Raw genomic sequence first — 72,089 nt, 5'->3', positions numbered from 1 at the left:
TGGTGATATAAAGCTGGGAGGAGTGGTAGACACACATGAAGGCTGTGCTGTCATTCAGCAAAACCTGGACAGATAGGAGGGCTGGACAGGGAGGAACCTGATGAGGTTTAACAAGAGCAAGGGTAGAATCCTGCTCTGGGGAGGAGTATTTGTGTACATCAGTAGGGTCAGGGGCTGACCTGCTGGAGAACAGCTCTGCAGAGAAGGGCCTGGGGATCCTGGTGGAAAACAGGTTGGCCATGAGCCAGCAGTGTGCCCTTGTGGCCACAAAGGGGATCTCCTGGAAGACGACTAGTGGAGGGCCACAGACGTGATGAAGGGCCTGCAGCATCTCCCATTTGATGAAAGACAGGGTGACCTGGGTCTGTTCAGCCTGGGGAAAAGAAGACTGAGATAGGATCTGATTCATGTTTATAAATATCTAAAGGGAGGTGAGAGGCAAATAGATGAGACCAGGCTCTTCTCGGTGGCATGTACTGAGAGGATAAGAGCAATGGCCTAAAACTTGAGCATAGGAAGCTCCATACTAACATACGGAAGAACTTCTTTACAGTAAGGCAAACTGTTGCAGTGGAGCACTGGAACAGGTTGCCTGGAGAGGATGTGGAGTCTCCTGATCTGGAGATGTTCAGGACCCAACTGGAGGCCGAGCTGCATGGCCTGGTTTAGCCTCCCTGTAGGTGCCTGCTGTAGCAGGGGGTTGGACTCGATGATCTCTAGAGGTCCCTTCCAGCCCCTGCGATTCCATCATTTGACAGGAATGAGTTCTTAATGAAAACCAACATTTACAGGAATGTGTAAACAAAACTAGATGTCGTGTTAAGACCACAATCAGGCCTTTCCCTTATCATTCCTCATCTTAATTTGTAATAGTTTTATCCAGATCTGCATCAGCTGTGTAGCTTTTGAAACTGAATCCACGTATTGGGTGCTTTCATATTTTCTGTTACTGCAAAAACACTGAATTTGAAGTCATATCCACCATAAAATGACAAAGTTGCTCTTTGCTGTAAAATGACAGAACTCCATATCTCTTTCTGCTTTTTAAATAAAGAACTTCAGTCTCTGTAATTTTTCCTTTACTCCATTTTGTTTAATGTTGAAGCTCCCATGTTAATTCTCCTGGGTGAGAAATGCTGTGGGTAAAGCACTGGCTGGGGACCTGCCATAATTAGGTTCTGTTTCTAAGTGTGTCACACGGCTGCTGCTGGATCTTGGAGAAGTTCAGTTATCGCTGTGTGTTCTCATCAGGGCATTGGGGATGGGGCTGTTTCTTCCCTTTCTTTGGTGTCTTTGCTTAATAAAGTTTTATTGCATTTATGTCCTTGAAGATAGGTATTATCTGCAATCACGGACCTTGAAGCACTGGAGATGCTACTACAAGATGAATGCAAACAGCTAATTGAAAATTACTTTGCTGCTGCTAAGGCAGTTGAAATGTATAGCAGAGAAACATTATGCGCTTTGAATTACAATGGAAAAGCTGTAGATGTATTTTTATGTGGCCTCAGTTAGTAAAAAAACAACCACATGTACGTCACCCCATATGATGAGCTGTGCCAGCTGATGCACAGCCTGACTTTGCCTGCTCTCCATGGAAATGCCTTTGGTGAAAGAAAATCTCCCTTCTTGTATTAAAATAATATTTTTTACAGGAGGAATTATTTGTAAAAAGGAGGTCTATGCAGACTGTAGTACAGCAGCTGGAGTCTTTTTAAAACATGATATTAGAAGATAGAATATTTACTATACTGTTGTAAAGGGAAAAGAAATGTGACTGATGACCCCCCCTGTATTTATATTCATTTCCTCTATTATTCCTTTTCCAGTGGACTTCTAGGTAGAGGTGTGGGAAGGCAAAGCATTTATGCCTTTGTTTCTCACCGCAGCGCATCACTGCAGTGTGCCTTTGTTATGTTCTTTTTAAGGTGGTTCTTTTTTTTTTTCTTTAAGGCCAATACTCTACAGGGTGGTGAAAATGAAATGAAATAAGGGTCTCAAAGCCAGACCTAATATAAACCAAATATTACGATGCTGCTTTGTTAATTTAATGGATGTTGTTGACCTGGAACATCACTTGATGCTTCTGCTACTTTTTAACCCTGTTTGTCTGTGGAATAATAAAGAGATGTACGTATATTATTACAGTCTTCCTGAAAACTGGGTGGTCTTCAGAAATCAGAGCGTTCCTGACGCTTTGAGCCCATGCCTCTGTGTTTAGTGATGAATGGGTTTGGTTTACCCCGAGAAAGACTTCCTGGGAGGCAGCAGCAAATGAGATGGTGTAAGGGTTGTGTGATTTTCTGCTTGCTGTGATGTGCTTTGCTCCCTGCGATGTACTTACGAGAAATAAGACTGGGTTATGGGGGAACTTCCATGTTTGCCTTCTGATTTGTCAAAGGAGAGAACCTGAAAGGAAAGGAGTTAAGGGAAATGTTATTCAGGTCTTTTCTTAAGACTCGTACAAGAGCAAGCTTTTGTTACCAAGTGTGGTGGTGCCATTTTTGTTGTAGTGGAACCATTATACTCCTCCACACCTTGCCTGTGGGAGCAGCTCTCAGCATTTGCTTTCAGTCTAGCCCTCCTCGGGCTCCTCTTCAGCCTTGTGGTTTTGGAGCTGTTATATAGAAATTTAAGAATGCTGTCTTTTATTCTTTCCACCTTGTTCTTTGTGGTTCATCTCAGCATCAGGAATTACTTTGCAATTGGATCGTATTGAATATAGGATTTGTTCTTGACCTGGTTAGTGCTGTTTATCCAGCAGTGTCTACAGTTGTAATTCACCTGTGGTAGAGCCCTGCCAAGCAGGTCACACTCTTTGCAAAGGGTTCCCTGAGTGCTTCTGCTCTGTGCCAGTGTTTCCATCACGCAGGGTCAGAGCTGCTCAGCTCTCTGTGCAGATGCACAGGCCATGCACTGAAGGCCATGCTTTTCCTGAGGTGAGAAGTAGGTCTGTAGGAAGAGGTCATGCTTTGACCTACTGAAACTTCATTAATGAAGGAATCTGAAAAATGCTGTGTAGTATGTTACTGTGCTGAGCCTTGCAACTGATGAAAATAAAGGGTTTCTGCCTTCTTTTTGTACCAAATATTTTGTAATTCTTGGTAACATGGCTACAAACAGTGGAAAACATTATCACTGTTTTCAAAACTGACTTTCTGAACCTAATCTAGGTTTGAACTGTTGACTTGATAAGAGAAGGGTTGTTTTGGTCTTCACTTGCTTCTAGACTTCTCACATGTGTGGCCCTTTGATAATATCTTACTATGTAACCTCATGTTCAAGTTGTTAGATTTCTTTTTCTGAAATAAAATAAGAAACAAACAACCTCCTGTGAGCAGAGCCAGGTATCAGCATGTGTGTGGTGGCATTCTTCCTGTGTTTGGTACTTCAGAACTTTCAGAAACAAACCTGACCCATTAATTAATATTAGAGGAGGGGCAGAGTTACCTTCTGTTATTTTTTAAACTAAATTGGTGATTCTATTTGTCAGCTCATAGAAGTCTTTTGTAGTCACATGCTCTTAGTGTTAGGGAATGGATGTAGCAGTTGATTGAGATTAGATCTTTTATGGAAATAGGTTTTGGGGGCAGACTGTGAATATATCCTGCATTGCAAAAACATAGATAATGGAAGAGATAAAAGATTCTGCTGTAAACAAAGATAGCAGTGCAGAGGTTTGTATTAGAGCCTGTAAAAGTGATTGTCTTCATTTGTCTTAGAAAATTGGATCTCGGAGTCACTCTCAGATTCATTTTGTGTTGTAGGTTGTTCACTGATTGCCACTGTATGGACCCATCTTAAATTCATTCATAAAGAAGAGAAAGAAAAGGGGGATCATAAAGCTGCCATCATTTCCAAGTCTCAGAGAAAATGGAAGAACTAAGCCAGAAACTGAAACTTGTATTCCGGCATGCTGTAGTTTTCTGTTCAGTTCTGCCAGTGCTCCCCCTCTCATTTAAGCGCCTGTGGGTTTGCTGGTGAGCAGTGCTGAACAGGAACATGGCTGTCCTCACTCAGCCCCTGCTCATCCTGCTCCCAGGTTCCTCTTTCAGTTCTGTAGCACAGCTGAGGTTCTTGGAGTATTTCTGTACGTACACTGAGAACCGAGTCTGTGTATGCTGGCATGTAATGTGCAACTCCTTGGGTGCTCTGAGTTCGGCACCTGCGTATGAGACAGGCAGTCTCTCTACCTGAAAGGGAAGTGAGCGAGGATCAAGAGCAAATGGAAACACACAGCATTTCATTAATCACTAGAGCTTTGTAGATTTGCTTTTGACTGCTGGAGGTAGCTGAAGGTAAAATGCATTTGTTACATGTTGGAGCTTTTCCTCCTTCATCACAACGAGTATTGTTAGTGATGACTCTTAGTTCAGGTAATATTGCATATGTTAATGGTGAAATAATCACTGTTGATATATATCATGGAGTAATATATGGAATTAAGCAGCAGGTTGGACTGCTGCAGGATGTCTTTGAAGTACGTTTAATTTGATTGTGCTGTGTTAGTTCAGAATCTGCTGCAATCCACTCTTTGGAGGTAGTTTTAGTCATAAAGAACAAAGCCCTTAAAGCTGGCATTGGGAGCAAAGTGGGAAGTAGCTTCACAAAATGCTTCATAACAATCAGCTACTGAAACATGCATTGTTTAGCCTCACTATTTAACTCTGCTAATGGGCTCTCATTTATGTAAAATTAAGTATGCACACTTAAAAAGGAGGAATTTGGGAAGTAAACAGCAGTAAATTTGCATGGCTTCACCGTATTAGGCATTTACCAGTGGAATTGGGAAATGAAACTCCGGCGTCTGCAAGTACTGAAGAAAACAGGCTGCATGGAGATCACAGGAAACAGCAACCAAGAGTCGTCCTTTTCTTAGTGTTTTCAAGTAGCTAACTTATTGCCACAAGATCTTTGCAGAACCAAGGTGAGGGCTCCATCTTTAATTTCTCTCTGTAAAATGCAAATAAATATTAATTGATTTGGTTGGGAGCACTAAGATCTGTTTTGGAGTGCTTCTGCATTTATGAGACAGCAGTGAGAAGAAAATGCATTACCTAGAAAGGCCACATCCAAAATTGTGACAAAATGCTTTGTCAGGGAATCTTCAAGGTGTTTCAAATGAGATAGAGGGAATGTCTGAATTTAGAATGGCCTTCAATTCATTAAAAGAACAAAAGATTTCTTTATGAAAAACCGGTGATGGGGAGGTAATATTGCTCCTTAACAACTCCAGTTGACCTAGTGTTCTGTGCTATACCAAATAACTAACTTCAAAAGTAGGTTTTAGAACAAGGTGTGGGCCATAATTGTGCTATGGTATGGGACCAAAAGAACCAGTACTTCACTCAGGTCTCACATGTACAGAAATTGCTGTGCTGCATACCCTCTCCCAGAGGTTTCTGCTTATAAACAGCGATTTTCTATTCTCAAATACTGCTTTAGAGTAATGAAAATCCATGTGAGATCAACCTTTTTTCTGGCATTCAATCTACGTGCATATACTGAAAGGCAGAGTTTTGCAGTGTGAGCACTCAGGGTGCTCAGTGGTTGCAGGCCAGTGGTTGGCAGCTCATTAGCTGTTGCAGACACCTCTGTTTATGTGCTGGGTGATTGCACGGGGCGATAGATCCTTCTGCCTCTGCCTGCACTGCTCCCCAGCAGTTCAGCTAGCTGGGCCTCCAGCCTTGGAGCCTCACATTGCAGCATGTGCAGGTATGGATTTATTGAAAGAGGGGCACTGCTGGTTTGATTGCAGAGACTGCAGCTTCCAACTCTTCTCTTCCATACAGCAGATACAGAGAACTGGAGTGAAATACAGCACCACTCGGGGATATTAGTGAGTGATGGCTCTGCCTGGAGATAGAAGAACTTGCATATATGTACAAATGGATCTGTTCAATCCAAATGACTTGTTCTTTGTCACCAACTTTGCAGCTAGAGAAACAACCAGCTGAGTAATCGCTTGTGCCCTAATCTGGACTGGAAGTGGAAATGAGCTGGAAAATGTTACTCAATTGACACTGTTTATGAATCAATATAAAGCAAATCTAAGCACTTGTTTGTGAGTCATCAGAAATCAAAAGAACATTGCTGTTTTTATTTAATGGTCATGTGCAGCCTAGAACATTGTGATTTGAGCTGCTGAGCACCCTTGCTCTGACACACTCATACCCAGAATCTCTCCAAGGATGTTGTGTATTCTGCAATCGCTGTTATCAGCACCATCCAGCCCTCTCCAACACTGAGAGTGTCTGTATGAGTGTCTCCCCCTCATACAGAGACTCTGCTAATCTTGATTTCAGTGTGCTGCTCTCAGATTCAGAGGATGGCAGATCGGCCAACAGAGACATAGGGAAAAACTCTGTATCTGCCAGGGTCTTTTTTTGTTAAGCTTCATTAACAGTGAGATGTTCCACTTCTGCTTTGCCCAGAGGCATTTCGTTTCAGGGTGGCAGAGCAGAAAAGAAACACTTGAATCGTTCCTGGAATTATTATTTTTTTTTAAGTGATTGGATTTTGGTTTGTTTGTTAGCTTAGGCTCTGGTTTGTTGATCCTAAATTGCCATTTGAAAGTTGCTGTCCTTTTCTCCTTTAGCTGAACGCCTTTTGTTGCTCAGTGCCAATAAGAACTCTGAGTGTTTTGATTGTTTTATTGTCTTTATTGGAAGGGCTGAAGGTTGTCCTTCCATCTTGTCTAGTTCTAAACCAGAATGCATAGTGGGGTTACTGGGTTCCAAAGCACCATTGGGATGGATCACCTTACACAGTCTGGATACCAAAGGGCATTTCACAGTGGTGAGCCATAGCATGCTGAGGCTGTGAGTAAAGTGAACATGGGGCTGCTTCTAAGGGTGAGTCACAGGCGCTGGGTACGGAGCTCTGCTCTGAACCACCCCTGGAGAAAAAGAACTGTGGTAGCTGGTTCTGTTTAATGCAGACAGGTAACTGAATTTAGCTTCAGATCACATTGCTAGCGTTCTGCATTTAACTTGAACAGTGCCCCACGTTTTTTAAAGTTACTCCTGAAAATGCTTTGTGGTCTTCGTTTTGTCCATATTAAAAAAAGCAAAATAGATCAGGGCTGTAATTGACCTGTAGTTCTAACACAGCTCTCTTGTGCAACTCATTTGGCTTAAACCTTGGTATCCTGTAGTTTCTGTCTCTGCTTGTTTTATTTTGTGTTATTATTTTCTGTGGCTATTTTTATGTGATGAGAGCTTGCAGCTATGTGCCTATTTTGGTTTGCTCATGAAGATTTTGTGTGAGATAAGTGGGCTTCATAGAACAATTAGTTGCTCTGGATTGTGAAGAGAGGTAGTTCAGAACAGGCTGAGGCTTTTTTGGTTTTGGTATTGTTTTGACCAACTATAAACAAGGATTAAAGTGTAACATGTAAGGCAAAACACTGCTGTGTGTAGAACAGTTCGTTATCAATTAAAATATTTCATCTTGATATTACTGCATAAATAACAGCCACCTCTAAGAGATTCTCTCCTGTTGAAGTGATGGAAGGCATAGGATGATCCTTCTGTGTGCTTCTATTGCTTTGCAATATCTAGGAGATAGATTTTTCAGATTCAGGCTTGCAATTGGATTTTAAATTTGGGCTGAGCTGTGCAGTGTGTGGAAGTTGGAGGTTGCTGGGATGTTACCACATGTGCACTGCAACAAGCTTTTCCTGCTCTGTATTAATTCCTGACCTTGAGCTGTCGTGGCTTAATTACTGCGAGTGAAAGTTCTTGAAGAATTTTCTGCCTGTTGCTGCTGAAATGGAGGACTGGGATGGGGAAAAAATACATTGTTTTATTTTTCTCAGTATTTTGTTTACTGAAGGGTGTTTGTTTACTGTATTCTCTGATGGTTAATCCTTGTCGTATCTCACTCGGTAAAATACTGAGTTTCACCATTGCTGAGTGGATGCTATGGGAACTAACTGAGCCTGACAACCACTTGTCCAGTCCTTGGTGCTATCGAGAGCATGAAATGCATGAGACAGCTTTGATGTGGTTGAAGATGTGATGCGAAAGCTGTTAAACCCCTACCTGTTTGTTTTTGTGTGTACAGCTGTCCGAAATGTCCGCTCACACTTTCAGCAGTGCTCCTGGTGCCTCCTCAGCACCTTCTTCCAGTGTAGATCTATTGCGGAGAGGAAGATGGCCAGGCAGTGGCTGCCTCGTGTCACTCAGCCCACTGCAGGTTCTGTAACCTAATACACACCAGGAGCACTCTGCTCTCCACCAAATGGTTTCTGTGTCTGCCCTGGCAGAGCTTGCAGGCAGCCTATGAGGTGGGTCTTGGAGCTGTTATTTTGGAGAGGATTGCAGGGCCAGCAGCTTAGCCAAATCATTTGTGTGGCATCTGACATTGCTTCTGAAAGTTTTTAGTGGGGGGAGAGGGGTTGTTTAGTTTGTTTCCGAGTGCCCTCCATCCCCAGTGTATAACTGCATTTGGTTTCAGTTAGATGCAATGCAGAATTTTGGGGCAGTGATTTCTTGTACGTTTTCCCACTTTCTTCCCTACTGGTACAACTTTTTGTTGTACATTTGTAAGTATTTCTGTGGATATAAGGAATTATGGAGATTACTGTAGAGCTGTAGGAAGTTTTACTGTATTGCAGTAGATCTTGATTGCTACCAAACAAATTTGATGATTCTTGAATTATTTTGTGGGATTGCTAAGGATTTTCTTCAACACACACTGACAATTAACATTAGAACTGTATCTGTGTAATGTGGGTTTGATGAAAGGATTCAGACAATCCATTACTTTGCAAAATGCCTGCTCATTCAGAAGTTGCAGGCTATCCCAGGCTCTGCTTTCTGCTGGGTCCCCGGCACGCTCAGTACAAGTGCCATCAGTGCGGTCCCAGGGCAGGTGCCCAAGGGCTTTGTGCTTTGGGCTCAGCTCATGGTTGGCAGAGACCAACGAGGGAGGCCCCAGTGCTGATGTCCAGGCAGTTTGAGAAAAGGTGTGTACTCATCAGAGCCCAGGTTGTGTTCACTGCTTGAGGCCATTGCTTCAGTCCTTATGATTTTTACTCTGTTTCCAGAGACTGTGCTTACATTCCTCTTGATGTGGTTAGGGTTCCGCTAGCTGTTATGGCCTTGGGCAGTTTTATTATATAGTCATTAGCCTTTGAAAAACTTTCTTCTTGTACTTTGAAGGTGGAGCGTGTACTGGTATCTGAAAGGTTGACTGGATGTGAGCAGCATTTAGACCAGTCTTTTGTAACCTCTGTTGTGCACATCTGAACACTGAGAAATGTTGGGTTAATTTTTTACTGTCAAGCTTACTTGCTTGTCTTTCTTTTCAAATGCACTTTTTAGTCAACAAATATAACAACGCTTCTATGTGACATGTGGTTCCAATTTATAAACATAGTAAAATGGGGAGATGATGTGATGTAGGGAAGAAATAAGGTCACATTTTTTTGTTTGTTAGTTTGTTTAATCAGGCCTGATATTAGAAAGCTGGTGCTGCGCACTTTACCTGTGATTCCTATATTGTTTGGGAGCCTTCTCTGTGATTTGCCAAGCTCTATGGAAAGACTTGTTATAGCTTGGGTAAATTCATGTGGTATTTGCATCACTAGCACATATGCAAATTCAAAACCCCATTCTTTGCTCTGTTGGTAATGATAAGCTTCCCAAGAAACGTTCTTCATCAGTTTTGGGCGGCGTGTCAGGCTCCTATGGTCTGATTTGTCTGCAGCTGGCTGGTTATCCAGAGACCTCCAGAATGTTGGAGTACCTGGATTTTAGTTAAAATAACCTGCTTCTGCTCCAGTCTTGGGGCTGCACACATACACCTTGCCACCCCTCTGAGGCACTGCGTGTCGTGGAAGATGGCTTGCTCGGAAGTTCTGGAAGTAACACTATTCATCTTGTATTTATAGTGTGCAGCACTTCATACTCCCTCCCAAGCCCCTACCTTTTGGCTTCTGTCTGACTTTTCTGGTTCTGTAAACAAAACCATTGACATGGAAATAAAACATTAATGCATGACTGGCACTTTTGCACTGATTGGAAGAGATGAGATGCACCCTGTTTCTGTGTCCTTGCAAGTTCCGAGGCCTGCAAGGCCTTTATTTTTCTCTAGTCTCTGTGGCTGCTGTAGTTTCCTAGGCTTTGGACAAGGGAAGTTTTTGGATGAGTTCACACCTTTGTGCACCAAAAGCTTGCTCCCAAAAAGTTGTTTCTAAAGCTGTAATTTCATTTCTTTTTCATATATAAGCAGATAGGGCAGCAACTGCTTTGCTCTGAAACCACTGAAGAAAACTAAGTTGCTTCACAGTGCTCTTTGTGCTGATTCCTGGAGAGATTCTGCTCTGCATGGCTGGAGGAATGGTAGCCCTTGTGCCTGATCCTTGTGCTGCGCTCAGTGCCTATGAGCAGGGTGTGCTGTGTTTGTGACAGAAGTAGTTACCCACCTTGTGTTTTGTGGCTTGGCCTACAGGTGAAGAAAAGCTGATAGCACTGCTTTGTTTTCAGCACAGGTTTAAATGTTTCTTTTTGCTTGTTTAATTTTGCTGAGGGAGCCTCGTTTGCAATGTAGAGCCAAAGGATGGCTGTAGAGGTCTTTTGTCCTGTGCACCTGCGGGGTGTTGGTAAGAGACCTACTGAAGCATTCTTCTGCTGTTTCAAGGTTGAAATATGCATAGGAAGATGGGATGACTTGTGTCATCGAGTCCAGTTCTCCACAATAGAACAACAGATGACATTATACTCTTAACAATAAAGCAAAATGAAAGCTTACAGCCATGAATAAATGAGAGAATACTGCTAAGAGCATGAGGGTTTGTGTTTCCCCTTTTGTTTTCTTTAATTGCAGAGGATGTGGGTTGATCTGATCCCAAATGAGTGTACAAAAAATGTGAAAATATTTGCAGGAGCTGACAAATTCTTTTACCTTTGACTGTGTAGGAACACTTTGTTGTGATTATACATTTCTACACTGTTGGAAACTGCACCCTCTACATTTTTTCCTTTTTCTCTTTGAGGATTTGGCGTTATTTAATAATTAAACTGTGTGATGTGAATATGCTGTTGTATTTGAAAAGAGACAAAATGTGTGGTTAGATATTTCTGCACAAGCAGTTTATGGCACTAAACAGTGAATTGCTTGAACTCTCATTTTGTGAATTACATTGTTTGTTTTTCTTTCTTAGGTCGCATTTGGGTCATCTTGTAGAACCTTCTGAGAAAACAGGATTAATAGTAAGAAAACAATGGTTAATAGAAATAACTTCAGGATACGGTTGGACTGAAACAGGAACAGATTCTCCAAAGTAAGTATTACAGATTATTTTTTTTTGCTTGTAAAGTCAGTAGCCCAGTTAGCATTAAAAAAAGCCAGAAACTCCATATTCCTTTCAGTCAGTTGGTAATGGTCATTCCTTTGGACTCTGAAGCATCTACAACCTGTGTAGCAGTTGTAGCTTAGGAAAGCTTAGGATAGTCCTCACTTTTTTTTGGTCTCTGTGTGTTCTGGGAGTGGCTTTGAGCAGGACGTGGCGCACTGCGGGCATCATTGCGTGGAGCCTCATGTTGCTGGCAAATAGGAAAGCCCTGACTGCATCTCCAGTGAAATCTGACATTTGATTTCTCTGTAGCTTTCTACTTCTGACCATCTGTGTGTGGCTTTGATCCTTTATTTATCAGCATTTTAAATACAAAGTAATTATTGTTTCCTTTTGGACAGATTAAATTGTTCTGTGGGAGTAAACGCGCTCCATCTTTTGGGAAGCCGTATATTTTTCTTAATGAAAAGAGCCACAAGAATGTTTACTAAGTTTGCAATGTTTACACTTCAAATGTGACAGGCAGCTGTGCTTAGAATGTGCCAAGTGTCAAATATCTCCCTTTCTGCTGTCACAAAGCAATGAGCTGCACTGTGAATCTGACCAGAGCTGTAACTGAAATGGCACAACAGGACGTTGTTAGTCTTCATCTGTTGCTCAGCCAGGCTGGTATCTCTGTGGCACTAGCTGGGGCTGGGAGGGGGGATGATGGGCTTTGCTGTTGGTGGCAGTGTTGTCCCATTCTGCAGTTCCATCATCCGTCAAGCCAGCAAAAGTCTTAAATTGTTGGATCTCAGGTGTGTGTTTTTCTTTACCATGTCTCATTAACTTCTGGCTTTTGTGAGCTATAGGCTGAGACATCTGTGTCTCATTTATGGTATGAAGAAATTTAGCTACCTGGCTGTGAGCTGTGTGCTTTGCTACCACATTCCCAAACCTTCAGATACTGGTACAACGTTTTAATTTGTGTGCTTCAGTTGCTCGAGATGGGGAATGTAATAGCTTTTCCTGTATCTTCTTTGCATCAGCTGTGAGATATCTATACGTTATCGCCCAGGTTAGAAATGGAGGGAAATCCGGATAATTTTCTGTCAGAAGCTGATGTTACTCACGCTGCGTGAATGTCGTTCTACAAAGGCGGGGGAGCGCACGTGGCCGCGCCGTTAGAGCGTGCAGGCGGCGCGCACCTCCGCGCGCGACCGCGCACCCTGCCCCGCCCGCCGCGTCGCTGCAGCGCCTCCTGGTGGCGGCCGGCGTTCGCGACGTGCGGAGCCTCCGTCCTCGGGAGCCGTCGGAATTGGCGCTGCCGCGAGAGCTTCAGCTTGGTGCTGAGACCAGGAGCGGGGCCGCGTGGCTCCCACAGGGCCCTTCCGGCCTACATTGTTCTGTGGTTCTTAGGTAATCTTGGTTATTTTTGGTCCTTATGATGAGTGGCCAGGGCTGCTTTCAGCTGTACTAACATTACTCTCATGACAGAAATGTCGTTGCATGCAATTTTCAGGAGTGTTCTTTTCTACGATATGGCATTATATTTCACGTTGTCTTTATAAATAAATGTCATGCTAGCTACATGAAATACATCTGGCTGTTTGCTTTGGGCTTGTGTTGGTGCATTTCTTTCAGTGCTTGTTCAGCTTGAGCAGCCCTGTTCATATGGCACGAGACTGTGAACCTCCATAGGGCTGACACTGACACAGGTACCGCAAGAAAACACACGGTGGTGGAAAGCAGAAAGTCAGGCCGAACGGATCTTGCAAGAAATGTACGCCTCCAGGGAGAATGTCTGGAGCTATGCATCTGCTCCACCCCCTTGCAGGGCATTTTTCTGACTTTCAGAATGCGTGGCATCTCTGTGTTTGAACCCTAAGCATAGCCCATGGTGTGATAAAGCTGTGTTTTGGCCCATGCTCTCTCGTTTTAGGAGAAAACTCCTCACTAATTAATTTTTCATTGTTTTTAATTATTTCAGTGTAACCCCTCTTTCTAGCTGCATACAACTTGTCTGCTGGAGAATAACTCTCTTTCCTGGAGGTTTTGATTGAAAGATCAGAACTAATTGAAAAGTGAATCTTGTAGTCCCTGAGTGAAGAGGTATCTATATATAGGAAAATGTCAATTTCTGGTCCTTTTTATAGAAAGAAGTTACCTAGCTCATAACTCAGATACGCAGTGTTTTAATAGCTGAAGGGAACGATTGGCTGCTGGTGAAATTTGGTGGAGTAGGTCCTTTTATGCAATTTGAAATGAGATTAATAACTAACCATATACACATTCAGATGCCTTATAAATTAAATATTTGCATTTCCCTTCCTCCTTATTTACAGTGAATAAATAATTATTCTGAATGAGAGAAAAGCCAAGAAAAAACTAGGGAGCAGAATTAGTATTTCCTACTTTTTCATTTGACTGTGAAGAATAATCTTGTACAACTCCTACATAGAAATAGAATGTGCAGGGAGAAGTGGAGAGGATACTTGTTGTAGAATAAATGGATAAAATCAAGGATTTTAGTGCATCTTTTCAGATTCATTACAGATGCACCGTATTATCTTTTGAAATAAGTGCAGAGCCCCACATTTGTTCACGTTCAGGTATGTGACCTGAGGAATTGCTTTCTGACCTGCTGTGTTAAAATGACCTATCTCTTCTAGGTTAAGTTTCAGCTCTTTCTCCTCCTATCCCATCAATCTGCCCAGTACCACTTCCCACGTGCCAGCTCAGCTCACCTCTTTGCTAAGCTTGATTTTGTCTGCCAGGTTCCTGGAACTAACTGCCCCTGAGGTCAGAGCATTTTGCATATGTCTGTGCATGAACTGACTGTGAGAAACAGCCCCATTCCTTTGGCATTTTGTACTCACTGTGGATAATATACTGCCTGCGAGTTGCCTGAAGTCTATCAGAAACACGAGACTTAAGTTCTGTTCATTTCTTTGGTTCATCATGAATAACTGTTGGCAGGAGCAGGAGCTCTCTTTACTTACCTGAGTGCAAAGTAATGAGGAGTCATTTCCTGCTGTCCTCATTCACACCTGTTCTGGGAAGTCTTCTGCATCTGCAGTAGCATTCAGTGATGTTGTTCTCCACCTGTACGCTTGTTTTGCTGGAAAAAAATCTGAAGATAACAATTTCATTTACATGCCACTTTTGTAATTATACTTTAATTGAATCATAGAATAATTTCCTTGAGAAGTGGTAACCAGCTTGCTTAAAATTAAATTCAATTTTAATTTGAAACTGGTTAACATTTGCTTTTCTCCCCATTTCTAGGTCACGTTGAAGTCAATTGCTAATTTATTTTGTATTTAGATGTATTGGGTTTAAAGCAGAAACTCCATTCACAGGGGTTTTAAAATTCTGACTTAGTTCCTAAAGCTTAGTGCATACTGCCATGAGTAGAGCTGAGGAGTGCCAGTAAGTAAAGCTCCAGTAGGTGAACAGATGAAGTAATCAGGGGCTGTGGCAGAAGGCCCTAATAATTCTTTTTCTTTGTGGAAAGTTATCTGTATTTCATGAGGAGAGTGAGAGAATCTAAGCTTGGGTAGCTGAGAATCTGCCCTTGGTGCCACTCGGAGCACCGCAAGGGAATGGCATTTAAAGAAGGCCCTTTGTGCTTTTGATAGATATTTTTAGAGAATCAAATAGTGGTATTTTTATTCCGATTTCTGGAGGAATCCTGACTTAATGGGCACTTAATTTTCCACTCCGTAGGGCCAACTTATGTTGCAGTTGAAGTAAACCACTGGGAAATATTTATAGTAACATGTGATCTTTAAAAATAACTCTGCAGGATGACAGTAGATATCCTGAATTCTTCAAATCTTTGTTATCGTAGATAATAACTATGACATTCCTGGGGTGGAAAATCTTAACTTTGCTAATTTAGGCAATTGCATTTGTAATGAAGTTGTTTGCATTTCTTTTTTAAATTTCTAAGCTGTTTGGACTGAAGTGTTCCTATTCAGTTCCACATGGCCTGGATAGTGTGAAATAACATATGGAATAAGAAGTCACACAGGAAAAAAAATTGAAGTTTATTACTTTGTCTGAAGAAGCTGTGGATGCTCATCCCTGCAGGTGCTCAAGGCAGGCTGGATGGGGCCCTGAGCGTCCCTGCCTGCAGCAGGGACTGGAACTGGATGTGCATTCGGGTCCCTTCCAACCCAAGCAGTCCTGTGAGTCTGTGATGACTCTGTGATGACTCAAGCTGTGGGCCCATCGGATCCGGTGGCAGCAGCTGTGGAAAGGTGGCTATCTCAGTAGAAGAGGATTTCAGTTCTTTAGAGCCACCAACACGCATACTGAGCTGCTGTGTACTGGGCTTCAGAAGAAACTTGAATTCCTTCAGATATACCGGGGGAGTTTTGCCTTTATTTGTTTATTTTAAATCACCTCCAAAGTTCATAGGACATAAACCCTCCTAATATTCTTATTCCTTTCCCCAGTGGTGCTAGATTCTTTTCCCTTATTTGCTCTGAAATGTTTCCTTCAATGTGTGCTCATCTTTTTATAGTAATCGATGTTTACCTAGTTAGAAAAATGCCTACAAAGATTGTAATCACGTTATGTGAGCGCTCAGTGTTTCCTCTGCTTAGACTACGTGATACGCTGCTTCTGCTGCCTAGAAAATTACTGTGGTCAGGTTGTTTTCTGGTCTGTTTGGGACAGTCAGAATCTGTTCAAACGCTGTTTTTGTGTGTCTGGATTGGGTGGCCCTTTTTCAGCTGCTTTCACTGCCACAAGGCTTTTTTTAAAGCCCTTTGGCTGCCATGTGATAGAGGGGCAGTAGATAAAAGGGCGTATTGACCTCAGCGCTGGTCAGCTTGCAGTGTGGTTCCTAACAGTTGTAATAGCTGTGAAAGCTGGCTGAGCACAGTGCAACTTTCTGCCGTTTATCTTGTGCTCCTGTAAGTATTCAGTAGTGAAAACAAAAATAAATCAAGTTTTGTGTTCAAGAGTTTATTCTGTAACCTAACTGCTTTTAACCTGAGGAGCTGTAGGTATTGGTGCCCTTACAATATGCCCTTGTTTGGAATAGTAAGCCAAGTGATGAGTAGATGAAACTTATTTCATATGGAAACCGACCTGTGGCTCACAAGCGGCTTCTGGCCCTGCGCTTCCCTTGGCTGGTGCTGGGGGCAGCCCCAGGGCTGAGTGCTGGGAGGCAGTGCTGAAGGTGTCACAATGTATCTCCAGTGCTGATATGTGGGTGTTTGTATTCCGCTTCCTTGCAGCTTCTGTTGTTCTTTTTATTACAGGCCAGGACAGCAGATCCAATGTTGCACCTGATCTTACTTTGTTGTTCATTTAGTTTGGAATAGAGAAATGAGCCTTAAAAATAAATGTTAGGGGATTTGTAGCGAGATGGCAAATGTGAGGGAAGTTTCTAATTAACGTTGTTCTATGATATTTCATAACTTGGCATTTTTATTGTGTTGGATTGAGAAGAACTTACCTGATGCAGATTAATGTTGATTGTTTCTTATGAACCACGTGAATATGTGGGCAATTCTTTTGCTGAAATGACAAATTGCTTTAAAATGAAATAAAACTAGCTTTTTATCCAGCAGATGAAACAAAACCCTGCAGTTTCCTCTAGCCCTCTATCACTGATTCTTTTTCTTTTCCATATGTGTAAGCCAAGACAGATTATTTTTCCAGAAGACAACTAACCAACATTGATGTTAACACACCAGTTGTGCTGGATGAATCCCAAGACCTTCTAAATGCATCTCAGAGAAAATACTATTTCACAGTTGAGGAAAAAGAAAGTATGGAGAAATTCCATGAGATGACAATGGAAAAAAGAGAAAATATAAAGACATGTGAAGCAAACTTTTAATTTTAGCCTGTCTTTCTGGACTGGAGACAATTTGAAATCTCTTCACTTAAATGAAGAGCTATAATTTTCCTCCATAATGTTAAGATTCTGTTCTCTACTGTGTTTGCTGAAATTCTGTATGGATTGCCATTAAATTTGTAGGTTGAATTTGAGGTTCAGCACTCATTCGGGTCCTGCCCACTCTTGTCTAGTGAAAACATCCAAGGGTGAACGCATCCCAGGATGGAGGTACACAGCCTCTCCAGACTGCCTGCTTTAGCTTTTGATGACCTCATTTAAAAACAAACAAACAAAACAGCAATGGCATTCTAAAAATTCTGTGTGCACATTTTACAAATTCACTGCATTGTTAGTCCATATCTGGTCTTCTACAGGGCCTTGTGACAGGTTTGCTCTCTGAGCTTGCTAGAACTCTTGTTTAGCTCTTAATTTCAGGACAGCCCTATGAAATCTCTACCCCCTTCCCAAATTCACTCTGTCCTTCACATCTTCTCAATACTCAATCTTTGTGTCAGATATTTGCACCTTCTGTTTTAATCCCTCAGCATGAGCGAGGTAGCTGGTTGACACAGGTCAGACTGAGCTTGCCGTCTCTGACAGCAATGGTGTGGTGTCTAAGCAGCTCAGTGCCTTCTTGTTTCAGTCTCCAGGGAATTGAGTTTGCTGCCCCTGATCGCACCTACCTTCTCAAATCTTATGATCTATTGGTCTAAATGATGACTTTTAATACATGAGGATATTCTGAACGTATGGGTTTTGTTCCTTGATATTATGTAATGTTCAGCAGTTCTGCTGATTCCTGTCTTGCTGACAGTTGTCCACATTTTATTTACAAAGATTGTGTGCCCAGGCATTCAGCCCTACAGTGCCACTTTTTGCTTAAGGAAGAAAACAAGTGGCTGGCAGCTCACAGATATACTGTGCATGCCTTGCTTTTGACCATCACCTTTCCTGCAGCCCTCTTAGGGATTAGTGAAGCAGCAGCCTGCTGGTGCTCACTTCTCCAGCCACGAGATGATGAGACGTGCTTCTGCTGGGGGACGTGTGGGTGCAGCTACAAAGTCTCCAAGAGCTGTTGGCTTCTGGAATAAGACTCGGCACTAGAGCCATCTCTTCTGTCTGCCTGGATGTGGTAAGTCATCTGGAAACAGAAACCACAGTAAGACGAGAACAACGGCAACAAACGCTGTGCCTGTGAACACACAGCTGTTCTGGTTAGCTCTTAGAGCCTGTGGTCTGTCGGCCTTGAACTGTCTAGTTATCTTGTGATCGAGGTCACAGTACAGAGAAAAGACAAATTTTGTAACTTTCACATTGATTTCACAGAAGAAATTCTCACGCTCTGTGGGAGTCCTTATTTGAGCTGTTGAGAGGTATTTGTCTTGTGCAGGCATTTAATGTTCTAATTGCTTTTGGCTGGGAGTCCTTTCTCGCAGCTGAAGGCAGTAGGAGGTGTTGCTCCATGACACGTGGCTGTGCCAGGAGGTGGCCCTGCCCTGCACCCAGCTCTGCGTCACCACTGCCGCCTGTGGGAAGCAGCGTGCCAACTGCAGGCTCTGCTGGCTGGGAGCTTGAAAGAAAAATAATACCTAAATCTCGGCTGGCTCAGCTCTCAGATCTTGCTAAGAGAGGGCAGTGTGATCTTCTGTCATTTATATCCGTTGATAAAACTGTGTCCTGAGGCCGTAGTTACCTGAACACACCTGTTGTATGGCACTGTACAGACTTGATCCAGGTGCTAAAAGCTGGTAGGGCAGTTCTTCCACTCAGTTTTAATGCTTGATGCATGCAACAGAGGCAAGGCTAATAGATGGGAGAACTGCGGGCAGTTGTGTTGGTTCACAAATCTGATTGTAGGTCCTCTAGTTTTGTGCTCCATCTGTGTATAAAGATAGAACTTATGTGCAATTCTAAGCTCAGAGCAAACTTACAGTTTGTGTGGGAAGTCTTGTGTGCTGTCAGCGCTTCATATCTGTGACTTAAAGAAACAAACAAAAAAACACAAACAGAAACCACCAAAAACATTTGGTATTGAGGTTTGCCATATTAAGTTCAAGCAATCATTGATCAGATACTTGTTTGCAAGTTGGTGTAACAACTGCTCTTTCCCTCAATGGAATTTTACAAGTTTCTTATGCCTGTGTTGAAAGTTGGTGACTGTAAGCAGATCCTGTGGAACCTCAGCCTTCGTGCTGTGTACATGAGAAGGCACTTATGGAATTTTTAAGTCTTGCTTCTTGGAACATGTTAAGCTTTCACTGGTACAATAACATGGTTTGAACAACTGTAAATATAGTGGAACAAACCTAGAATGGGATGGCAATAGATACAATCTTATGCTGAATTTCAATAGAAATTACTGATGAAACTTATTGCACATTAATATCATTTCACCTCTATAGGGGTGATACCAGTTTCTTTCACCACAGTGACCACAGAATGCTACAGAAAGTAGACTGAGCACAGAAATACGTGCACACACGTATGAAAATGCTTCAGTTTTACATCATGCCAATGAATTTTCCTGTCACTACTGTTTCCAGTTACAACAGAACTCTGGCAGAGTTACTGTGGGTAGAAGCAGCTGAATAATAACATCCCATTTAAAGACCCTCTTGTTACAGATACAGTAATTGATAATGAACTGTGCTCCAAGGTTCTGTGGTGGATGCTCTGCTGTTCTAATAGTGTTGTGTGTTGCATTATGGGATGAAATTTTCTTTCTTTCCTTTAGACAGTTTAAGAGATCTCTCACCATGGTAAGCTTTCCACAGCCACGCATGAGTGAAGGGATGGATTTGTAATTAATCTGGTAATTAAGATCAAGTATTTTCATTCCTGACTTGTTTTCATCGCTTGATCCTCCACAAATCTTGTTTTGCTTCAATCCAGTCTGACGCAGTTCAGTGATTTGTTATTACTTTAATTTTTATTTTATTGGAAATTAGAACCTTATGATAATAAACTGTTATTTGATGCTGCTGATGATAATAGGAACTTCCTAATTGTTGCTTCTGTTGAGTAAAAATATTTGTACTTATGTATTTCTGCTTTCTGAAAGTTAGAGAGTTTTTTTTTCTGCTTGTTTTTAATGAAAACCCTGCTATCCTTTCATCCAGTACAAGCAGAATATGAAGAGAGCTGCAGTAACAAGATATGTTGGCAACAGTCATGCTCCTGTAAGCCTTCAAATTGCAGTAAGGCTGAGGGGGAAAGCTTTGAAATGGGCCTTATTACAAAGGTAGAGGTTTGGGTTCCCACTCGCCCCCCCTCTTTTGGTACTGGAGACTTTCATCACCTGAGATTTTCCAAATGTAAAATGAATCATTCCATATAATTCCTGAAATGGAAGAGATGGAAAGCAATGCTAAAGAATGAGGCAGAGATACAGACAGCGTACATTTCTAGAGTGGTGATTTAGGCTGTACTGGTTTAAAAATGATCAGTAGAAGTTACCACTTACTGATGGGTACAGAATATTAACAGGCAGTGAGAAGTTACACTGCAGGAGCTGGTTGTGCTGGTGGTGAATGGTGTTACTGCAGGCACGTTTGGCTTTGCCCTCAGCCTGCATGCTTGCTTGATTTATTTCACTGCAAGCTGTCCATATCAAGTAAAGCATTGCAGAGGCTTTCTAAGGTACTGCCTACGTATCCCTGCTGGCAGTGAGGGCCATGATGCATATGACAATGGATTATTTGGTCTAAAAGCCTACCAATAATAAAGAGTTTTGTGTTGAGTTGCATTTCTGTGAAATAAGCATATCTAAGAAAGTAAACTTAATGAAACATTGACTCCTTTTTATTGTAAGGCCTGTATTTATTTGCTGGTGTTGAGCCTTTTCCCAAATAGAGCAGTTCTGAATGAAAAAGGATAGGAATCTGGAGATGGAGGGGAATGAATCTTGGTCTAGCTTTGGCAGCCCTGTCTGCAGCAGGGAGCCGGGGCTCCGTGGTCCTTCAGGTCCCTTCCAACCCAGGCTGTTCTGTGGCTCCATGCAGCCCCTTGGTTATGACGTGGTCAGTGTCTCAGTTCTGTGGTGCATTCAACCGTGGTGGGCTGCTAAGATTTTGTGGTTGTTTGCTTTGAGGGGAAAAAAAAATAATGAGGTGGGATATGAAAGCTGTATTCATGAATGTGTAATGTGCCTGTTTGGCAGGTTTGATGCACAGCACGGTGATTATCTGTACTTCTCTGACATGACCAAGTGAAGCAATTATGCAGCATTTTAAGGCATATGTACACATGCTTAGCACTTGAGAAAGGTTTATCATTTATTAATGGATTTTGCATAATGACTTAAAAGGAACAGCAAAGTGTTCAGCCGACTTCCTAGCCAGGTAGTTAGCAGCAGTGACTGGAGTTCATTACGTTGTTGTGCTAATTGCATTTTCTTGTTTCTTGAAGATGCTCTGTGATGCTGTGAACAGCAGCAGCCCGGGGTGTTGCTTACACCCTGCTGCTGTAGGAGAAGTACCTTCTGTTAAGCAGGAGTGGGGAGGGGATGGAGATGAGAAGGAGGGATAAAAGCTGGGGGAGGTGAAGGGAGAAGTGACGTTGCACCACGATCTGGTGCGTTTTGTTGCTGTTGGATTTTGTTGCTGTTGGATTTTGGTTTTGTTCTGCTTGTTTTTTAAAAAGAAAGACACTTTCTCTCATCTGGTGTTGTCCAACAAGCTTTAGGTAGAGCATTAATCTGCTCTGTCCTTAGCAGTGATTTACAGCAGTCTTTTACAGCACTTCCCATCCTCTGTCAGCTGAGGAACAGGGAAAGCTAAATACTTGAGTGAATAGTTTTTTGGGGATTGATTTGAGATTGATGGGAAAAAGCATCTTTATAGAGGAAATTGAAAATACAACGCTTGGAAGGTCAGAAAATCTAGTAGTACAACTAAGGGTAATGAAAAACGACCTGAAGTCATCAAGAAGCCAATGAAGTGCATTGCAGCAGATCATGCAAAAGCTTTTCTCCTGCCCTCAGTGGACGTAGTTTACACAGTGAGTTGAATTCAAAGGAGATCATTTGCTTTCACTTTTAAAGAAAGATGGAGATGAGTGTCTCTGAAGGGAAATGCCTCTTTCTAATAACATGTTGAAGAAGATTTTCCTTCTCTGAGTATACTTTAAAGTTGAATTAGGCACTCTTTCCACATTTGTGAACAACAGTCATAAATTGGCTAATTCAAAATCACAAAATGATGTATTTTCATATTAAATATTGCTATACTTTCTCCAAGAAGTTTGTAGTATTTCATACAGATAGCTTTAGAGAAAATTCAAAATGAATTTCAGACTTTGTTTTAGCTAGCTTCTGATTAGTCATGTTTTATATATTTTTAAAATTAAGTCTTAATGATGTGAACACTGCATGAGTGTTTTACCAGGCAAGTGCTCTTCCTATACTGAATGGAATTAATGAGTAGGACTATGTCTATGTGTTTGCAGTATTGGCATTTGAAACCCCAGACTTGGGAGCTGAACTGCACGAGCAGACTTAAGTAAACTTTCCAAAAGCTTCAAAATGTGTGTCTAATTATAGAAGGTTAAGTATACTGAATTTAATTTTTTTTTCCTAAGGCCATGTGGTTATGATATTGTTGAGATTCCATAATGCCTCCTGCCGTGACAGACAGCCTTGACATCTGGGCAGTGGATTCACAGATTGGTGCTGATGGCTCAATATCCGTGGACTTCCTACTGCCCACTGGAATCTACATCAACTTGGATGTCCCTCGAGATGCCACTATATCTCATATTAAACAGGTAATACCAAGTGGTCAATTAACTTACATTTCAAATGAGTTCTGATTCTGATTTTCATGGGCCTTCTGGCAAATCAAGCAGTGAACCTGGGTAAGCATAAAAAAATTAATGAGAGGTGCATTGATAGCATAGTGACTGGTAGAGATGTATGTGTCTGGGGGTTTTGAATGTTTTTGAGCAGACATTGAGGTATGGAGAAGTAATTTCCCACTGATGGTTGCACTTCAGCAGAGATTAACGTGATTGCTCTGTCAATACTGAGTTGTTGTATCTAAACCTTTTGTTAATGTGTTATTCCTACACTGTGCATTTATTGAAAGTTTTTCTGATTAGTGTGGAAACAGGAGATGCTGTGTCTGATTTGATTGTTAATACAGAAGTTGTATATTGTGTTCCTGCTCCTTTGGTTTGACACCAATGGTGGCCTTATAAGCCACTGCTTAAGTTAGTGGAGAAGTGCCTCGTTGGGACATCGCTTAAAGAGTGAAATCTGTGATTGATTTGCTGTGTGAGGGGTCTTTCTGAAAAATGGGTGTGAAAAATCCTTGTCTGTTTGTTCAGAGGAAACAATTTTCTTTACCAAAGAAGGGCTGTGACCCTTTTGTTTTGTTTCAAACGTTTTTAATTCTTTTGGGATGTGATACTGTGGATTTTATATTTCGAAAGACAGTGTTACAAACAGTTCATCCAGGGAATATTTTGTGTAATTCTAAAGGCATGGAATTAATAAAATCTGGTTTCTAAAATTCCAAGATTTTTTAAATTTAAATTTGAGCAGTGGATTCAATCTGTTCTTGTTTATGGAGTGCTTCAAATGCTTGCCAGGGGGTAATAGCCATTAACAACAGAATCTTTTACGTTCTCTAAGCTTGTGTTCATAATACTGGTAGTATTGTACTTCCGTGCTGATCTGCATGTGATATAACATAGATCTGAAGCTACATAAAGTCTGTGAGTTTGCTGCGCTGTTTTGACTGAAAATGTTTGAAATAAAATAGATAAACAAGGAGCTTATAAAACTGACTGTCAAGACTGAGGGAAAAATTTACTTGCATTCTTATCTGAGCGTGTCACAGCAGAGGGACGCAGGCTGCATTAGTGCTTTATGACCGTTTTCCACTGACCCCTGATTTTATTTGATGAAAGACTTTCCCCGTTTTATCACAGCTACATTTTATAGAATTATTCACCTCTGTAGTTAAAAAAAAAAAAAAAGCGGTAATAGAATGTCTAAGCTATATATATCCCTGAGCTTAAGAGAATAAATGGCAGTGCTGGACAGAGGTGAATCTTTGGAGGACCGGTGTGGTGCCTTCAGCCCATCTTCTGGGCAGTGCAAAGGACAGAATTTGGGTAGTAAAATTATTTGGAAGGGGAAGGAAAGACTTCCAACCTAACCCTTAATGAGTGTGTGTAGCTGTGGCTTTTTAGATCCAGAAGTCATTGCTCTGAAGTAATTTCTCATAGCTCTGAAACGTTCTTTTCCAGGTAAATGTTGACAGTCCGGAGCTAGTGTTAAAAAAGTCCATCTGTCTTTGGCTGATCAGATGTCTTAACGATGCCTTGCTTTTTCACTCTGATTCCACTTAACTTTCTTTTGACAGAACATTCATGACCTCGTGTTTGCATTTGTCTTTCTTTCTTTGAAATGTGTTGTTCATGGAACAATGATTTAATATTATTTTGTAAAGTAAAGCTGAGTTGCAAGTTGTTTGGTCTTCTTTCCTCTCACATGTAATGTAGGCACATCATTCGTAGCCGTTCTTTCTTTGGTACAAATTTCGGTTGTAGGATTTTAAGCCTGTTTTGATCCACGCCTTGCATGGATCTTTGCAGGTAGAAAGTTCAGTGTAATTCCTTGATTAATTACAGTATCACAGAATCATTTAATCATTAATTAATTCCTCAATAGGGCTTTTACCCAACCAGGCCAATTAGCCTGGGGTCCGTTTATTGGAAGGCAGCCTTGGTTGTACAAATCTCAGAAACATACACAGGTGTTTTTGGTCTGGCTGTAGTAGTTCAGTTCAACTTCTTGTTTTTGGAAAATGTGTTTTCCATGCAAGATTTTTGACACTGCATTATTGATCCTACAGTTCCTGTTTCAAATGAAGTTTAAGAAACAAGTGCATAAAATATAAACTTTTAAAATTTAGACAAAGTTGTTCTCACCTTTACATATATATTTATATAAAGACGGTTCTTTTTACCTACAATTTTGATTTCTGCTAAGAATGGGACATAGCTTACCTTGGTGTTAGGTGAGGTATAATCTGCTGTGTAAACATTCAGTACGCTGAAGCTTTGTTGAGTGCTGCATCGGTGACTTGCACATTTCGGTGGCCTGCAAATAACTTACAGATAAATTTACCTGGAGCTTCTACAGACAGCAGGGAATTTGACATGATTTGTGTTACTGTGTGCTTTAACCTCTGGGATGTTTGTGCACATTAGTTGCTGATTGAAAACAGCCACAAGGCAGATACTAAAAACAAATCACTCTTACTGCTTTTTTCCCAGCTGTTATGGAAGCAGGCACACACCTACCCACTCTTCCATCTCCTCATGGAGATTGACTCCTACATGTTCTCATGTGTGAATCAGACGGCTGTACATGAAGAATTAGAAGATGAAACACGGAGACTTTGTGACGTCAGGCCCTTTCTTCCTGTCCTTAAACTAGTGACAAGGAATTGTGATCCAGGAGAAAAGTTGGACTCCAAAATAGGTGTCCTTATAGGCAAAGGTAATTACATTCCCTTTTCTCTGTATTTTTTTTTTGAAAACTTTGTTTTATGGAAGCGGGTCTTATTTGGGCAGGTAATGGGAAAAACAATATTTTTCTTCTCCTTTTGTCTCTGACAGAATTTCTCTTCCTCAGTACTGATGACATTTAAAACAATTTTAAGTACTAAAGATGAACATTTGTAAGTTGATAGATGCTACTCTCTGTGTTGTAGTTCAGCATATAATTACTGTGTTGTATAACTACATCAGGCAAGAGAAAAAGCCTTACCTCATTAGATAAGGGGATTAGATTGGGAAAATAAATCTATAATATTATTGCTAAGTGATGGAACACTTAATCCCTGAAAGTGTTACCACAGGTAGCCTAATAACAAATTGCACAGGCAGAGGAAACTAGGAGTTGTTGTTATGAGTTTGGTATACATGATTTCTGAGGTGGTTAACAGTATGACTCTTGGCTTTGCTCTCCATTGTGACGCTGATTTTCAGCAAACAATGGGAAGCTATTTTTAAGGCTTTCACAGTAACTTGCTCTTGAAGTTATTTCAGCATTTTCATCTTTTAAATCTACTGTGGTTATACAATAAAGATTGACAGGGTCACGTGAGGTCATACCTCTTGTTTTAAAACAATGAACCATTGTTAGCTCTTTTATAGAGACTGCAGGTTTTGTTTTGATTTCAGCAGAGTGCTGTCTGCCCGTTTGTTAAAGCCAACAATGGGAGCAGCCAGCTCACTGCTCAGACATACTCTGACAGGTTCTGAGAGATTCACATTCTTTGATTGAATATTTCTCTTTCTGTGCTTATAAACGTAGTGTTTTGTTCTCAAATGGTATCTGGTGCTTTGTGTAATTTGGACAATGTCCATCAGTTTGGGAGAAATGAAAAAACGTGCCCACCTGCAGATTCTGTGCTTCCTGAACTTCCTTACGGACTGAAGAATCCACATTCTTTGGGGACTCTCTCTGTGTATTCTTTCTATATATGTTTTGGAAAAGGAATTTTATTGGACTCGGATTGGTTGAACTTTCAGTCCTATTAGCTTTATTTGAGTAGAAGGTTTATTTTATTCACAAGGAGATGTCAAGAACAAATGTATCTATTTGCAGATCAACTATCCTTTTTTTGCCTTTTAAACAAAATCAAAAAGATGTCATCTTTAAGGGGGCAGAGCGGGGGAGGCGATGATGTAAAAACACCCTGATGTATGGTTTTTATGCTGCTCTTATGGTGCTGTGTTTGCATTTGCTGTTGTGAGGGGACTTAAAACTTCCCGACTATTTTGAAAGCAGAGTGAGGTTGAATTTTCCATTTAATGTTAAGCAAGGAATTGTTTCTTGCTGTTCAAACACCGAAGGCAGGTTGCATGGGAATTGTGTAAATAACTCTGAAAGTCCACTGATTTACAGGGGGATGTGGAACTTAACTCATGTTTGAGCAATCATTTTGGCTGGAAGATCTGAATAAAATCACTTACAGAACCTTACCTTAGAGATATATAAGTGAGGTATTTTTTTGCTTGCTTGAACTTTTCTAGGTCTCCATGAGTTTGATGCCTTACAAGATCCTGAAGTGAACGACTTTCGAGCTAAGATGCGGAGAATCAGTGAGGAGAAGATTCAGTCCCTTGTGGGTCTTTCCTGGATGGACTGGTTAAAGCACACTTACCCACCAGAACAGGAACCCGTTGTGCCAGAGAACTTCCAAGATAAGCTTTACAGTGGAAATCTTGTAGTGGCTATTCATTTTGATAACTGCCAGGTAGGAATGGATGTTCATCATATTTGATGTACTGTTCTTGATTCTGATCTGAGTTAGAATGAGGTTGACCAAACGAGTGAGTGAAATAGATTAATGTTACCAGGGTCCTTGACTTTTGAAACAAAGTATGGAAGCCAACGAACAGTTGTGAACTCAAGTCAAATTACAGTTGTACTCTTTTCTGCTTTTAAAATTGAAGTGTACGACTCTTATGTTTTGTATTATTTTATTGTTCATTTAAACCTAAAACACACTTCAGACCCTTTTGGTCAGCTACTATTTGTGTGACTTCACTAGGATTTGATTTTAGGCCTGAGAGATGCTGAATGGGGAAGAACCAAATTCAACAGGGTTTTTCTGTTTGTGGTTTGTTTTTGAGAAATAAGTATAAAAAACAAGAGTTAGCTTTCCCTCAACTACACATGCATAGAGACAAATTTAACACTAGCTGAGATTTAAAATTAGCACAGCTTATTTTTAAAAAAGATTTTTTTTTTATGGTAAAATTGCTCTGTTTCTACTTCATTCCTCATTTTTACACTGTGTACTTCTTAATGGTGAGGTGTCAGCATGGGAAGCCTTAGAATCTCAGAAGAATGAAATAATAGACTATATTTGCTGTCCACTTTGACCTCGTTGTTAGACATTGATGTTCTAATGATTAAGCTAATTTTATTTGCAAAGCTGTATTATTTCTATACCATCTTTATTAACACTAAGAAAAAATTATAATCTAAAGTTGTAAAATTATACCTGGCTTTGGAAGCACTAAATGCAGAGATGAATATTGCACTTGGTAACCAGTACCACTGTCTGATGTGGGATACATAGGAGTTTTTACAAAAAGAAACCTCACAACTTTTCCAGTTGTTTACAGCATAGCAGAGGACTTGTAGTTTTTCAGGAACAATGGGAATGTCTGTTTCAGTCAGCTTTTGAGGAAGGCATTGTGTGTAAGTTTGTATTTGATATAAAAGGAATGCAGAAGTTGCTGTTGGTTCAAAATGCATTTGCCTGCCTCTGTAATAGCTTGGGCTCCCAACATTCCAAATATTTCAGATCTTCTGCTACCAGTTCTGACCTTTGAAGCTGTTAACAGTTCAAATTGGAGCCGTTTTTTAGGGCACTAACCCCTGTTCTGGACTACTTGCATTGAGTACTGTAAGACAACTCGGAATTGAGTAGGAAATTGTGGAGACTGCTGCATCCTTCCAGTAGAACACTGCAAGAGTGAGAGGAAGAAATGCTAAAGTATTTGTTGATAAGAGTACATGAGGGATCTGTAAAACCTACCTAAATTGGCTTTGGAGCAAGAGAGAGAAACTAATCACCATTGCTGTGATGTGCACACATGTAAAAATACTATTTTGAATTAAATCAGCCATTGTAGGACACCAGGTTTCTGGGAAGGAAAGGGTTCATTCCTGTGTGCTCACTGTCAGTTATGGTAGGAGAAGCAAGCCTTTGCCGCTCGGAGCGTTCTGAGCAGGGGAAGCTAGAAATATGAAACTCTTTTTGCCTGACTTTGCACAGTTAGATTTTCTTGCTTAGCTTCTTACTTATAAACTTCAACGGAAGTCGAAGTAATGCAAGTCAGACAACACTTGGTTTGTAAATAGCTGCTCTTCGTGTGCTTATGTGTTTGTGTGTGTGTGTGTGTGTGTGCAAAAAAAAACAAACCCCAAAAGCCACCAAAACAAACAAAAGAACAAACAGAACTCGCTGGATCAGCCTTTCCAGATCAACATTGTAGATGCAGGGAGAAGAAAGGTTTCACAAAAGATCTTCTTTTACATTAGGAATAATGACATTCAGTGCACTTAAATCTTTTTTCCCCCTAATTAAAAAAAATTGAACTAACTTCTTTAACTTTTTAAGACAGAAATAAAAATGACAGATACTATGAAAAGATTTGATTAAAATTTTTCTTTCAAAGTGGGGTCCTTCCACGTTGTATGCCATGGGTGTTGCCTGCTATCCCTCTTTTCTTCACTCCCTTCACATCCCCTCAGTCACAGTCTGACTATGAAAAGTGATATCTGGTCTTCCTGTTTGTGTTTTGTTAGGATGTATTTAGTTTTCAAGTGTCTCCTAACATGAATCCCATCAAGTTGAATGAACTGGCAATCCGAAAACGTTTGACTATCCATGGAAAAGAAGATGAGGAAATTGATCCTGCTGACTATGTGCTGCAAGTTAGTGGGAGGCTAGAATATGTTTTTGGTGATCATCCATTAATTCAGTTTCAGGTATGCCAAGCTCTTTGGAGCTCATGGTAATCGTTGCTCTCTGGAGCTTTAGCCAGAATTTCACTTTGTATCATGTGCCATTGCATAGTGAACAAAGTTGAGCAATAATGTTCTTCCTCATGCCTGCTCTGCTCTCCCATTGTAAAATAAGTGTGCGTCATTTCCTTTGTAGCTTTGCAGTATATTCTGATTGCTTTGATTTGAAAGTTTTTGCAGAAATATTGTTAGTTTCTAATTCTTTTCAATGGGCTTTTAGTATATACACAACTGCGTGATGAACAGGACTCTTCCTCAGCTGACTCTAGTTGAGTGTTGCACCATAAAGAAAATGTGTGAGCAGGAAATGATTGCCATAGAAGTTGCCATAAACCGAAAATCATCCAACCTTCCTCTTCCCCTGCCACCAAAAAAAACAAGAGCAACAACTGTAAGTTAATGTGAAGAGTATCTGATATCCAAAAGGAAGAGTGAATTGTGCAATGTAAATCACAGTGTCTGGGATTTCTGCTGTTACTTCTGTTTTCCAGAATAGGTCTCCTGGGTCTCCTCAGAGCCTTCTGTTGCTTGCTAGTTTTACATCAGGAATAGCAGGCCTTACAGCTTCTTGGATGCTTTCCTGTCCTCACCTCCCCCTTGCTCTCTTTTCCCCGATGCCCCAGAAAGATCCACTGTCACACTGTCACTGCTATTGATTTTGCTTCCAACCAGAAGCCAGAAGAGTGGATAATAATCTGTTACCAGCAACTCGAGAACTTACTGCACAGAGCTGTATTCTCCAGCTTCAGCATATGTAGGCTCCACTGGCTTGGACAGTAGTGATCTGTGGTTTCTTGTTTTAGCCCCCTCATATCTTGCATGATGTTTTCACTTCAATGATGGCAACTCTTGCTATCAGATAAGTCTAACTTTTAATGTAGTGCTTCCTTCATTGTTAAACTTAGCATGGCCATATAACACAGTTGTAATTTGTGTATTGTTATTTTAAGGAATGGGGACAGGCTTTGTTCTTTTAATTTGTAGCTATATACTCAGAGCATTAATGCATTTGAAGAGTTATTATTAATTGTCAGCAAGTAGTATGCAATGTATTTTCTTCTCACCCTCTCTCCCCAAAATCTTCAATCCGGTGTTTTTTCTGTCCTTCCCTTGTGAAGCATCCGAGCTGCTCTTGTAGTTATGGGAACCAATTTGTTTTTTAAGATTTCAAATTCATATTTTTTAAAATGTCCCATTTTGTTTGTATTTATGGCTTCTGCTGAACATGTTTAGCTTATAAAGTAATTATGCTGATTAAGAGAAAACTCACATTTTTATTTCCCTTCTCAGAGTGTATGGGACATTTGCAGCCCTTTCAAGATTATTCTATTAAAGGGTAATAAGCTAAATACAGAAGAAAATGCCAAAGTAAGTAATTTTGCGTAGTTTCAGAAGACACTCTGATAATAATTTTAATGCTTTTCTACATTTAGAGAACACAGAATTGTACAGGTTTCAGGTGAGCAAAAGTGTATGCATTATTGCTTAATTGTATCATTAGTATTGCTTAAGATCTTAATTCATTGCTAAAACTGTTGCTGTATTGTCTGAAGTTGGATACGTGCGTTATGGCATGCTCTGTATGTTGGCATGATGCTTGTTGGCCTTTTTTTCAAGTATCTGTAAGTATGGATACAAAATAACCTTATTCAGGCCAAACTTCCCTAAGCATCTGGCAAGCAAAAGTAGATTAAATATTATACGTTTTTAATTGGAACTGAAGATATTTTTCGTAGTCCAGGATAAACTCTGTGGGTTTCTAAGCATGGATTGTGTGCTTCTATACAATCTGTCTTTTATTTTCTAAACATGCTGCACACACAAAAGAAGCTGTAGTATCACTTCCTGTAAAATGCACATGAGTGGGCTACTGCCTGTGTTACAGACCACAAGCTGTTAACACGTGGGGAGTTTTTGCACAGTTACTTTAAGACCTTACAAGACTTGTGAAGACTTGTTGTGAACAACATTGATTTCCTTTATTTTATTTGAGCAGCAGTTAATTAATTAGATCGGAGAGAAATTCAGTTAGCCATTGAAGCTAACTGATGCTTTATTCGTGATAGACATTGCGTTTTTTTTCTTCAAAACTACTGTCATGATGTCCATGTGCATTCAGAATATGTCATTGTACTGCATTGCTAAATGGGCCATGGCTACAGATTTGACATATAAGCAGTGTGGCTTTAGAAATGGATGTCTGCAAAACCAGGCATTCTTCTTTTCTTGATCTGAACTGTTATTCAGCTAGTTGTATTTTCTTCTTAGCTCTACAGTCTGTGGACTCTTACAGTTTTAAAATGGAAGGGGGAAAAGAAGATGGATTCCAGAAGCAACATAGTTACCAGATATTTTTTTAGTACATATGAAAAATGAACTTTTAATTAATTTCAACATGACTCTCCAGAAAAAATAAAATATGTTGATCAGAAGCTTGAGAAACAACAAAAAATGATAATTTTTCAGAATTGGTACCTGTGGAAACTATCTGAGGAGTTTTTAGTATTCTGAATGCATTTTCAGTCTTGAAAACTTAAATTTGCCTTAGTTATTCAGTGTCATGCATTAAATGTAATGTAACCTTTCACAGTTGTGCACGTTTGTCTGCATTGTTTCTCTGTGCTGTTATGGAATTATGTCACTGTAGAGAATGTATTTGTTTCCCATTCATGACTTCTTAGAATGTAATGCTTAATTGGCTGCTGTTGTCCAAGACAGTACTCAGAATACCAAACTAGTATTCAGTTTTGCTGATAGCATCAACAGAATTCCTATGTGCAGTGTTTGTAGGTGGAAACAAAATGTCTGCCAGATGTGAGCTGCAGTTGAGTATTTTTACTTAGAACACCATTGACTTTGTTCAGCTGTTTAACACCCAATTTTCCAAACACGTGACATTTGAAATGGCATTTTGTTTTGCCTTGTTATTTGGCTGTGCCTTTGTTACACACAATTTCAGTAGTAAAAAGGAAACATCAAAACAGAAAGAACAAAATTTAGTATCCAATCCCTTATTTTTATCAGGAATGGAAATCGTAGAATTAGGAGTGGTCAGAGGCAAGCAGTGAGCAGTGCATTCCAGGTGTATCGAAGCTGCTTTGTTATTATCACATTGTACTTGGTCACTTACTGTCTTTCACTACACTTACTTTCTTCCACTAGCTTTTTATTGTATTATAAAATGAAAGAAAAGTCAGGGAAAACTGGGGCCATGCAGAGCTTATAAATCAGATGTCAGGATATCAATAATATTGGAAGCTATGCAAATATGAGTTTATGAACCTGGTTTTAAATGATTCAGACAGACTTTAGAACATTTACAATAGATGACAATCTACAAAGGATTACAATCTATAAGATAGCTCTGAGTCAGCAAAGGAATGTGGTGTAAATTCAATTGATCGTGCAGTAAATCTCCAAATGGATTAGCAAGGACCATCTGATGACTTGTTTCAAATCAGCTGTGAACCAGTTTTAACCACTTCTCTGGTATCAGCCCCAATATTTCCTTTTGGACGAATATAATGCTGCAATCTGTAATTACAGAAACATTTTTAAAAAGCCCTGTAAATGAAAACAGGAATTTTGACTGTGTGTGTGAATATATACACAGATGGTTACATGTAAGTATGTACATGTACATTCATAGTCTGTTTACATCTTAGATTTCCTGAAGTAAGATTTCTTTCCAGCATGCTGTGTTTCATTGATGTTCATGTAGCTGTTCTTACCTCACATGGGCTCATAGTGGTGAAACGTGACAAAAATAGGTGAAAATGAAGTTTATGAATATCATTGGGACTCAAATAAATGCCTTTAAATCGACTGTTTCCTTTCAGTGATTGATTATGTTTGGAAAAAAATTGTTACAATATAGATATGCAAGTTAACTGAGTCAGTTTAACAGTGGGTGTTCCTGTGGTACCTGCATCAAGGAGTGTAACTCACCGCAGGGCGTTCTCCAAGACCTGATACTTGTGTTATGAGTGCAGCCTCTGCATCTATGGCAGGAGGATCTTGCACAGAGTGATCAGATGGGGCATTGTTTGCACACGGTCTGTGGGTGCTGCTGGGCTGCTGGCAGATTTTCTTTGGCGTGGCTTCATTTAATCTGTAGTAAAATATCAAAATTGTTTGTTATCAAGTTAGAAATGTTGATTAAACATATGTATGTTCTGGGTTATATTCTGTGCAGGATTCTGTAGGTTCTGTGGCACGTCTTAATATTTCTTCTCTAATTCCCTTAATGCAGGTTCATGTTAGGGCTGGTATTTTCCACGGTACAGAGCTCCTTTGTAAAACCATTGTAAGCACAGAAATATCTGGGAGAAGTGACCATGCTTGGAATGAAGTACTGGAGTTTGAAATAAATGTCTGTGATCTACCAAGAATGGCAAGACTCTGCTTTGCAGTCTATGCTGTGATGGATAAGATGAAAACTAAAAAGTCAACTAAGTCAATGAATCCCTCCAAATACCAAACCATTAGGAAAGCAGGAAAAGTGGTAATCATAATTTTTTATTCTTTTTTTTTTCCTTCCCTTTTGTACCTCTGAACTATATATAACCTGTTTGGTAATCATTATATAATAATACAGATAATTAGATAATTATAAATTATATTTATTTATAATTATAAACAATAATTAGAAATCTTTTGTTGTCCTCACTTCTGTTTTCAAGAATACAAAATGAAAAATAAAGGTACTGAAAAAGTATACATGTGAAGAATTACACATCCTTGTACACAAGGGTACAAAAAACCCTTTTCCTGCTTCTCAGATGCTGAAAAGACATGAACGTTTTGATTTTAAGCAGGTTGGCAAATGACTACTTAACCAATTGTATTTTAAGATATTAGTTTTGTTCTCATCTCTAGAACTCGAGATGAATTCTGATGGGGAAAAAATGTGAGCATCTGGGCTTGTGTTCAGAGAAATGTCTGTTTTTAGGCTGGCAGAGTGGCTCCTTAGAACTAAGTCCTATTGTCTCAAAGGACCCAGAGCACACATGAACACTATGCTCGTGTTTAATTGCTTTTCTGAAAGAGCGACACTGAGATGAAGAAGCCCCACACTGAAACCCCTGCCATCTTAGTTTCTACATAGAAACTCTTTCTGTTAACAGCACTACCCTGTAGCCTGGGTAAATACCATGGTGTTTGATTACAAAGGACAGCTGAAGAATGGGGAATTCGTACTGCACAGCTGGTCATCATTTCCAGGTAAAGTTTAACTTTCTGTACTTGTATTTGAAATATTTGACATTGAAGAGCAGTATCAAATAGCATATTGGCTACATGCACGTGCAATTTTCTTGTCATAATTTCTTTGCTACATGTACTTTTTTATATGGGAAAAATACATGAGGTCTTACTGTCTTTCATGAAAGTACTGTTAATCTGACAGGAGGACAAATGAGAGCTTGCTTGAAAACAGCATTTCAGTGTTCTGAAAGGGTTATGTTACAGAAAGAAGATCACTTGCAACTAGAGATGCATACTTAAATCTAGTGTTATCTGGTTGGGTTTTTTTAATGCATTTTAGGTTTCATTTGCTTACTTGTGCTATGTTTTAAACTCAGTAGGTGAGCTATGTTGTATGTGACAATGCTGGAGACTGCAAAATGTGTGAGTTAGAATTTTGTTTTTGAGAATTCCTTCCCTGGAACTCAGATTGATCAGTAAAATAGTCTGAAATCTACATGTTACTCTTCAATTAATTATGAGAATTGCAGTATTAATCTGGCTTTAGTGTTGGGGGAAAAAGCTCAACGCTTTTGACTCTTTTTCATGCTGTTTGATATGGAGGCAGTGTATGTGTGGGTTTACAGAGGCTGATGTTACGGGGACTGAAGCTGCATTTAGGGATTTGGCTCAAGGTAGCAGTATCCAGGGTTCCTTTGATGTTACATTTCTTCTGGAAGGAGAAAATCTTTTATTTCTCCTTTTGTGATAATCCAGCATCTGTGAATACAGAATGTCTGCAATGCTTATGCCAGAGAAGCCTGCACTGGAGAGGTGCTGTGCAGACCACTGTCAGTCATTTGGACCGAAAGACAGTGACACAATAAGATTATTATCTTTTTAAATTTAATGTTAATTGTTCTTGCTAACATTTTAGATGAGCTTGAAGAAATGTTAAATCCAATGGGAACTGTCCAGACTAACCCTTACACTGAAAATGCAACAGCTTTGCACATTAGATTTCAAGAATATTCAAAACAGCCTATTAATTACCCTCCCTTTGATAAGGTAAGATGTGACAGAGTGGTCGAGAATGCTTGTATGCAAATGGCTTTTTCTTTGCTTTCAGCTGCTTTTGTCACTGAATTTCCCAACTTTCTGGAGTTGTTTGAACTTGCAGTGTATAATAATGTCAGTGCTCTGCCTTCACAGTCTTCAGATAATCTTTGAAGACGTGCATTTTAAAATACTCTTTGCGTGCTGTCTTGAGAGTCAGCAGCACAATCACTTTCCAATACCAGTGTTCTTTTAAAAAGCTAAACTTCTGTACAGCACTGGAAACCTTCACATTTTGCCTGCCTGTGACTGTAAAGATCTATTACTACTTTGTACAAATGTGTTACAATGTTTTTCAGAATGCTTATCTCCTCTATGAGCTAAATTTTTTTTCAAGACTCTTTGTAGTGTATAAAAGTGGACTGGGAAGTCAGTGCAGTAAACTCTGGTTATTTGTTCCATAGAAGCACACGTGATTCCTCGTATCAATATGATAGTGTTGTAATTATTTAAAAGATGGTAAAATTTACTTATCTTTGATTATTTCAATGGCAGATTTGTATTTAAATCTGAGCTGTTTTAAAATGTCTTTTTGCAGATACTTGAAAAGGCAGCTGAGATTGCAAGAAGCAGTGATAATGCTGCGATGGCGGTAAGCGACTGCTAAAGGCAGCACTTGAACATTGCTTTGGGGGGTATTTTCTTCTAATCTTCTGCATCAATCCAACAGAAAATAATTCAACTACTTGAATAACTATAATTCTGTGGGCTTTATTTGCTTGCATAATCCACTTTGTTGCACTGCATTAAACACACTCTCGTTCATTCTTTTTCAATATACTTCAGACTTCCGAAAGAACACCTTGGTTGTTTTTTGTCAAATAACTCAACTGCTATGCAGACTCTTTATGGATTTGGAACATAACAGAGCTGAGGTTTCCATTAGAGCTGGAAAGCATTCTTAGGGTGCATAAAATATTGGGAAACTGCTCAGTTGGATTAAGTATGACAATTTGCCTGATGGTTGAATGCTTCCAAAGAAGTACTCTGATAAATGATCTTTAGTCTATTAAAAATATTGCTTACATACGGGTATTACTTGCTCTTCTTCAGAATTCACATAGCTCTAACTTGACAAACTTCAATCACCAAAATCTGAAGGTGTTTTCTTTGTATCATTTTTTTACTTTTGGGAAAAAAGTCATTGTAAGCATGCAGAAGGTTCTAATTTAAGAAGGTGAAGCACTGGGACTTAGCAGCAGTAAGAACTGCATTGTGTGTAAGAATACAGCAGTTAGTTGAAAAAAGGTCAGTGAATACATAATGTGATTGGGAAAAGTGAAAGCTCACTACTGCAATTGGTATAAACTATCTGGTGTATAAACAATTGGAAATCTCAAGTAGCAGAATGCCACTTTATTGTGAAGACTGGTTTTTTGTTTGTTTTGATACAGAAACATAATGTTTACATAGTTTTACTACTAAGCCTTTGAGTTCAACTAATTATTTTAAGTCTATTCACATCCAAGGAATTTCTACTTGCAACAAAATACTTAAAACGCTTCAGCACCGAATTGACGCTCATCCTCTCCAGGGGGAGCTGAACAGGTTGTGTGTATATCAGGTGTAGTTTTGTTAGCTAGAAATCCTATGCAGAATACCATACTTTAATGGTATTTTTTTTTCTGTTATCAGTCCTAGTTGACTTTTACTACAATTTCTTCTCAGCTTTACTTTGATTTTTTTCATTTTCCAGTAATGTAAAGACCATTTGGCCAAGCTCTTAAAATTATGCTGAAACTTCCATTGGCTTTTCATGGAATTCTGTTGTTGCTGATATCATCACTTTAATTTCCACCCTTTCAGTCTCAAGTATGGCTCAGGAAAGGAAGATTTAACTTGCAAAGATGCTTTCATGCAGACTGATGTACAGAACCAGTACTTACATCAGTGTTTCAGAGAGTTAGAACAGCACGTTGTCTGAAAGAGACACGTCTGGAAGAGAAGACAGAAGTCTTTCTTTGCGTGCTTAGCAAATATAGTTACCTTTGGTTATTGTTGGAAAAGTGACTTTTGGCCTTTACTTAAAATATATAGATAGATAGATAGATACAGGTGTTACAGATATATAGCATTTACTCATTTGAAAAACAAAAAGAAAAATATATGCATCCTAGCAAGTGTTTTCCATGTTGGATTGGAATACAGAAATATTGCCACCTAGTGTCCTTAATTCTGAAGTTATTTTTCAGGAACTTGTGTGCGCTGAGTTTTGAATGACTGCTGGGTGCAGTTCTTAGAACAGGTTTGGCCATCTGAAGGAAAGGCTTCACTGTCATTCCCTTCTATCTCATGTTCTTCTTGGTACAGCATTTCCAGTACTTGAGCTAAAATCTGAGAATCCTACTGAATATACCAAAATGTACTTCTATCATTTTCTAGGGTCGAGGCGGTAAAAAATTTTACATCGTGCTAAAAGAAATAATGGAAAGAGATCCTTTGTCTCAGCTCTGTGAAAATGAAATGGATCTCATCTGGACTCTGCGATACGACTGCCGTGAAAATTTTCCACAATCGTTGCCAAAGCTGCTGCTCTCCTTAAAATGGAACAAACTTGAAGATGTTGCTCAGGTAAGACAGAAGGGAAAGATGGTGTAGAAAATGTCCGTGTCCCAGGGGAGGTAATTAAACCTCACTGAAGCAGACATTCTTTGTTTATTTATTTGAGAGGGACAGCACTCGCTCATGGTAGGAAATGCCTCTTCTCATCATATAGAGTTGGATCAAATATTTGTAGTGATTGCATGCCTGCTTCACAGGGTGGTTAATAGTAACATAACGTATCACTGTCTGTGTATGGGAGGTTTTTTGTCTGATGGTGTACACAGCAGGTTGGGAGGAACAAGAAAAATTTCATCTGGTGTGAACACTGACAGTACTCTAATGCAGAAGCCAGCACTGTGTTGTACAGTTAGATGTGTATGTCCTGCATATGTTTTTGTCAGGTTGGAATGCAAATTTATTTTGTCTGTGCCATGAGCACTGCAGTAACAAAGTACAGCACCCAGACAGTCATCACTCCCTTGTTCTTTTTCACATCCAGTCTCTTTCTTGTTCTTTATTAATTCCATTATATGCTTCTGAATTAATTGTTCACTTTTAAAAGTTGTCTGGAAATATGAGTTGTAGACATGGAAGCATTTATTGTTTAGTCATTAAAATATGTGAAGAAAAAGGCATTCTGATCACATGCTGGGGGCTTTAGAATACAGCCTCATTATTGAAAAAGTTGTTTGGAATATGGATATTTTTGACAGCTCAAAAAATCCCTTAAATTTGAGTATATAAAAAAGAAGGTATAAGGCAATTTATTTAAGCTTGTGGTTGAAAATACATAATAATCCTGGTTATTATTGTGTTATTTTGGAAAAGGAATACAGTGTTTGCTTATGCATAGATGGTATTGTGGTTTATATTTGAAAGCTGTTGTTGGCAGCAAGAACAGCCTATCTGTAAAGTGAGATGTTATCCCTAAGCATGCTCAGTGTTTCTGTAGTACTTAGACATGTAAGCATTCCAACGGGCTTCACCTCAGCTGAGGTGCAGCAATCTCATGGAAACATAAGAATTCCAAAACAGGCAGGACTCATACTTTGCCTCTTATTGAAATCATACAGTGCTGGCTGTGTGTTGCAGTAGCTGTTCTACTACAACACAATGTGTGCCTCAGTAGCAGAAGTGCTTTGCAGTGAGAGTCTGAGAGCCAGAGCAAAAAGTAACAGTTAAAGTAAATAAATAAATAATGGCTGTTGACATGAAAAATGAACTGAATAGCTATGTTCTGATTTACTGTGGCTCAAATACAGTAAAATCTCTTAGAAATTGAATATTATATTTGATTGTAAACCATCTATATTAATTCATGGTGTTTTGCGCAATGGATGAAAGCAGCTTTCCTGTATTATTTACCACATCGATTTCGTCCTAACTCTGGTTGTGTTGTAGCATTTTAGTAGTGGAATGCAGTGAACGAATTCCCAAGGTATTTGTCCTTACTGTCACCCTGCAGTGCAGTGTGGTGGCAGGACTTGTTGGCAGGACTCACAGACAGTATTTATTCTCAGAATAGAAATCGGTCACTGTTAAAAAATAAAATAATATCCGAGCACTGTCACTCGAGTGGAACAGTTTAAGTGAGGGCAACCTCTCTGTTGTCTAAGCAGATGAGAGTATTTCATGCTGCAGGTTTCTTCTGTCCAAATACAACAGGCATTTCTGATATCCTTTGAGCTGCCCTTCTGCGCCATTTATTTGCAGTGCCTTGGATGTGGAGCTAGATGGGCTGCACTTCTTGTAATAAAAGTTCCAAGGAAGAATGTGGACAGAGAAATATGTCAAATGGGGAATTTTCTAGGCTGTTTCATAGGTCAGTTAGATCTTGCTTCTCCAGGTCATAATCAGTTAGAATGTTGTCATTTTTCTAACCTCTCAAATGATTTCAGCAATGGATACTGCTGGCAGTCAAAATGAGGAGGTCTGTATCTTCAAATAAAATTCATAGTGAATGCACACATTGTAGGTGATGAATTTCAAAATTCATTCCCGGATATGAAGCATGTAATGCCTCTTTGACCTTCCTTTTCAAGTTGTAACTCAGATTCCCCATTAATTTTGAACATTCATTATTAACAAAGCGTTTCTGTATTTGTGTTGTTTCTGCACCTGATTTAAAGTGGCTCGTCTAAAAATCCTGATATATTTGTTTTGAAATTTCTTCTGTGTAGGGCAGGCATAACTGCTGTTTGCATTTTCAACATCTGTTTTATGGTATTAAGTGTCTGCTCAGTGTTAGTATTTAGTTTAGAAATTCAGTACAAGTGTTCGTGGTAAGTAAGTGTTGATGGCTGCAATGTTTCTTGATGTAAAGACTTGTGGTGCTGACCCTTCTGAGCTAAGGACTGAACAGATTTGGAGCGTATGTTTTTGTGGAAAGATAATGTTTATATTTAAAAACATCTTTATTTTTAATACATATGCTAGATACTGCATTTACACGTCTAAGCCTGTTTAGTTTATCTAATAGTGTACTGTTTCAGTCATATTGCTATGTACATATTATTAAAAATATATCCTTCGTGGATATCTTCATTGAAATGCAATAAAAAGGGTTCATTTCATGAGACCTTTAGATGCTTTAACAAATGCTTTAATGGACTGTTATATCAAATTGTTTTCTTAAATAACTTCTTTAACTGTAACCTCACAGTCTTCTTTTTAAAACAGCTTCAAGCTCTCCTTCAGATATGGCCCAAGCTGCTGCCTAGAGAAGCTTTAGAATTGTTGGATTTCAATTACCCAGACCAGTATGTGAGAGAATATGCAGTGGGTTGTTTAAAGCAAATGAGGTGAGTTTGTAGTGTTATTTGTTCAGCGTGTGAAAGTTTCTTGAGGTGTGTGCACAGAGGAATACTGCGTTTTGGTTGTCTCTAGAAAAAAAAAGCTTCAAGAGGAAAGATTTAAGTGGACAGCCTGCTGTAAATAATGACCAAATAAAGCAGTCTTTCTCGATAAGCAAAATGGCAGCCAAATGAGATCTCCTTATTCTGATATCTTGTATTCAAAGATCATTATTTTCCATGCTGCTAAAGAAAACTGGTGTACTTTTGTTCCAGAAAGTTGTGTGTTCGCCTTTCTTGGACAAAGGGTGAACAAAGTATTGTGAGAACTTTTTAATGATGAAAAGATGAAGTATCACAGTAGTCAAATAATGCAAAAATGTCCATCCTGCTACTTCATGCTTTTTGTCAGGTATTTGCTGTATCATTTAATAGAAATGTTTGCCTTTATGTAATGTGCTACAAAGGAGAATTCCTGCTTTGATTGATTTTCCCAGTAGCCTCTGCTATCTAAGTTCTTCCCTTATCACGTACATTTTACTCTTCAGTGTAACCTAGAGGAAGATTTATTTCACGTTATCATTTGCAGGACTACTGTATTTCCTGTCCTTGAATTCTAATGTCTCTGTGGTGAATAGTTTAATGATTCATTTTTTAATGGTCAAGGCTATGTATTTGAAAAACATATTTTGACTTCTTTCAAATGTAAACAAGCAGTTTAGCTGCTATCCAAATAATATTGAATTGTTACATCTGGAATTATTTCTAGAATTCTTAGTTCTGGCTCTGAAACAAAATTGTGTCCAGTTGGGTATCAATTTCCAACTTTAAAAAGTCTGCCGAAGACAGCTGGTAGAAGCTGCGAATCCTAATAGCTGAAATGAGAAAAGTAGCGAAAAATAAATATAGCACAGCACGATTGAACGTTTTGACCAAGTTACTGAATGGTGTTCCCATGGGTCAGCACTGGGTACAATCTTGTTTAACATCATCAACTTGGATGGAAGGATTGAGTGCACCCTCAGCAAGTTTCCAGGTGATCTGAAGCTGACACAGAAGAAGGCAGTGGTGCTGTTCAGTGAGGCTTGGACAGGCTGGAGGGTTGGGAGGAGGGGAACCTTTTGAGAGTCAACAACAGAAGGTGCAAAGTCCTTCACCTGGGAAGGAATAACCACATACATCAGTACACGTTAGGGGCTGGCCTGCTGGAAAGGAGTTCTGCAGAGGAGGATCTGGGTGTCCTGGTGGACAGCAGGTTTGCCGTGAGCCAGTGGTGTGTCCATGTGGGCAAGAAGGCCATTGGCAGCCTGGGGTTTATTACAGAGAGCGTGGCCAGCAGGGCGAGGGAGGTGATCTTCCTCCTGCACTCTGCCCTGGTGTGGCCACATCTGCAGCGCTGTGTCCAGTTCTGGGCAATCTAGTTCAAGAAAGACAAAGACCTAGAGAATTCAGCAGAGGCCACACAGTTGTTTAGGACCTGGAGCATCTCCTGTACGAGGAAAGGCTGAGAGACTTGGAGCTGTTCTGGCTGGAGAAGGCTGATGGGAATTTACAATGCTTGTAAATGGGCAGGAATCAAGTGGATGGGGCCGTTGCTCTTTTCATTGGTGCCCGGTGGCAGGATGAGGGGCAATGGGCTTGAGCTGGAGCACAGGAAAGTCTACCTGAACACAAGAAAGAGCTTTACTTTGAGGATGGCAGAATGCTGAAATGGGCTGCACGGAGAGGTGGAGTCTCCTTCTCTGGAGATAGTCAAACCCCAGCTGGATGCTTTCCTGTGTAACTCAACCAAGGGAACCTGCTTTAGCAGGCAGTTGCTCTAGGTGATGTGCAGAGATCCCTCTGAGTCTGTGAACGTTTTCAGAGGACGAGTGAGAGAACAGAAGAATATTTGCATCTCCCAAGTCCTCAGGTGATGCACAGAAGAATTGCTGCTCTTTCCCTTTCATCCTAGGCAGAGGATTTGAATTCTACAGACCATTTATGAAGAGGGAAGACGTTTGAATGTAAAAAGTCTGAGAAAGTTCAGGTTCTGTTCTGGATTAACGTAACTCTCAGGTGTTTGAGGGTTTTGTTGTGATGGGAAAGATGGGTACAGGATTTTAAAGAAAATTATTGGAATTATTTTTATTATGTCACAATATTAAGTACTTGAAGTATTTAAAGCTTCTATATTAATTAGTACACGGACTTTCAAAAGAAGTGTTTCTATTGGCTATTGCTAAATGCTTAAATTTGCCTTCCTGAAGTACTTTGGGCAAGATGATGTTTTTTTAATATATTTTTTTTTTAAGACAGGGAGGAAGATCACATGTTGGTATGGTTTTTAAGAGCAAATCAACAAAAATAGAAACATTTTGGCTAAACTAGTTGTTTTATAATATATATTTTAGTAAAGCAGCTCATTCTAGCTTACAGGTAGCAACTTCTTCAGGTAGCAACTTCTTAAGACAGGTTAGTTAAATTGCATTCAGTGGAGTGAATATTGCTTTCCTTCTCTGTTTAAGCTGGGTAACTTTGAAACAGGTTTGCACATATTCTTAGGTATGCCTCAGGGGTCTTTTTTGCCCATGCCTGTTGCAGTTAGATAACTGGTAGGTTACAGTGCTTCCAAAGGTACAGTTTCTTAGTCAGAAGTTGAGGGCAAAGAAGAGTGAATGTTCTTCTGTTCTTCAGAAAAACCTCTGGAACAATTAATCTCCTGGCTGGTTAACCTGGCACTCAGGCTGAGGTGTTGATCATGTAACGGACCGTGATAAAATACCAGGTTCTACTTACAGGTTTGATAGCTTTAAGAATCTTTTAGAATTATAACATATTGATTAAGTGATCAAATCTGGCTGTTGCATAAGCTGTGTGTGTATTCGTATTTTTCTCTAAATGATTGAAAAGTTGGCATGAAACTGAAACTATGGAAACTAAATCTGTCCTAATTGGGTTCATCATATGCATCTGAATTTCTGGAATGTCATTAATCTGGTTATTCTGTTATTAACTGATCTTATGTACCTCATTCTAGTGATGAAGAGCTTTCTCAGTATCTTCTTCAACTTGTGCAAGTCCTGAAATACGAACCTTTTCTTGATTGTGCTCTCTCCAGATTTCTACTAGAGAGAGCACTTGCTAATAGAAGAATAGGACAGATGTTGTTCTGGCATCTAAGGTAGGAACGTTTCTCTTATATTTTTCTGAAACTGTTGATGTAGATGGGACTTCTGGTACGTAGGTCAAGATGTTAATATTTATTTATTTATTTTTACGCCCTTGGCATTTATTGATCAAAGCCAGCCTATAGTTGAAATTTTATTACTGTGCTTTGTAATCTGCTGTTTGAAGAAAATTCCTCTAGGCAAATGTTAAGTTAGGTTTGTGTTTGATTTCAGTGCTTGTTTTGACTGTGCATGTAGTAAAACTGCAATACTTACACCTCAACTGTGAGGAAAAAAATAAATCAGAAAATAACAGAAGAGCAGTTCTGTGTGCTCTTGCTGTATGTGATGATCAGTTCCATGAGTTGCAGGTACCTTGCAGCATTTACTTACATGTTGATTCTGTTTTTGGAATCCAACTTATTATTCTAATATTTCTAAATGAAAAGAGCAAGCTTTACTTGAAAATGTTTTGGAGGATTATTGGATAATTGGCACTGCACTGAAGTTCAGTGGTTTCTTTCAAAGTGTTTTTCCTCAGAGAAATTTTGTTTTTTTTCTTATGAAGTTTTGAAAACACACACTTGAACATTAGCCCTAACTCTCACTATCATCTATTAGCACTGCTTTCTTTAATATAAGCAGATCCTGAAAACAAATATCGAATTGCTACCGCTTAACAGTTTTGCATCTACAACAGTCCAAGACCTAGAAACAAGTGGTATGTGGAAACTGGCTATTCCTTATGAGTGTTCAGCATGTGTGCGTTGTTATTTCTTACAAAATCTAGCTTCTATCTAAAAGTGTTCATCAAGTGTTTTGTTTTTTTCTTTTTCTCAGTTTCAACAGCTTTAAATGTGTATCTGTAAAATTGTGCGGTCTGTTCAGATAAATGAGAAGCCTTTCTGCTGTGATGTTCCCTTGCAGGTCAGAGGTTCACATACCTGCTGTTTCAGTACAGTTTGGTTTGATACTTGAAGCTTACTGCCGAGGAAGTGTTGCTCACATGAAAGTGCTTGCTAAACAGGTATGCAGTCCCCTCCTCCTTTAAACTCCACATGCTAGCTTGTAACTCAAATCCTTTCCATTTTCCTCTGGGCCATAAGGTTACCTTGACAAATTCATCTGTTTAGGAAAGAGGAAGGTGAGATGGAGAGGAGAAAGCATGAGTGAGAGGGAGAAATGCATTTGGATGGGTGTAATGAAGGAGCTGCTCTCCCTGGTACAGAAAGCAGCCAGTGCTGTGGGATCTTAGGGGCTGCTTTGTCGTGTTCTGAGAAGTGCAAGGTAGTTTGAGCAATGTGCTGCATTCTGGATTGAGCAGTAGGCTGCCCAGATTATTAGCAGAAGAGTTTATGTACACTTAAAACTTATGACATTTTTATTTTGCCCAATAGAAACTATTGCGTTTCTATCTAAACTTCATATAGATGAGTCCAGGACAACCTCCTACAGCTTTTGCTTTTGTTAGAAAGTGATGCCAAAAATGCTGAAGCTGTATATTAAATATACATGTATGTATACATATATATATGTATATATGTTATACATATGTATATATATATAAATTGTATCTAAATTATATATACATAAATTGTATCTAAGTTTTATTTTTTTTAATATATATATATACAAAAACATACATTATATATATAAATTGTAGTTCTCCCTGGAAAGAAAGATGTTGAAACAAGCTAAATCATTTAGTGTTAATATGGATTTGTTATGTTTTTTTCTTTGATAACAACAACAAAAAGATATTTGCTTTTAAGTACACTTAGTAAGTATATTAGCAGACCATTAGGGAGACTCACACATTGTGTTATGAAGGCTCCAATACAGTTTTAGCAAATAAATTTGGATTGTTACTGTGAAATGTTTGAAAATTATAGCTCTCCTGGAATTACTCTATTTGCTGTATCAGGGAAAATAAAGACAGAAAAAGCAACTCGATAAACGTTTGGTGAACAGTTTTGATACTGTCAGTATTGCAGATGTACTGAAAGTGACAAACCAAGCAGGAATGCACTGTTGTGTACTTTGTTACTGGCATTCACAGAACACAGAAAAGACTCATATCTTACATGAGTGCTTGTTAGTATTGTCAGAATCATAAAAAGGTTAGGTGATGAAATGCTTGCAGCAATAGGCCTAAGGTCAGTAGAGTTTTTGTGCATTTCACAGGAAACAAATGTCAGTACAGTCAAAGAAGGGGCACAAAAATTCCCAACTGTGCAAACACGGAAGAAATTCAAAGTAGAAATACTTCAAAAAGTTCCTGTTTGTACAGCCCAGGTTCCATTTTGTTCCCTTGTCGCTGATGTTTGTACAGCTCCAAGAATAGTGGAAAGGCAGAGTGCTTTTGGTTTTGACAGATGGCTGACCTGGCAGGTCTCCATTGCCTCAGTTTTATAATCAAACTGCATTCAATTTCCACAGCATCCTGCCTGACAGGGTTCAGTCTGTCTGTAAAAGTGCTAAGTCTTGACTCAGCACCTTATGAATTGAACTGAAGCTTCCTTGTATAGAAATCAGCTTTTACAGTTTGCTGCTGTTTGCTACAGAACATACACATTGCTGAGCATGTTAAGTACAGCTAGTGTAAATGCAGTTGATGGATCTGCTATTTGATATTCTGCTAACTGCTTAGGTGTAGGTGCAGCATGGAAGTCATAATCTTTGTATGAGCAGTCTGGGTTTGTTACCAGAAGGCTTCTCTCTGTTAACGTTACGTACGTTTACACTGTTAGCTGTTTTCTTACAAATTGTACCTGTAGAAAACATCTTTAAACAGAGGGAAGGGGGAAATATAATGGGCTTAACCCTTCCTTTTATACATTGTAAAAGTAAAAATAGATTGTCTAGGTGATACCTTAGAATGTAAAGCATCCTAATTGATTAGAGCATTTAACTTAAGCCTAAATTTTGCAGGGTTTTAATGAGCAAACTTTTGCAGGGCAGGCTTAAGTGTACTAAGCATGAGTAGTTGTGTGTGTGCAATTGTCTGCAGTCAGTCACCTGGGCATTTGGATCGTATGCCTCTAACTGCAGTGTGAGTGAAGTATCTGCATCCGTCAACTCGAGTCATGTTTGTAGGAGTACAAAGCACTCAGTTTCTGTTGACTTCAGTATGGACTGAAGCATCTGTGCTGTGCTTTGTTGGACTGCAGAAAATTGAATTTTGTAGGACTTTCAGTAAATGTCTGCACCATACATGAAAATGTGAATTTTGCTGGAAATGTTGAGTCCTGCTTTAAAAAGTGACTTGAAATTTGAGATTTCATGCCATCAGTGTTTTTGTTATTTATAAAAATGGTGCTTCTAGAACATGAGTAATTTAGAAAAAGCTATTCTCCAGTTTTTTATTTTTACTGATTATAATTTCCATTGTAAAAGATGTTGTAAAATTACTTAATACTTCAGATAACTTGTTTGTTTGTTTGTTTTGTTTTTGCTTTCAAATGAGATTTTACATATTGTATCATGTGCAAAGTCAAAGCAATAACTTGACGATAAACTATTTCTTTCAGGTAGAAGCTCTTAATAAAATGAAGACTTTAAACAGCCTAATTAAGCTGAATGCCATGAAACAAAGCAAAGCAAAAGGAAAAGATGCAATGCACACATGTTTGAAACAAAATGCTTACAGAGAAGCACTCTCTGACCTCCAGTCTCCTCTGAATCCTTCTGTTATACTTTCAGAACTGCAGTAAGTAAAGGATGAGTGAATGGTGTTACACTGTAGATTTTGATTGGAAATGCCCAAGTAAAAATGCCTGTTGCTTGAGCTTTGTGCTGTTAGCAGCTACGCTGTCACAGGGAGCACTTGCTACAGGGAGAGCAGGTCTGTTGGCAGTCTTCCTGCAGTCAAAGAGCAGTTAGCTTGAAGATGTTTTGTGGTCCACCGTGTGACTTAATACTCTTAGTCAATGTATTACATAGCTGAACATTTTACAGTATAAGCCTAAATGTGAGTTAGACTGTGTTCTTGACTTCTGCTTGTGACAGTAAGCACAAAAGTGTGATTAAAATATGACAGCACTTAAATGGGAAGTCTAGAAATGAGTAGGAAGATACAGAGAAGACATTTTCTGTGTAAATGTAAGTCTTAATTTAGATGTGTGTGTGCTGTTCATGGCGTCCAGTGTAGTCAGTGTGTAACAGACACATCCATACTTGGTACACACAGCATAGTAGTAGAGAGAAAGCTGAGGTAGCATTTAAGCACTTCCTAATTGGAAGTCTACATTTTCTGCTGTTTCAAACAGTGTTCAGTTCTGTTCAGCTGAATTATTTTTAGTGGACTATAACTTCTGTCATATTTTCTTCCAGTGTTGAGAAGTGTAAGTACATGGATTCTAAAATGAAGCCTCTATGGATAGTGTACAACAATAAGATGTTTGGAGGAGATCTTGTAGGCATCATCTTTAAAAACGGCGATGGTAAGCAGTGCTGAGCACTGAGAATTTTTCTTTCTTCGTTATTCTCACAGTTGCACTGAAGCTGTGCTGCTCTGTATTTACCAGAATTTAACAGGGTTTACTGTAGCATCAATAAACAAATTAAGCATCTTCTTCTGACTAGTTTTCCAATTACAGATTTTGCCAATCACGATGACACAATCCCGATCAACCCCTCTTTAACATTTAGTATTGATGAGGATTTGTAGGTAGCTTTTTCTGAAAGTCTTATGAGCATTAGGAGGTTTGTCTCCAACACACTGAGAAACTGAGGCAGCAGTTCCAACCTTCCATTACAGATCTCCGACAGGACATGCTGACACTCCAGATTTTACGTTTGATGGATGTACTTTGGAAAGAAGCTGGCCTGGATCTCCGGTAAGGAGCTCTTGTGGGCTGGTTTGTATGGATGGGGAGTCCACTCTTACCAGTAAAACTTTCCTGTTTAGTTGCTTTCCCTACCATAGTCTTTCTAAATGTCTGTGTTAGTGCCAAAGGTTTCAGTTGTCATAACCAAGGTGAACAGGCTGTAGGAGGCACTCGCCTTACCCACAGAGATGGCTTCCCTGCAGTTTATTCCTGAGATGGCCCACATTACCAAGTAATTTTTCCATGCAAATAAATGCAAGAAGTGAAGTAAAACACAGCATTTTAACTTACTATCAAGCAGGGTATTTGACCTGGTACACTGCATCTCTCACGATGTATCTAAGTTGCCATGCTGATTGTAAATCACAGTGTTCATGCTGACAAAAAGCACTGCATGAGGGAGAAAACAGTTCTTCAATAAAGGCTCCAGCAACCAGGTTCTGTGTCTTTTTATTGCTTGGTAGGTTGCTTTTAATGTTTGTTCTGTTTGTCTGTTTTCTCATGTAACAAACATGTCTATTAACTGTCATTGATTTGGGAGTATAAGTAAAAATGGGGATTCACTTAGTGATTTATGGGAATTAGAACTCCTAGGTTCTAACACACATATACAAATGAAGGAAAAATACTTTGCAGCTTCCTCATATTTCTGCTCCAAATTGTACATTTTGATGCCATTTCAGTTTGCAGTTCTAAGTTAAAATGTAAAAATCGGTGGAAAATAAGCAACATTTTGTGCTAAAGCTTCTATTTCTGCTTGCAAGCCTTGTGGGTACCTTTAATGTGCATTCTGGAGTTACACATTGTGCTTTAGCAAGAAAAGAATGTTATTCAGGTGTCAAAAAAATTCAGAATAGAATTATCTTTTTATCTTAAAGTCTCCTGCAATGTTCTTACCTTCATATAATTGGTAGGATAAGCACGACTTCTTTATCAAGATACTAGAGGATTCCAATGAGGAAAAGTACTTAAATATTATTTGAAAGACTTCATTTGGATTCTTTATGCTCAGCTTTTCAAATCTTGTGGTTCAAGCATTAGTGTGAGTTTTGTAAGGTGTATAACATCTGCCCATAAGTAAAATTAGAAACTTAATAGTCAGGAAAATATGCTACTTATGGAGAGATTCCTTGGAGCGAAGCATGGGATGAAAGGGGAAAGTGAATAATAAATTGTTTCTGGAAGTCTGTGTTTGCTGTGAGATTGCTGAGTGTGAGTTAAATTGAACACTGAAACTTTAGATAATCGATGTCATAAATACACTGTGAGGAGGCAGCATTAAGGGCAAGGACAATGTCTGGCAGCTGTGCAATCCCATATGAGGCATGCTTCACTCGCTGCTTTCGCAGAAGCTTCGTTTGGGGTTCCAGGCAGGGCCACACAGCATGCAAAGCAAACAGGAATCAGCATCAGGAGTCATTCCTGACTAAGGCTTTTTTTTTTTTTTTTTTTTTTTTAAACAAAAAACCTCAAAAAATGTGGCTCTGATGTCCAAAGATTTGTCTTAAAACTCTCAGGAAAAAAAAAATGTAGAAAAGGGAAATTCCAGGAGGAACTGAAGTTCTATAATTGGCCTCTTCCATTTATTTACATAACTGAGAGCATCTTCCTTCCATTCATCCTTTTTTTTTTTAGTTCTGATTATGAAATAAAATTCTGGGATTGAGGCAGGGTTGTAGTTCTGTATCTATCAAAGAGGTATTAGCCAGCATTTGCCAAGGAAGGGCTCTAAAGTGACCTTAACTGGCAAAGGATTGGCTAAAACAGCTCTCTAACACCACGAGGATGAGGATGTAATTCAGAGAAGACTCTGTGATCCCTAGTCTTTGTTTGCAGTCTGCATGCCTCCTGAGAAGAGGCAACTCCAAACTCCATGAATGAGTAGCAGCAGGAAGAGGTTTTGTTGCCCTGTTAGTGAGTCAGGCTTGTTTGTTGGCTTGCCCCTCACTGCTGGCATTAGGAGACATCTGTAACAGGAGAAAAAGCGGTGTCGCCTACTTCTGATTTTCTGAAAATACAGTTCATACATCAGTGCCAATAAACACAGTCTTTTTTTTCTTGCTCTTTATCATCCTTTGAGGTTTAAGTTTCCCTCAAGCTGTAGCTTCCTTTTTTCTTTTGTGGGTGCACAATCGATTTCACACTTTCAACATTTTCCACTACAGAGTGTTTGATAATTCGAGTAAAAGCAAGGCTTCCAACATCAGTGCACAAACGCTGCTTGCTTTTCCTCCTGGGGAAGTAACTCCCAATCTAGAATATCTTGGTACGTCAGAATGCGTGGCTTCTGTGAAGCATGGATCAAATGGCAAACACTGTGCTGCCACTGAGGTGCTGGGGGCAGCATTGCTTTCTGGTACATGCATTGCAGTCCCTAATCAGTCATTAGGAATATAAAATGAAACCTTGGCTCTGCCTGTGTCTTTCACTAGAAGTGTGAAGCAAGCACAATATCGCCATGGGATTTCTCTGCTCTGCAGAGGGGCAGCGTGTGTGGGTTTTGAGATCTGCAAAGGTGAACAGGAACTTTTTGGGGTTTTTTTTTCCTGTTTGTTTTTCACTGTCAACTATTTTGTCTCCTGGGTAAACTGGCCTCTTGCACACATGGTGTGTTCTGTTGTTTAGGTTCCTGTGTGTGCATTCTGACCAAATGTTGGAACCAGACCAGGGTTTGTATCAGAAAAGGAAGTGTGCGTGTGCAGCAGGATGCAGCAGTGTTCTCTGTTAGTTCCTTCGTCCTGGGCTGTCACTGGGTGCCTTGTAGAGTGCCCAATTGAACAAAGCTGAAGGTGCCTCTGCTTTTCAGTGCAGATCCAACCGTTAGACAGCAAAGACCAGCAGCAAAGATGAATGCTACTCTGTTGTTTGGAGAAGTCTGACTCGGAGTTCTCCTTAGATATCAGTCACTCCAGTGCAGAGAGTAATTAGAAAACAAAAAAGCATATTCTTTAATTAATCTGCCTACTTTAAGCAAACAAAAGCCCTACCTATTCACTTCTGAAACAAATTGTTACCAGAACACTGAGTTGGAAATAGCATGCTATGGGATCTGCAGTGTGGCAGCTCTAATGAGAGCAAGTTTCACCAAAAGGTATTTCTGTGGCTTTACCTGTACTGCAGCATTGCATTTGTGCTAGGGGAGAAATTAGTAAGGTCACAGAACAGCAGAAAGTCCTAAATTTGAGGACTTTGATCTTTGTTGATTAATGTTTAATGTGGTAAATTGTCACAGAAGTATTTAGTATGGAGTTACTTTTTGGACTGGTACGGGGTGTTGCAAAAAAGGTGTGTGAAATCTCACGTTAAGGGGCTTTGTTTGAATGAAAGATTCGTAAAACCACTGAAAAAATTATTTTTGACAAGTTTAAAGCTTATCATTGTTTTGAAATTGGACCTGAAGTTACAGAGAATGTTTTCATAAAGTACCAGAATTTGGGGTTTTATTGAGGAAGAATTAGATTATTGAAATAAAGAACAGTATTAACAGTTTTCCCCCTTCATTTATGTTTTTGAGAATTTTGAGAAAATGAAGAAAGAGAAAAAATATCTGTCCTGCCCAGAACTGCTGCACTGATCTGTCAGTGCTCTTCACATGGTGTTAAAAAAGCAGGGCGCATATCCTGCTGACAGATGGTGAAGTCATGAGGACTGGGCTGAGATGGAAAAGGCTGAGCGCATTTGTCCCTAACTTGACTCCTGTCAAAGTGTCTCTCTGACAAGGATGTTTTTTCCTCCAGTTGTAAGCAAAGAGTCCTCAAGGGGCTGAAGGCTTTCATCATTGCTTGCTTTTGAAGGGGAAGTTGTTGGACGTGTGCCCAGTGAAGCTGCAAGTGGGGTGGGTTGAAATACCATGGAAGAGGGCCAGCGTGCACTTTAACCTGGCAATACTTGGCTTATGTTTGTCATGTCATGATAAGGATGGGCAGTGCTTCCTTGTGTCATGCATGCTGGCTTTCAGTGATTACAGATATGCTTCTGTTCATTGTGAGAACCCTCTGGCCTAGAGTTGGGATTTTTCATTTAATACATTAGAATAGTAATGGAATGAAGTTTCCAAACCTGCATTTCTTACTTTGATTTGAAGTTGGATGTTCTGTAAATGGCCTTCTGAATCTCGTCTTCTGTTCACTTTGTTGCCAGTGGAAAAGAGCACCCAACTGTGTGGGTCTTAGCACTTAGAGCCCTTCAAGGGTGCGTTATTGCTGTAGTAGAGAAGCTTCCACCTAACAGCTCTTATGCCAAGAAGCTCCAATTAATTTTGCCTGGGTTTTTATTTATTTTTCTTCTGTGGCTTTAGATAATAGTCTGTCTCACACAAGAGGTACAATTCTGCTTTGTAGAAATCAGGATTAATAACTCTTTTGTTTGTAAATGCAAATGATGCATCCACCAGCAAAGCTTTGTCTTTCTATCTGCACAGCCCCACAAATTTTGTGTCCTGCACATTTTTATACAGCTGTGTAAGTTAGTGCGTACTACTTACTAATTGTGCACTGCAATTAGATTTGCATGAGTATATGTTTTTAATACAAGGATGAGCAGAATTGAGAGAACATCTGTAATCTGAGATGGCTGAAATGAGAGTAGGCACCTCTATTTGTGATGCAGTGTCTTTGGAGACAGCAGTTGTGATGGCTTCGCTCCTCTACGATAAAAGAAATGCTTTGGAAAAGTGCACTTACATATTTAGACATATCTCCCCTTGATTCAGATGTTTGTCTGTCTTACTTTAATGCGGTGGTGCTGTCGATACTTGTACTCGACAGTGTGTAAATGCACAGCAGTATTCTTATGTATCGGGTGAATTGGAAGATGGACTCCTGTTTTTCGTTATTTTTCTAGCTTAAGCCTTGAAATAAATGGGAGATGAAAAATATTATTTCATTTCTATGCTTGAAAAGGGGCTTTCTAGAGTTTTAAGTTGAAACAGGAAAAATAGGGAAAAAAGTCCATTGTTTCTATTTCCACAAATAACCTACAGTACAGAATGAACTTGAGTGTAAATCTGCTTGGCCACTTAACCAGGAAATTATCAAATGCAAATAAAGGGCTCCCTCTATAGTTTCTCCTATAAAATTACAGGTAACAGTATTATCTAATGGCAAAATTAAGGTTGTGGTTAACTTCTTCTGTATATGCATATGCAGTAGGAAAAATGAATGTTGAAATGAATTGCTGTTATTTTAAATTTGCAAAGCAAATCTGTATATTAACTTCCAACAATGTAATGTTCAAATTAAATCAACATTCAGCCCTGTGAAAATATTCACGTAGCAAAGAAGCATTCTTGCTATTTTTGGCTTTAACGTTGATCTTTGTTTTGTTTCAGGATATTGCCGTACGGCTGTTTAGCAACTGGAGATCATTCAGGCCTTATTGAGGCTGTTTCCAGTTCAGAAACCATTGCTGACATTCAGTTAAATAGTAGCAATGTTGCCGCCGCCGCTGCCTTCAACAAAGATGCTCTCTTAAACTGGCTGAAGGAATACAATTTAGGGTAACTTCTACAATTGTTTCTCATCTGCAGTGTAACCTACAAAATTCCTGCGGGTCTGTGTTTCAGTGTTCAGGAATGTGTGTCTGTGCCGGCAGGCGCATCGCTTTCTTTCTGCAGTCTGTCAGATTCTGACTCAGCTTCAGATTGCCCTTGAAAATCAGACAGTGGTCCAGCAGAACTTCTGACATTTGCAGCACTGTGATTTCACGTTGTTGAAGATGTACTAAATTAGACCAAACAAACAGGAAGTAAAACAAAAAAAACAAACAACTTCATGGGTCTCAAATCTGGGAGCTATTGCCCCAGTTGGTTTTCTCCAGTTTTTCATACATAGTTTTTACAGTGTTTTCTCTCAATTAAATCTGATTTTGCAGTACTGTAAGGGGATTTTCTTTATCAAACCAGAAGTTCTTGTTCGTGTCGAGTCACGGGATGAATTGTCAGTACAGTACACTGATATTAGTTGTTTTTGTATTTCTAGAGATGACTTGGACCGAGCCATTGAAGAATTCACTCTGTCTTGTGCTGGCTACTGTGTAGCTACTTACGTGCTGGGGATTGGTGACAGGCACAGTGACAATATAATGGTCAGAAAAAACGGTCAGGTAAAAATCTTTTCTGTAGGCAGAACTACAGCAGCTGTATGGGAATCTCTGTGAGAACTTCCAGTTTCCATTGTGCATCAGTAGGATTAGATCTGAAAGTCACGAGGTTTCTTTTGTTTACTGAAAATCGCAGAGAGCAATTTTAATTTAAAGAAAGGTTGAAATGTAAGAGGAGTGGAAGGAGCAAGCACTGCTTGCTTTATGAGCAGCTGTTTCCCAAGTGAGGCTGCTGTACAGATGTTTCTCAGAGCCCCTGAAAGGCCCGCTAATGGTCCAGAGTCACAGAACAAAAGCTCCTTTCAGAGCATCTTGCAAAATACCATCTTTTAGAAATGCACAAAGTATAGTTTTGAGCTGTGTAGTTTTCCTGAATTTAATGTCTACAGATCAGAATCTTGAAAACAAGCTAGAGGTTGTCTTTTCCACATCGGTTTGTATTAGTGTCAATTGATAAATCAATCTTGACACATTGTAAGATGAAGTACTCCAGGCATACTCCAGTATGCTATGAGGAGTAACAGCATGAGTTAACTATTCTTGGTAGCAGCATCCTGTAGAGGTATTAGAAAAACTAATTATTTTGTTGGAGGAATTAATTTTTTTTATTGTTATTTTTTAGCTCTTTCATATAGATTTCGGGCATATTCTTGGAAACTTCAAGTCCAAGTTTGGAATTAAAAGGGAAAGGGTGCCTTTCATACTTACCTATGATTTCATTCATGTTATTCAACAAGGGAAAACAGGGAACACTGAAAAATTTGGTCGGTGAGTATTATTTGAATCTCATCCTTTTGTAACTGAGATGATCTCTGCTGACAGTTTGCAATGCAGCAGCATCTTGTCCAGTTCCTTTTGCTAATCTTGTCATGTGTGGAACCGTGCTAATGTGTTTGTTACAACCTGCTTCTCTGCTTGAGCTAGAATTTATATACAGACTACTTTGTACATTAGAAACTGCAGTGGAAAGATACAGTCCCTTTTTATCTCTTCCAGCAGGTGATGCAGGAGGTGGCATCTTCTCCTGTGATGGTTCTGTTGTTTTTGTTGTGTCTTCCCTTAAGCCTTCAGCAGCACACGAGGCACTAGGGAGTGACTCCACAGACAGGATGTTGTTGGACAGGATGAATGCTGTTCTTGAAGAGCAGGTTTCCTTCTGCCCTTTCTGTCCATCACTGCACATTCAGTGTGCTAATTAGTCATGGCCTTATTTTGGTGCTTAGGTATATATGGTTGTGCTCACAATCCAGTGTTTTTGCATGCCCTTCCCATCTTGGGTTAGAGAGTTGCAATGGAAGACAAAGGTATGTGATAAGGGAGAGCTCCCCTCTTAGCTCCTATTTACTGAGGAAGATTTTTCTTTTCCCTTTCTGAATCCTTCCCACCAACTGACAGGATGGTCATTCTGCATGTTTTGCTCTCCCTGCTGTCAGTTTTCCCAGGAAGTGTTTATTGGCACAGATATAAAATTAGGCATTTAGATATGGCTTGACAAATTCTGCGGCTATTTCTGGAAGCAGAAGGTGTGTGTGTATTAGGAGAAATGGCAAATAGCTGCCATTTCTCTCCTGGACAGTAATAAAATGAACCTGCAGCTCTGTTTTGAAAAGCATGAAATAAAGGTGACTGTGCTGCCAAAAGAGCTGTAGAATGTGGAGTAGTTTATACAGCAGTAGGATTCCACTTGAAAAATGCCTCAAAAAATAATTTGTTTTTCTTTCAAGTGTAACTTCTTAGTCTGAAGGGGTCTAGCCCTCATGGAAATCTACAGATTGGACAGTAGGCATAATGCAGTGACACACTGAGGGAACTGAGCAAGTTCTGAAATGAGATCCTGATGCCAGCTTTAGCAGCCAGTTCAGTTATGATGATGTTAGCAGGAAGGAATTACTTCACGGGTAGGTAGGATTGGAAGAGTGCTTTAGTGCCTTTGGTTTCAATCACAGATCCACTGTGTGTCATCATCAGGGCATTTATCATAAGAAATTATCAGAGAGATGGGACAGTGACGTTTATGTTGTTTGTTTGTTTGTTTGTTTTGCCTTTCTGAAGAACTGTGTCTGTTGTAAAGCTTTTAGTCTTTTCTAACAAGGTTTTAAGGACAGGTTAGAGAGGTATGGGATATGTTGTGAGAATGCGGTGGAGCTTCTATAGACTCAGTGCTGTTCCCTACAACTGCTGATTGCCTTTTCTATTACTGTGTTCCCCAGATACACATTTTAGTCCAGATAACAATTTTTGGAAATGATTACCTATTTGTCACCTGTGTGGGTTCTCATGTGTTGCATTCATTGCACGTGTTTTTTGGTTGAATATAAAGGTTCCGCCAGTACTGTGAGGAGGCATACCTGATTCTGCGAAAGCATGGAAACCTATTTATTACACTTTTTGCACTGATGTTAACTGCAGGGCTTCCGGAGCTAACCTCTGTCAAGGACATCCAGTATCTCAAGGTAAAATTGAGATTTACAGCTCAGCATGATCTTAGCGTTATTCTAGAATGTGCATTTTGGTTCTAAGATGTACAATTTTTAATTTATTTCAATTTATTTCAAGATCCCCATGAAGTTCGCAAAGATTCTTTTTTACCTATGTAGAATAAGATACACATTCCTTCTGGGGGCTAAAAGGAAGTGATGAATATTTGTCCCTCCCAACCATTGTGTGATGAGTTTGGTATTCCTCCATCTTACATCTTACATGCAGCCATTTCAGCGGTGTTTGCCTCTTGGCTCATTGCACAAGCACAGACCTGTAAAGGTGACATTTATTTGCTTAATTCTTTTCTTAGTTTTACCTTTAAACTCGGAAAATATCACGGATATATTGCAAAACAAATAATAGGTGAAAATTTGTCAAAATAGGAAAGAGCAGAACGTGGTTTGTGTTAAGAGCTGATGAATATAACTGTGATTTTAAAATTTGCAGTAATGCTGATGTGGTTTGGTTTGGTTTGGTTTTCCTGTCCCAGGATTCTCTTGCCTTGGGAAAGAGTGAGGAAGAAGCACTGAAACAATTTAAGCAAAAGTTCGATGAAGCACTCCGGGAAAGTTGGACTACTAAAGTGAACTGGATGGCTCACACTGTTCGCAAGGATTACAGATCCTAGAAGAGTTTTGGATTTGCACTAAGCTGAATGTTACCTTGATAAGTGTTTTTAAATGGGATCTGTAGTATGGACCAATAAAACTTACTTTAAATAAGAAAACAAGTCAACAACAAAAAGAAACGGGCTGAAATAATTCCTGATTCTTTTGCACTCTGCTTCTGAATGCCTGATCCCAAGACTGTCTCCACAAACAGTGACCAAGCTGGATAATCAGTTCCTGCTGACTTTGCACGCTGAGAGCTACTAGGCATTTTTAAATATCCTTTGGTACTTTATGGAGGTGTAAATATTTGTTTTATGCGTTAGGGTAATGTACTCTACCATGCTCAGGAGGTTTGAAGACCTCTAAAAGAACTGTTTTTTGTTTTAAAATTGGGACTTGAAGAGTAAAATTTTCTTTATTCTAATCTAGCTAAAAATGACCATGTGTATATATTTTTCATATGAATTCTGCCATACTGGCACAGATGCATTAATTCTACTGTAAATAGCAACCACAGTATCGTTGTACTACAGGAAGCTGCTTAATGTCTTATACTGCTGCCAAAAGATGAGCACCAGGTATTTGTAAGGTTTCTTGCAGAGTGATGAGGGAGGCAGAGACCTCTGAAATGTTGCAGCATCCGGATAGTCATGGTTGCACGGTTTTGTTGTCCTGATGCAGGACACACAAAGAAGTCTTTCAGAAAGAGGAAAGGCTGATTTGAAATATGTCTGAAACCCCCCTTGAGAGTAGCCTCCCATTCAGCTCCTGGGGCTTTTCTACTCCCTAGGAGATGCGTTCAGTTCAGCTTCAACAAGAAGCTCCTTGCAGCCCTTCATTGAAACTCTTACGTCAGATTACTCGTGCCATGCAAATGTGCTGTCTTATAAACACAGATGGAAAATTTTAATGCGTATCATACACAGTGTTTTTTAGAGCATAAATACCAAAAGAAACCAAATTTTTTTGAAAGTGAGTGAGTGTGGGAATAGACAATTCCGTAGAACACAATGAGAGGTCATTAATCTTTTCTGTATTTATTAAATCTTGCAGTAATGTTGCTATACCAAGATATCTGTGTTGAAGATGTTTTCTGAAGAAACTGGATTTGTTTTAATTTATTTAGTGAGGTACCAGGCTTTTAGGTGCTTAAATGGAGAGCAAATTTGTGACGTGCAATAGGAACTGCTGGTTAAAAGATGTAACATACTGTTTCTGAACATCAGCAAGATAGACTTTAACTACTGCTTGTTCTCCAAAGAACGCTGGTAGCTCTCAATTCTTGTTGACATTTGAAAGAAAATTAAAACATATATTTACTTTTTGGCTAAATTGTTGTTTTACATAGAAATGTTTTATGTAGGAATTTAATTAAAAGTGGTTTTACTTTGTTGAGAGTGGGGTTGGTTTTATTTTTTTCATTGTTCTGTTTTTTTTGGTGTGGGCCTTCTAAAAGGTTAAGGACCTGTCTGGGGCCAGGATATCATTTTAGATGCTGATTTTATTCTCTTGCCCTAACTCTTGGGGCTAATCTGTCTAACAAGATCTCTGCTTCTAGAATGTTGTAGAAGTAACAAAAGCATTGTCATTATGTGTTTACTGATGTTGTAGCAGCAGACAGAAGTGTTAGAAAGAAACTACTCTTCAACTGCTAAAAGAAGTGATTTCATCCTCAGCTAATTCACAGTGTGAACATTTGTGTAAGCAGTAATTCCTAGACATGTTACATTTGCCTGCGAGATGGAGTGCCCAGACGTCTCTGATATGTCTCTCTGGTACATTGTGTTCAGGGACACACAGCTTTTCTCAGAACTTGAGATACAGTTGGCCACCTTGACTTCTTGGGGCTGGTGAGCAAGGCAGATACCAGGAGGGAGCATGATTGAATGGTTGCACCCATAACTAGCAGTGCTGGTGAGATCCAAGTTCCTCCACAGGCTTCTTGTGAGACTTGGAACAAGTCAGCCAAACCTTTGGAAGGGATGTAGTTGTGTGCTGCTGAAAAACTAATTGTAAGCTGTGAGTTCTGCTATAAATACAACACTGTCAGTGCTGTCAGGTTGTTGCATGTTAAGTTATTTGCTTTTCTCCAAGTCTACTTCTAATCTCATCCACACATTTCCACCAGGAAGATGACTGCTTCTAAATGAGTCCTGCTTCCCAAATCCCTCATCAGTACTGGCAGAGGAGAGATACCTATGCACTGCTTTTAGAAACAGCTGAATCTGGGTGTGTGCTCCATGTATAATGTATCTATTAGTTCTGGTTTTTATTTTGATTGTATGATTTGCCTTTACCTTGTATTATGTGATTTGTGACAAATGGTGGCAAATGCTGCTCTTACATTCTGCTTGTCTTATATTTGCTTTCCAAGCAAAGAGCTCCCATGGAGTTGTCCCTCACCAGTAGAGCTGCTTCCTTTTTCTTTTATGCTGGTATCAGTTTTAAGTGACAGTGGTGCACTGGTATGATAGTTCAATTGTTCACATTCTAGTGAATGCCTTCGACAGAGCCTGTTTGTATATGGAGTACAGACAGTCCAGTATTCCTCTTTAATTTCCCAAAGCTATTGAAATGAGATAATTAAATTGTATGGGCTCTCAGTAATTAAGATGCCAGGCTAAGATCATGGTTTTATTTCCTAGGAATGACTCCAATCCTAAATCTTTTAAGCATGTAGTCATATTTCTATAACTGTTCCTGCAAAATACATTGTATTGATATTATATGTGTCTCAGCTGGCTTTAAGTTCGATACCGAAATCCTGTGTTCACATAATGCACTCCTGCTTCTGGCAAGATTTTTAAAACATTTGAAATTTAAAATTAAAAATAAAAACATCTGGTGTATTAGTGCTGAGAGATTAGGAAATAGAGCTGTCTTGATGGCAAGCACACTTCACCAGGTGCTGTTGTACGAGTTGGAAGTGCTGCACTGCTGCTGGAGTGTAACATTTTACATATGGCTTTGTATTATTTGTAGGCTGGCTCAATAGTTGGGTGTCAGACTAATTTCAAGGTAGTGGTATTTTTATTTCACTGTCTTTTATTGCATTCCTGACCACAGTACCACGCTAACTACTCCACTGTCTCATCTATTGCAAAACTTTTGCTTGTGACATGTTTGTCTGCAGCTGACTGTTGGTTGATGTAGGCAGGATGTGAGGTGTTAGTAGTGAAATTATTCCTGCAACTGGAGTATCTATGCAAATCAATCATGGGAAGATCATAACAGATAAAATCTCAAGGGATTTAAATAGACATAGGAACTGCTGATGCTTCATATTTTTGGCGTATCAGTTCAGAGAGCTAGCTTTGCCTTTCCATAGAATTTAGTTGTGGTCACATGGAGTTTAGATCGCATGGATATGTGAGCTTCCTCTAACAGCTTCTGTGGGAACAGCAGAACCTGTAGCCCACGTGGGGTATTGGGGAACACAGCTAATTCTCAGTTAGTGCAAGGACTGAGGAGCCAGCTCTGCTGTTTTCTAACATTCCCATGGGGACACTGAAGACTTTTTAGCTGAAGTCTGAGTGAGCAGAAGGAATAAATGTGGTCTCAGGAATATGCAATTGCAAGCAGATATGTGAAGCAGATTTTGGTAGCTTACCCAGGAAGAGTGCAGTAATTTTAACAGCTAATGATACTAAGAAAATCTGAGTAGCGTGCTGCTCATCCTTCCTTAATGCATAATAAAAATCTTGTAGTTGTTCTTTTTGAGTGTGACTTCCTGACTGATAGAGTACGTGCTTCTGCCACTGCTGCCCAGGCAGTTCAGTCATTTTAGTAGCTGTTCCTCAAATGCTGTGGCAAAATAGCGTTTGCTGCTGACCAAGTGAGAAGACAAGAAAACTTTTTTTCCTTAATGAGATGGATTTGCGTGCTACTATTATGCTGATGCCTTTCCAGCCACATTAGCCTACATGGGGAACTGCATCACCACTGTCTGCCCTCTGGTAAACCACAAGGGAAGATGTTGCCAGTCAGATGCTGACATAACCTTACCTGCTGTGTCATTTCCAGTACATCTGTCTAAAGGCTCAACTGCATTACTTGTTTTAACAGGTTTTACTACATTGGATCAGATTTTAAATGATGCTGTTGTGATGAGTCAGTCCTTCATCCTTTCAGCCTGTCACTTTGCTTTTCCTCAGGTGATTATGTTGAAGTTTTCCCTGGGTTTGCTTGATGAAGTGGGATGGGGATTCATTTATATTCCTTAAGTAGTTGTATGGCTTACTCTTGGAACATCTGTGAAGGATCACACTTCAAGAATTTTAAAAATAGTGATCGCAGAGAAGCATAAAAGATTAATTCTGATTTGCCAGGCATCATCTGGCTTTTATGAAGCAAATGAGTGGAAGCAACAACTGAGCACCATGGAAACATGGTTTCCAAGGGATTACAGCTCTCTGTAGTGTAAGGATGTATGCAAGATCTAATTTTTTGTCTGGGATTTCTACAGCTCTTTCTTCTGGGAGCGCCTCTATCCACTGAAGTCCAGGGAGAAGTGAGGAACTGGAGTGGTTTGTTCTTGTTTGTGAATCCTGCCTTTATCCCACCTTAAATGGAGGTTTGCTCCTTTGTCGTTCAAGCTTTGCTCAGTGAGCAAGCTCTGGATGCACATTCTGATGTGACCATTGTACAACACAGCCCGAGCAGCTCATTCTAATTCCTGAAGTTGTTTCTTAACCTCCTTTGCATAAGGAATATGGAATCTTTACCTCGCGTATCACAAAGGCTGCTGAGCACTATTGCTCGGGAGTGTGGGAAAGATCTTTCCATGCCTATGAATTTCTTCTGTAGAAGCAGGTTTTCATGGGGCAGCAGGGTGAGTAGCCAACAATATTAGAATGGATGACAGCAGGGCTAATAGTGCTCCTTATATAAAGAGTGTGGACTCCAGTCCTTGTACCCAACATTGATTGAAATCAAAATGGAACAACTTTTAAAGGGGAGTGGGGTTGATAGAGAGACTCCTTTCCCCTATGGGCTAGTGACCTGTGAATTTAGGAAGAGGAGTGATTAAGCAGAGGTCCACACTTTGCACCCCATGTTCTTTTTGCTTGGCTGAATAAAAGGACCCTTAATGTTTTGTATTGCTGAGACAAAGTTTGTTCCTTATCAAAGAGCAAAGAATATGTCCAGCATTAGAGTTGGGGCAGTTGGTGTGGGAGGAAAAGAAGCCCATTGCTAGGCTCAGGGGTAAGTAACCTGCTCCAGAGGTTACTTGTACAGTTAACCTGCATTCCTAAATTCCATAGAGACAAATAGTTCTGTATGGCTGCACCTTGAAGCCACCCACCATCCAGCATGTATATTGGCTAGCCAGCTTTCTGATCATCACTGTGAAGGGAATGGACATGGACAGCTTAAGGTGTGGGATTCACTAATAAGCTTAAACTTTGAATGCCAGTGCTGTGATACACAGGCTCAAATACTTTAGTTGCGAGTTATTTCTTCTCTTAAGGAGAGGTGCTGAGTCATAAGTTGGGCATTGAATGCTTGAAGGAAATTTGAATGCAGTTTTTGTGGCCAGGATAACCTTTAGAAGCTCTCTTTCCCCCATCAAATTACATACCCATGCCAGTTAATTTAAAAATAAGTTTAATATTCCAGACCACAAGTAACACTGAAACATACCTACACATTACAAACAATTGTAATGTTCTGCATTTAATACTTGCTTTCTCTTTTGCAGCTCAATGTGATAATCTTGATTCCTTGAGGGGAAAAATAAAACTCTTTGAAGCTTTTGAAATCATTTCCTGTGCTTAATAGCTGAGACACTTACAGTTCCTGCTCACAGACTTTATACTGGTTAAATGAGTGAATGTGTATCTGCTACATATGGTATGAACAGCGTCACAGCTGCAGTTGCTGATGCTGCATTCAGATTGTGCAAACTGAGGCTTCAGCCTAAATGGATCCAAGCTTCAGCTTTCTTGATGTAGTCAGGTATCAACAGGGCACCCACAGTAATTCTTTAATCACCTCTGCATACTTTCTGGCTTTTTGTAATTAGTGTAGTAGAGCTGCCACGTCCTCCTCTGTCGTAGTGATCAAGTAGGCTGTGAGCAATGAAACTGCTTTCTGAATGCAGCGTCTCACATTTTCGGCAGACAAGGATTTCACATTTTGGACACATTTTTCCAGAATGTGGTTGCCTTAAAGAACATATTTCTTCCCGTGCTGGTTTCAGCTTTTTGGAACCTTTCCTGTGTAAGCATCTCTTCTTGTCTTCAAAACTCTGACTCCTTCCCTGAGGGCTGGAACAGTCAGAGGAAAGAAAGGTGACAAGTTTAACCTACATATCTCCTAAATGAATGACATCACCAGGAGCAGTTACTGTTGATTTATGAATCCTTACTGAGGTTCTGTGACACACTACGAGCAGGTGCAGTGTATGATCTCCTGCAGAGAACAGGAGTGGGCAGAAAATAGAGAAAACTGGCTCTGGTGTTATGACAGCAGTGACAAGCCATTGTTTTTTGAACATAGAATTATCACAAGGACTGTCCATCACTACTTAAGCAAAAATGTAAAATAAAGAAAAAAACTCAAGTTAGCCGGTTAGATAGGCTCTTCAGTTCTTCAGTGTTCACTTCTTCGGTGAGTAATCATGACATACCCTCGTGCATGAAAACAAATTCCATACAGATATGTGCATCTAAATTAAAGGCTCCTGATGTAATGGACTTCATCGATACTATTGTAAGGGTTATTTTTCTCCTAGCATGCAGAAATAATTATGCTAGCTCATAGACAAGCCCTATCTTGTACTGTCTTTGGATAGAGGTTGAAGGGCTGGAGGAAAAGCAGCTTTGATATACTACATTTTATACAAAATAATACCGTTGAAAGTTAGGGTCATGGTTCATATTCAGCAACAAGGGCTCACAAACCAGTGCTGAATGGCAGAGATCTTCTGATTTAGCTACACCACTGTGAAAGTTGTGTAGGCCCTGATGGCCTGAATCTTTAGAATTACTGCCATGCAATATGTCTGCAAAAAACATCCAGTAAAATCTGAAGACTCTCCATTAATGTGATTAATGTGTTACTGCTTTTTTTAGATAAAACTGGGAAAAAACTGTCACTTTCAAATTACTGTCAAGGCTGCACAGCATGGTTTTACTACTTACGGTGGTGTCTGCCTCTAGAATGCATGCGTTAGTAGAATCGTGGATAATAAAGGCAATTCAAGCTCTGGTTCACTAACTTCTTGGATCCTTGCACCTTCCAGTCCACTTCCCCATGAGTGCAACAAGGTAAGCTCCAAAGCAGAGCCCTTGGTATCAACTGTTTGGCAGTTGGACTGATCGAAAGATTCTCTCAAAACCAAATCTGGCCTGTTTATTTTAATCTTATATCAAGCTTGTAACCAGTTGCTGTGACTGTCAAACTTAATGTAGTTAGCTGAGTAATTGCTGCGACTTGCATGTACTTCCTGCTAAGACAGTAATTTCATGATCATTAGCAAAGACAGACTCTTTTTAGGAGGTCTGCATAGAAAATAGCTTTTGTAATGGATGAGGAAAGTCACTTTAAGATTTTATCGTGATACATACACTATGTTTATCTCCTGTTAAGGAAAAGTAACATCAAACACAAGGACTCAAGAAGAGAATTTCAAATCTCACAAGAATGATGGAACTATCTCAAATCTAACAGACCACAGAGCAGTAAGCTCTAGTACATTTTCGACTCCTTGCTCACACTCTGATAAAAGGAATATTTTTCCATTAGTTGTCTTTTTTTTTAATCCTCCAACAGGCAGCAAGCACAAAGACTCTATTGTAGGGAAGATATCCCGTAGGACTTGGTAGCTGAAACTTTTCAACGCTGATTTTGGTTGCTGCTGCATTGCCGCTGTTCGTGGCACCCTGCAGCTAGAGTTACTTAACTGGTGCAACAAACCTGTTCTTTCTGGAAATGGCCCTGTGCAGCTAGAATGTATGTGGACACATGAGATACCGCCCCTCCAAAATCTTCTTGATTGAATGGGAAGAGGAGTCATCAGAAATGATTAAAAGAAGAATATGCAGATACACAAAACTTGGAGACCTTAAATTCACACATGTCTGTGAGTGGCTTGCTGCTGTTCAGATGAAGTTGTTTAATTAGCCTGTCACAATTTCCTTGTTGGTGAAACTATTAATACAGCAGAACATACAAAGGTGTTTCGAGGTGCACTGGAAATGTTTATAAATAAATTTCTCATTTGAATAAGTTTACAAAATAGAATCTCAGATGTACTTACAGTTTATTCCTAGGAGACCCAGAGAAGAAACTCAGTCCAGAAAATCTTTTCTTAAATACTCGCTCCCGCTTCTTTCGGTTGTGTTTCCCATCTCCGGTGCTTTCTTCTGTAAGTTCCTTCTTTCCTTTCTGCCAGCTCATTTTATCTGTTGTAACAGCAGCACCTGCTTGGATGAAAGCAGAAGTCTGAATAGCTTTTTGAAATAGTCTCTCCCTTACTGTGTTGCACCTGGCAAATTCTCGCTCTGTTTCTCTACAGACCTGTAAGGTTCCTGGCTATGCGGAAGGCTTAGCAGAGATCAGCAAGCAGATGCTTTCCATCAGATGGAACAAGTGTGTGCTTTGAAAAATCCTGCAGCCACAAGGCAAATTGGCTATGCTTCCTCAACCGCTATTCCACATGATTATGGAAAGGAGGCTTGGGCATAGAATATAATAAATACTTCCTTTTCTGTGCACTCTTTCATGATTAGGCTCATTGGTGAAAAGCAAGAAAGGAGGAGGAGGCTCATTTGATAAAGGAGCCAGGAGCCAACAAAACAGTTTTGCACAGAGGACAGAAGCAGACAAACAAATGCTGTGAGATGGAACATACACTGCAATGCAAAAACCAGAACCCTGGAAAGATGAAGAACCAACTGGGGATTTTAGTTAAGGCTTGGAAATTGTTTCCTCTTTCTTTTGATGAAGCACTTGATTAGGCTGCATTTCCGCATTGCATTGCTTTGTCTCCAAGAATTATCCCTTCAGCCTCACTGATCAAATTAGTCTCTCTGCTCTACATTTGATACTTAGTAATTGCATTAACTTTTGGTAGCTTGGCTTGGAGGGTACTGTCCACCCTTCTAATGACTGGAAGTGCTCGTCTGTTTCTACCTGTTGTTCAAAATATTTTCCACTACTCTTCCATGGATCTTCCTCTAAAACAAGGCATACAAACTTTGTAGTCTGTATCAAAAACAAAACCAACCATTCTGAACTACATACTTTTCTGATTTTATCCTTTATCCTTTTCATTCCGTGCTCTCAACTGCCCACCCAAACCAGATTTTTAAATACAGTGCTCCATGACTAGTTTTTACAGTAGGATAAACGCAGAAAATAGGGTCTCAGTGTGCCAGTGCTTTACAAGATCAATCCCTAAGACTGTTTTTCACTGTCGTGATTACTTACCAAGAATGTATATTGACCTATTTACAAGAAAAACATAAATTCCTAGAATGAGCAGTAAGCAATTCATCTTGCTGTCATGCTTGGTAATGAGACCCCCAGCTTTCAACAAAACTTAGGTAAGTTGGAACTGTTTCTTCACAAATGGCAGAAAATATTTTTTATGAAGTAAACTAAAATCAGTTCATCGACCTGCACAAGGAAACTGGCAGTAATTGATGAGCGAATGAAAGTTGTGAAGGAAAGAAAACTATCCCCTTCATAATTAAAAGAATGCAGTTTTTAATTTGTATCAAAACAATCCGCAAGTTCAAGGCCTGTATTGGGCATACAGTGGTGTTGAAGTGAAGCCTTGCAGAACAGAGCAGTCTTTGGCAAACAAAAAGCAGCAGCTGGGGAGGCAGGAATCTGTCTTACCTCTAAGAAGTGAGCTTCAAAGGCTTTTGCTGCAGGATCTTTCAGTACTAATCCCTCTTGTCTAAAAGATCAAGAGAAGAAAATGTAACATTGAAAGTACAGGTGTAACTGTATGAAAATTGGTGGCAAAAAATAGAAGATACACAGAAGGGATCTTTTCTAAAGCCTTTTAGTCAATAATAATAACACACTGAATAATTTCAATTTCACTCCTTCAAACATGGTATTATTTGGCTGTCTATCCAATGCATCTCTAAGGATGTAGGTGGAATTCTTCTATATTTGTTTAAATGTGTTGCTATATTAGAAGATCTGAATATCCAGAATTTTAATGTCTTGCTTTTATTCCGGGTTTAAATCCTGTGAAACTTGACTACTGTTGCCTTCAATATACTGATGATTTGCCACAACTTTCATATTTAACAACTGCGATAGCCGGTTGTGGCTTTGTTAGCTAAAGTAATCAGTAATAATGTTATCATAGCCAGCCCTGAGATTTACATTTTTATGCAGTCGGTTATTTAACAAGTAGCTCAGTGGCTCTCTGCAACAGGAATCCTGCTTGAGATCTGGGAGACAATTAGTTTGTCTGTAAATCTCAGTTAAACAACAGCGTGCAACACTTCAGGAGTCTCTGTGTTACCTCTGTATGCTGTCTCTGAAAAGCAAGGTCTGGTACCTGCTAGACTATCGATGTCAAAACTGATCCACAGTGACACTGCTTTCATTCCTGGACGACTTGAACAGCAGATTGGCGTCTCTGTATGTGCTATCATATTTATATGATTTCAGGACTAACTGAATTACAGAAGGGGTAAAGAAAAGCAAATTACAAATGACACTGACAATTTTCCCTACCCAGGTCTGGCAGGATGTAGGAAAATCATTTTCCACGAATGGAGCATCTCCACAGCTACCCCTCCAATCGCAGTACACACAGCAGGCTGCAGCCAGATGGTAGATCCTGAGATAAAGAACACAGCTATAGGTAAAGCTTTGTGGCAGGGACTGTCGGGCAAACATTCAGGGCAAAGGTGTCAGACAGGAAGGCAGGTCAGGAGAGGGGAAATGAAACAACAGCAACTTGGGGAAGATTTCTGTGTCCCCAGGATGCAGCTTTTCTGATCCAGTTCTGTGTCAAGATTGGTTCGAATTCTGACCATATTCTTTCTGCCACCACAGGGTGTCTCTGCATCTCCTCAAACACTGAAGGCTCTGGCAGCCTTCAACACCAACCTGTGGTCTCTTTCAAGGAGGTGTAGGCCTAAAGGGAAACAACCCCCCCCTTAGCAGCGGATTTTCTTCAGGATCACAAGCCTGCTTGGGGTAGAATGGTGATGCCTTTGCTAGTGGGAATTTCTTCATTTGAAGATAAAGCCACAGTACAGTGATGCATCTCAATTGGCTTTAAGGGCTCTCCCCTACAGGACTGAAACCAGCTGTGGCATCTGATGTGGCACACTGACCTAGATCAAGCTCATTCTGCTGGTGCAGGGTTAGCAAGGTTTGAGGCACTCTCCCTGTACCGACACACTTTCTGCTAAAGCAGACAATCTCTCTGTGCCCTTTTACCTTTGTGCTCATGTGCTTAGGATAATTTGACAGAAATAAAGTCGTGTGCTTGTACCAGATGTGGATCAAGTTAATTCTAACATCGTTAAGGGCAGCACAATAAAAAAACTGAAAAACACTTGAAATACACCAGCTCAACTACTAACAGTTCCCAATACAGAGGCTGATTAAATTTTGTCTACCTACTTGTGTATCTCTTCTCAAGGCCCCATTCTCTTTTCCTGGCAGTAAGTAAATACAATGAGGTCATCATTTGCATAGTTATGGAGGTGATGACTGTCCATCAGTGGTCATCAAAAATGCAGGAGCATAACATCTTTGTGTCCTAGAAGATGGAAGTGTTGCTCTTCAGACTTTAGCTTACCTCTCCAACCATTTCTAATATGTTACTTAACTAGTGTTTGTCTTGGAAGTGATCTTACTCAGTAATCTCTTCCCTGAGCACAACCCAGTTTCTGCAACCTTTTTCATGTGAAACTACCTGTGGAAGAGGGAATGCTCCAAATGAGAGTTTTCTTCATGTAAATTAAAAAAAAAAAAAAAGAAAAAAAGAAAATGAATTCAAGGGTTGGAATAAAACTAGTGACCTGGACTTTGACTTAGAAACAGCTGAGCATCGTAATATCTGGGTTCTGTATTGCTGCTGTGGGTGTTCTCATATTCCCTGATTATTTTTCTTCTTCCCATGAAAACCTTCAACTTGATAGCAAGCTTAGGAACTGAGGCTGACACTTTGCCCTCCACCTCAGCATTTGCTTGTTGCTTAGAGGAACAGGTCATCTTGTCCTTGGCTTCAAACGTGTAGAAAACACAGATTTAATCCGATCATGCTGTTATACTTTATCCCCAGCAAGCACCCCAAGATCAGGTACCCCAAGATCTGGGGTCTAGATATGTACAAAAGCTCTTAAGCCCTTGCCTTACTTGTGTATATGCTTGCTTCTAAAGGCTCATGGTAGCTCTCCCTGAAATGGAAAGTTTGTGAAGTGTCAGGCCGTGGTGTCTGGTGCGGTGCTTCCATAAGCACAGCAAACCACCAGTGGGGACAGCAAGGTTAAGTTCCCACTTCTTTTAAAAGCTGTGTTATCTTTTATCCTCTTTGGCCTTTATGTTGGGTATGGCCTTGGTTCAAGTGCACAGGGGCACGTTCTGCTTCAATGGAAGTTTGGCTGTGTGAGGGAGCTAAAGAAATGCTGACTTTAATGAAGGAGATTCAAAGTGGAGAGTGGCTGCCCCGACCTAGGTTTAGTGGGAGTCAAAGGCTGCAAGAAGCCCGAGGCAGAAGCACACGGGCTTTGCAGCCGATACACTTCATTTCGAAGATCACCGTTAGAAAATAATGGTAGATCCAGTAGCTCGCCTGCCTCTGGTTTTGCTGTACACTGTGAGTAGCGATGAGAGCCGCTTTTTGTTCACAAGTACTCACTCGTGACAGCGCGGACAGAACTGCGATACCTCTCTGCTGTTTGGTTTTGTTTTGTTTCTAGAAAGGGGAGGAAGGAAGAAGATGGCACAGACAAAGGCGACCTCCTCACACCTGCCGTCGGAGAGAGCCCAGCCCTGGAGCCGCACCCCCGGCTCCTGCTGCTCCCCGCGGGGAGGCGGCGCGGGCGGAGCGGCGGCTGCGTTTCCATGAGTCACTCCAGGACTTTCTGCTGCCTGCCGTGAGGTGGGGAGGGGGTACCTCCGTGCCGACGTCCTACTCCGTGATGTGAGGCACAGGCATGCTCAGTAGCTGGTGCCTACCCCTCCTCTCTCAGCAACGGTGCCTACAACGCTGAGAGACCGCCGGCAGCCGGAGCGGGGCCGGAAAGCCATCTTTACGGGAGCGGAGGCAGCGGCGGTCGGGAGCCATGTGAGTGCCCGCGGCCGCCAGCGGAGAGCAGAGCCGGGCTCTCCCGCGGCCGCCGGTGGGCTCGGTGCCTGCGGGGCGGGAGGGGACCGGGGCGAGCCGGTGTCTGGAGCCGCCGCAGCCCTTGTGGGTGGCACCCGCACGGCCGCCGGCTCCGGGGCTCGGGGCTGGGCGGACGCGAGCCGGGCGGCGGAGCGCGGGCTGGGGCTGCGAGCGCTGTGCGCGTAGCCGGCAGGCAGCGGGGAGCTAACTCGGGTGAATAGTCGAAACGCTGGGCCGGGATCCTCAACAGGTGCAGGGCTGTTGAACGG

General features: G+C 40.0%; 1 protein-coding gene across 2 annotated transcripts; it reads left to right on the top strand.

The window, feature by feature from the left end:
* Nucleotides 1–22,751: 22,751 nt before the first annotated feature.
* Nucleotides 22,752–58,522, top strand: PIK3CB (phosphatidylinositol-4,5-bisphosphate 3-kinase catalytic subunit beta; the record flags this gene model as incomplete). 2 transcript variants are annotated; one of them, XM_079540003.1, is made up of 22 exons in its annotated part: nt 22,752–22,904; nt 25,425–25,650; nt 27,192–27,415; nt 29,482–29,664; nt 29,921–30,091; nt 30,991–31,068; nt 33,953–34,204; nt 34,827–34,923; nt 35,822–35,952; nt 36,539–36,592; nt 38,383–38,571; nt 41,224–41,345; nt 44,356–44,499; nt 45,413–45,512; nt 48,016–48,194; nt 48,818–48,927; nt 49,245–49,323; nt 54,644–54,811; nt 55,293–55,416; nt 56,036–56,181; nt 57,734–57,866; nt 58,385–58,522. In XM_079540003.1, 22 exons carry the CDS (start codon nt 22,752–22,754, stop codon nt 58,520–58,522), a joined length of 3,201 nt encoding a protein of 1,066 aa, XP_079396129.1. The 2 variants fall into 2 exon arrangements, with proteins under 2 accessions (XP_079396129.1, XP_079396130.1); XM_079540004.1 differs by lacking the exons at nt 22,752–22,904; nt 25,425–25,650; nt 27,192–27,415; ... (4 more) ...; nt 34,827–34,923; nt 36,539–36,592 and having other exon boundaries at nt 35,836–35,952.
* Between the last annotated feature and the right edge of the window lie 13,567 nt (nt 58,523–72,089).

Source organism: Tetrao urogallus (genome assembly GCF_951394365.1).
Source record: "Tetrao urogallus genome assembly, chromosome: 9".
Lineage (NCBI taxonomy): Eukaryota > Metazoa > Chordata > Aves > Galliformes > Phasianidae > Tetrao > Tetrao urogallus.
This window is presented reverse-complemented; position numbering and strand designations above follow the sequence as displayed.